At 28.5% G+C, this 63,158-nt stretch overlaps 4 protein-coding genes across 6 annotated transcripts; 2 read left to right on the forward strand and 2 right to left on the reverse strand.

The window, feature by feature from the left end:
• Positions 1–4,217: 4,217 nt before the first annotated feature.
• On the reverse strand, positions 4,218–25,236 carry LOC129989484 (tRNA-dihydrouridine(47) synthase [NAD(P)(+)]-like). Its single transcript, XM_056098054.1, has 12 exons — positions 25,079–25,236; positions 23,509–24,409; positions 21,279–21,320; positions 21,023–21,175; positions 18,379–18,495; positions 16,190–16,372; positions 15,946–16,042; positions 9,554–9,632; positions 9,257–9,392; positions 8,929–8,981; positions 5,221–5,349; positions 4,218–4,353 (listed from the first exon to the last, which is right to left on the reverse strand). Exons 1-12 carry the CDS (start codon positions 25,126–25,128, stop codon positions 4,281–4,283), a joined length of 2,013 nt encoding a protein of 670 aa, XP_055954029.1. The 5' UTR covers positions 25,129–25,236; the 3' UTR covers positions 4,218–4,280.
• Positions 25,237–25,302: 66 nt separating this feature from the next.
• On the forward strand, positions 25,303–37,778 carry LOC129989485 (uncharacterized). 3 transcript variants are annotated; one of them, XM_056098056.1, is made up of 9 exons: positions 25,303–25,437; positions 26,432–26,551; positions 26,795–26,912; positions 28,243–28,408; positions 32,333–32,550; positions 33,350–33,460; positions 35,262–35,388; positions 35,873–35,981; positions 37,575–37,778. In XM_056098056.1, the coding sequence occupies exons 3-9, from the start codon at positions 26,803–26,805 to the stop codon at positions 37,712–37,714; spliced, it is 981 nt and encodes a 326-aa protein (XP_055954031.1). In that variant the 5' UTR covers positions 25,303–25,437; positions 26,432–26,551; positions 26,795–26,802; the 3' UTR covers positions 37,715–37,778. The 3 variants fall into 3 exon arrangements, with proteins under 3 accessions (XP_055954031.1, XP_055954030.1, XP_055954032.1); XM_056098055.1 differs by lacking the exon at positions 25,303–25,437 and adding an exon at positions 25,446–25,597; XM_056098057.1 differs by lacking the exon at positions 25,303–25,437 and adding an exon at positions 25,446–25,597 and having other exon boundaries at positions 32,360–32,550.
• Positions 37,779–40,829: 3,051 nt separating this feature from the next.
• On the reverse strand, positions 40,830–43,831 carry LOC129987742 (GPI ethanolamine phosphate transferase 2-like). The gene has a single exon (XM_056095684.1). The coding sequence runs from the start codon at positions 43,620–43,622 to the stop codon at positions 40,830–40,832; it is 2,793 nt and encodes a 930-aa protein (XP_055951659.1). The 5' UTR covers positions 43,623–43,831.
• Positions 43,832–44,076: 245 nt separating this feature from the next.
• On the forward strand, positions 44,077–53,148 carry LOC129989400 (EKC/KEOPS complex subunit LAGE3-like). The gene is made up of 3 exons (XM_056097916.1): positions 44,077–44,302; positions 44,487–44,615; positions 52,959–53,148. Exons 1-3 carry the CDS (start codon positions 44,217–44,219, stop codon positions 53,092–53,094), a joined length of 351 nt encoding a protein of 116 aa, XP_055953891.1. The 5' UTR covers positions 44,077–44,216; the 3' UTR covers positions 53,095–53,148.
• Positions 53,149–63,158: the final 10,010 nt, after the last annotated feature.

A 63,158-nucleotide genomic window follows, 5' to 3' on the forward strand; every position in this document is an offset into this window, starting at 1 on the left:
TATTCTCAAGGCTATTGTTTGAACAGTATTACAGGATTTGAAGTGTGTTTCAGAGAACTTGCTAATGATGTAACAGCTGTAATAGAATAGACTGAGTATGTTGTTGTTATGATTGTGATTAAACATTTTGTTCTTGGACCATGTCTTTTGGAACCTAAAATTATGAAACCTTGAATTTTTTTAAATCTAACCTTTATTTGAAGGTTTTTTTTTTTTTTTTTTTTTTTAGAATTCTGCCATTTTGATTATTTTTAGCAAACGGAATTCCAATATATTTGATTGATTCACTCCATGCAAATGGAATTCTGGTATATCTTATAAATGAAAATAAGTTTGATTTTTTTTAGATCAATAATAACATTTTTTTCTGCACTAATAGAAATCTTCAAGGAAGAACACCATTTATAAATGTTATCTATTTTATTTTGTAACTTAGTTTCGATATAATTCTTTGAAGGATGAGATCGTCAGCAAAAACAGAACACTTAACATTTGTGTCTAAAGTCTCAAAAAAGTCATTCATGAAAATGATAAAAAGAACTGGGCCCTGAGAAAGGCCTTTATTAAGAAGACTTATGTCTGAATAGCATCTCGCCATCGAATCTGAAACATTCTTTCTTGGAGAAAGTTGTATATCCATTTAGTGATGGTGCCTATGATGCCAAGTTGGAGACATTTATAAATCAAATCATCAGTAGGAACTAAGTTGTAGGCACTTTTGAGAGAAAGGCTAATTCCAATAAAAAAATGTTTGCTTTTATGTGTTTCAGAAACTGCTGATTTTTATATGTTTTGTTTGGCTATCTCTGAATGAGATAAAAACATATTGTTTTGAATTGACCGTTTTTACTACAAGTTAGGTATTAAATAATTCATTGGGCTATGATCAATGTACATATACGCTGAATTAAGAGCGATTGGTCTATTAGAGATAACTTTTGTTTGGTTTAGGAATTGGAATGACAGTATGCTTTCAATACTTTGGTGGTAAAGAAAAATTTAATTTTTGTTGAAAGATATCAAGGATTTTGTAGACATCTGTTTTGTCAAAGTTTTTTTTAACCAAGTTGTGGGAATGTTATCTGCACCTGGTGTAGAATTTTTTGCTTTCTATATGGCTCTTTTGAGTTCCCAAATTTTTATACTATTGTTTAAAAATTCATTATCATTACAGTAGTCCATAAGAATTGGTTCAAGTTGACAATTGTGCATTGCAAAATGTTTTTTAAAAAGTTTTCTTTGAATTTTAGAGCTACTTACATATCTATTGTGACAAAAGAAGATTCTGTTGGTCTTAATATCGAGATTGGTAGGAGTGGATAGTTTATTTAGCATTATAAAAACATTCCAGGGTTGTAGATTGGTTATTTAATGGCATAAAGGATTTCATTTGTTTCTTTAATAATTGGATTCCAATGCACAGTTTTAAGAAATTTAGGTGCAGCATTGAGTTTTGACTTTGAAATGACTATAGATCTGCAATTACTCTCGAAGGAACAATAAAAAACATAGCAATCATTCCTTTCAAAAAGGTGAGCAGAGCATAAGGTGAGATCAAGAACTGAATATGTGCTAAAAATTTATGATTCGATTTTATGAGTGGGTATAATGTATTGATGAAATAAAATTTGAATATTGAGCCACTCAACAAAATCATCACCATGAGTCGAGTGATGGTTCACATCATAAAAGCTGATGGTGGTTGAAATCTCCAAAAATTGTGAATTTAATGCCGTTAGGAATGTTAAGTGAATGCAACATGAATGGAATGTTAAAATCAAGTTAATATTGCAAGAAGCGTAATTATTTATTATTATGAAAATTTGATTTCGGTTTCTACGCCGGGGATATCAAAGTCCGAGCCATTTCCTTTTCTGAAAGCAACTCTACCAGACCTAGTTGCCGGTATGCTAGTAAGAAAACCACCATCTGGCCTATTATATCGTGTAGGTTCGGGAAAAAAAAATTGTTTGGAATTGAGAAATGTTTGTTTTCTATCAAATATGCTTCTTAAGCCCAAAGAGGATGTGGAAAATGGAGTTTGGTTGAGCCAAATTTTATTTTTAATGCTACGGCAATTCCACTATAAAAAGGATATTTTCGATTTTTCCCTTTTAAAGAATATGAGGAAAATACTTGTGGAATACAGAAAAATTGTTCGGAAAAGAGCAATGGAAAACGAAAGAGTGATGATATAAATGGAAAATCAGGAGAAAAAACGGACAATGGAGTCTAAAATTTATGGACCAAAAAATGGGGGTGGTTGGAATTCAAGGAAAAACGCACTAGAAAAACCAAAGGAAAATAATGAAAAATTTTTTTAAAAAAAGTCTTAGTCTAATGGCATAGTTTTCCAATAAATATTACCATCTGCATCCCAATACATTTTAATGTTAGATATTCGATTCAAATTTTGGAGGATTTTTCTTTTTTATGTGCGGGTGAGGTGCTACAATCAAGTCTGTGTGTAATTACTTTGCATATATTCGGGAAAGGATATTCAATAAATTTTGTAGCATATCTGCGAAAAGGGAGTTTATTTTTCGAATCTTATTTTTTTGTTTCGAGAAATGAATCAAATTTCGAATTTGTAATGTCCTGCAAATCAGTAGTTACCGGCATGAACTTCGCCAGTTGCAATATGATTGTGGCACTAAAATTCTAGATTTTTTTTTTTTTAACGTGCGATAGACATGTTCTGTGTTTAACATTATGGAGACCATTATAATTGATGCATTTTTCTGACCTATGACAAGTCCCAAGCTGTGTCACGTCACGAAGGTAGCAGATATTGACTTTTCCACAAGGTAGGGGGGGGGGGATGAACACAAGAATATCATTTAATGTTAATGTTAGCAAAATGTTAATGGAATCGGGGAGAGTTGTTCCATAGACAGTGAATAGAACTCGTAAAATGTTTTTTTAACTAAGTTTGCTTTAAGAATCTCCACATTTCTATTATGATGAGGAGTTTTTTTTCTGCCTTTATTTCTGTGCAAGTTTCTCCATAGAGTATTATGTTGGTTTGTTTTGCTTTGCCGAGTATATTTCATATTGTCTATCAATGATATTTTTCATGCCTATTAATAATATTTTTGATGAAAGTTTGCATGAGATATGGATTTAACTGAGATAATTTCCGAGTTTTATCTGTATTTGAAAGGATGATATTTATCTCTTGATATTGATTTAGTTCCAGCCATTTAACATGTTCATTTGTGATCTAGATACTTCTGAAACAGTTGTTATTTTGGACAGTATCCATATTCACTTGAATATTTCTATTCATAGTTACAACATTGTCAAAAGGTGATAAAATAAATTCCGAATGCTTTTTGCCAAGTATGGAATCCTTTTTAAAAACTGCAAAAACGAAATGACAGATGAAGATGCCCAAGAATAAATGACCTTATCTGTCACCAGAAAAAATAAAAGGAGAAACTATCAATAATTGTGAAATACACATTCACGAAGACAACGGATTGAAGGTTTAGTGCACGGAGAGAAAGCAACAGTCACTTACTAATCCAGTCCATATCTTTTCCAATTTCAATTTTGCTTTCTCATATACGAAATATATAGAGAAAAAGCATTATAGTCGCTAAAAATTTTGAAATTTGTACGAATCTTTAAATTTCATGGACAAACATATTTTTGGAATTATTTCTTTCTCTTTGTGATCACGATAATTCAAAAACCCTTTGACTTGGATGAAATTTAGTATGTGGTCTTTAATCAAATTTGTAAATTCTAAAGGAAATCCATTCTAATATATATATAATTATTAATTAGTAAATACCAAAATGGCTGCATAGACCAGTGGGTATGCTTCTCCCTCTCTACGACAATGTAGCACTGTCTTTTCGGTTCTTCTTATAAAAATCTACATTCGGTTTTAGCTTTTAAAACTTCAATTTACATTGCAATCTTAGGTTGCTTTCTGTAATTTAACCTTTAGATTATGATAGCTCATCTCAATCACCATTTTAGATGGTACATCATTTTTAAGATTTCTTGATTCTGATAGTTAAAGCTATTTAATATACCTACTTAATTACGTATTTATATTAATTATATTTCACTTTAATTACAGAGAAATATCATGATTTTATAACTGAACTCTCATTTAAATATCACACACAAAAAAAATTATACAGCATTTTGCATAAGTAGAATTTTACACAATTGAAAATAGATAAGACAAGATTCCCAAACAATTTCTTTACAGGGTTGTTTTATTTTTTAAACAAATTTTCAGATTTTACATAATTTTTTTTTTGTTATTTATAAGCATTAGCTTTATGCTTTGGTAGAAAAATAAAACCATCTGGAACAGGTCCCAACAGCATTTCACTGCAAATAAAAGAAACAGAGATTAATTTAAATTAAAATAATAATATATATTTTATCGAACATGCAATTATTCATATCAAAATAGAAATTATTTTCATTTTATACAAGCGATTTATGAACTTTAAGTACTTCAATATAGGAGCATATGTTAATGAATATGAGAGTTTGTGATAAATATTCATTAAAACATATTCATTGCTCCTATATAAATTAAATTGTAAACAACAATATTGGTATTGCAACAATTATCAATCTTCTTTTAGAGACTTCAGTAATTTAACAGAAATAATGAAGAAAATCATTTTGATATAAAAGTTCTTTTAGAATTTGATGAATAACCATTTTATATTAAACTTCTTATTATTTTACATTAGTTCATTTTTCAATTTAAAATTTTTTCATTAATTAAAATTTTATTCATTCAAAAAGGAATTATTTACAATTGAAAATTAATGAAGCATTGGCTTAGACTGTTTATTTAATTAATGAAATAATAATTAAACAAAACTAAAGTTAATGTTAAGGGTTTTTCATTATTATTAAATAAAAACTGTGCATATTTAAATTTTTGAAAGATGGTATTTGCAGCATTTAAACAATTTATTACCAACAGAAAAATGGATTTTGTGCGATATTAAAGATTAATAAATGTCACACTTTTATAAAGGCTACAGATAATAAAAATTTGAACTCAGGGTAAGTTATAAACTAAATTATGCATTTCTCAGCTTCGTCCATTTAAATTAATAGTGAATTTTCGATTTTGTGTCTGTGATTTAACACATATTAGTTACATATTATTTAATATATATATTATTTAAAATATGTAATTTAATATTTTACATATTATGTAAAATATGTAAACACCTTATTTTGATCCAATCACTACAACTTGGACTAGCCATTAAAGTTTCCAAATCATTTCGTCCAAAATAAGGAGGTGGCCTTTCATTGATACGTTGTGGTGGGCGTTCTAATAAACCAACAGGAATATATCTGTGTAAAAAAAGAAATAAATCTGATAAAAGCAATTTTTAAAATACTTTGTATTAATGTATGAAGATAATTTTATGTTTATAATCTTTAATTTATAATTCATTAAAATAAATATAACACTTTCTTGAAATATTTTTTCCCAAAGTTCACTATCAAGTTACATTATTTAATAAAGTAAAACATAGAATTGAAATTTAATTTATAGATTGATTGATAAGTTCTGAAAATATTAAAATAAAATATTGAATCCAAAACGTTCTTTAAAAAATTAAAAACTTGAGAAGTGAGGAAAAATTGTTAAAAAAATTCCATTATCAAAAATCAATTACAAAATACCCTTTTTACAAATATGAAGCAAATTATATAAGAACATATAACTGTAAAGTTTTAATACAATATTCAATAGAAATTTTCATTTATTTTAATTTAATATTTCAACTATTGGTTGTAATTTAAAGCAATAATGGCTCGTCAGATCAGAAACAAGCAATGGCGAAGAAGGAAAAAATCTTAAGAATGAAATACAATTTTCCTTTTGAGTAGCTCAAAATTTGTAATTGTATTTAAAAAAATTACCTATACTTTTTTTATGAGTGACTTCTAAAGAAAAAAAAACCCCGACTATACATTAAAATAATGCAATTTTGTTGAAGAAATATACAAACAAATTAATATCATAAAATCGTAAATTGAGAGAAAGCAAAAGAGATAACGAGTTCAGCTCTGGATAGGAGAGATTTGTTGAAAGAGAGCCAAATTTGACCTGTATAGTTATTTCCCACACCACTCCTGAAATCAAGGGAATAAGTCGTCTTTTTGTTTCCCAATTTGTTATTTAGCGATGTGCAGTGAGTGAATTTTGATGCTTTTGAGGGCAAATTGTCCTTATATGTCGATTTCTTTCTTATTTTCGTTGTCCATTAACACTCGGAGATTAAGAGTTGTAGCCCCCTCCCCCTCAGCTACCAACGACTGAAAGATTATTTCATTTTCAAAAGCTATTAAAATCCAAACAGATAAAAATACATGAAAACATTTTTATTTCCGAAAAATATATAAAATCCCTTTGTGATACAAGATGCTTCGAAAATAATAACGCTTAAATGACTGCAAATAATTAAATTTAAAAAACCGGGATAGCCTAGTTGGTTGGGCTTTGGATACGCGTCCCTTGGAATGTGAGTTCGAAGACTCTCCTTGTATAAGGTGGGTGGTGCACATACAAATCTGTCATGGCCACAAAGTTCTCCAAGTTGAGACAATTACACTGGGGGGTACTGATTCAGAGGTGATCGTTCTCTGATTCAGATCTAAAGTACGATCTGTGGATGGATGAATGAAATATATGAATCAAGGTTGTAATAATGAATCAAGGTAACGCATGTAAAAAGGGTTGTGACACATGAGTAGCTAAGTCGTACTCTTCCCCCTAAATGGCGCCACTGAAACAAGATAAGCTAATCTAAACTTAAAATCGTTGACTTAGCTAGCGGGCTTGTCTATGACAAGGGCCATGAGAAACAACAACACAAATCCAAAAGTTCACCATAACTTTAGAATCATGTCTTATGGTATCCCATCGATATTCTGTGTTATTGCAAGTTTTATATCTTCTAAAGTTGTTGACAAATGTTGATGCACTCATAATTTGAGATAGCCCCATGAAAAAGAAATCATACAAGGTCAAATCTGGTGAATGTGGAGCCATCAATATTATTTCACACAGAAACAAGATAAATTGAAAACATTTCTTGGAAGATCCCAAGAAAAAGTCGTGAGGTTATACAATGTAGTATCATCATAACTCTTCCAAATAATAGTTATAGAATGGCTCAAGAATTTATGGCTGGAGAAAGTCTTCAACTAGTTCACAATACGATCTGATGAAACAACTAACCCTTTCAAAAATGGAAAAGCTATAAATGGAGCATTCATTTGATGTCCCTGGCTAAACAGCTTTATGAACTGCAAATATCCAAAATAGATGAAATAAGATAAGCTTAAGTGATGTTTGTAAATGGCATTATTGCATACATCAAAACTGATCATACTCACTGTCCAATTCCCACTACAGTGGCAATCTTTCTGCCATTTCCCGTGTAACAAAATTTCATGATTCCTCCATTTTTACATTCATACATTTATTAAAATTATTTGACAAATCAATTGAAGATAAGCAATTCATTACACAGAATTATCTAAGGCAAGATATATATTTATAAACTATATTATTTAAAAATAGATTACTCATAATATCAGTCACTGATCATAAACCATTAATTACTTATAAGATGACTAATAAATAGCATGAAAAATTAAGAATTAAACATTAATTCATCACGGCTATTAAAACGTTATTCTTCAACAAAAAAAAAAAAAAAAAAAATCTGGCATTGTGATTTAATATGACTTAAATAAAAAATTATAACAGAAGAAAATAAATATACATTATGCTTTCAAATATTCAATTTCATGGCATGGAAAAAAAAAACCAGGTAAAAAAAAAAAAAAAAAAAGGTAAATAATCATTTCCTAATCCATCTATACCTCTTATTCATAATTTCTGACTTCTCAATATAGGCTAGTACTTAATGCTTTTCATCTATGTAGTATATACTTTAAAAATTTAATGAAGAAAAAAGATGCCTAAGAATGAATTCTTGCAAATATTTTAAGATAAATCATTTGATATCTCACTAAATTCAGGAAACATAAAATTATCAGACACAATACATTTTCATGAAAACACAGATTTCAGTATTTTAAGAATCTAATTTTATCATTCTTCAGATCAATTAATTTTGTCTTTATGTAATAATTCAACAATATTTTTAATATTGCAAGTATGCTTTGTATATTGTATTCATTTTATTGTTCAATTAATGATATTTTGATTCTTGGTGTTTATATTTGGTACAACTCATTCTTTTATGTTCAAAGTTTTATTTCTTTATTTATTTTATTCCAAATCTGTATCATGTCTGAATCACATATGCTTTACAAAACCAATCTACGCTATTTTGAAATACACAAAGCAATATCGTAATAAATAAGTTTAATACTTACAAAATTATTCTTTATTTTGTCATAAAAAATAATTTTTTAAACTACATTAGATAGTTGAGTCTACACTGTATACTACATATGTAACAGAATGCAAATTTTAAAAACTAATTTTTCTTTTTTGCAAGATGCTGCAAAAAAGAAATTTTTTGCAGCAATTATTTTTAAAAATTAACATTAAAGATTTTTCTCAATAGGTTTAATAATAATATATAGTTGAATGATAGAACACTGTCAAGAGCCAAATAGACCAAAATAATAAAGTTCCTAAAAATCCAAAAATTAATTTACAAAAAAAAAAAAAAAAAAAAAATATTAGACCCAAAATACTGTTAGAATTTATATATCAATCTGAGAAAATATTCAGATAAAATAATGGGATCTACGCCTTTATCGAATATATTAATGATTAAGTTAGGAAATATTTGATAATGTATTTGTTTATTTGTTGTAAGATAATTTCAACAGAAAAATGTGAGTCCTTTTTATTCTATAAAAAGAAGCATAAAATCTTACCTGTATAAAAATGACAGCCATTCCAATAAAAAACGTCTAGTTTTCTCGATTCCCTGCAAAATAAAAATTCAGAATGCATGATATATATTTAAAAAAATTCATCAGATTAAATTAAAATAGAGTCATTATTTTTGTTTAGAATGTTAGGAACAAATTTTAATCTTTATATTTAAGATTATAGGGATATGATTTTTTCACTGATATTCAAACTGAATTCCTTAAATTTAAAATAAGCAGACATTCAGTTTTTAAACTACATAATTCAGAGGAAGAGGAGAAAGGAAGATTCTTAATAGCAACAAAAAAGAAGTATTGAACTTATATATACCTCTGTGTCAGATCCCCAATGCTCTAATCCATAATTTGTATACTTCTTTATTATGTCAAGTCTTTCACTAGATGAAATATCCCAGTGCACTTGATCCTTTATTTCTTTAAATATCCAAGGTTTAATTAATGCACCCCTAAAAAATATGAATAAAATTATAACATATTTCTTCAAATAATAATAAATTTTTCCAAAATAAATTTACCTTTAACATTTACCTATTAATTTCAACAAAACATAAAGCCCCCCCCCAAAAAAAAGCCAAATAATCACTGTATAAAAATTAAAATACACTACCTAGCAATCATTGCACCTGATACACCTGTTTCTGCTATATGCATGTTATAATCTTCATAGGATAAAATATCTCCATTGCCTAAAAAATAATAATTATAATATTTTTTTTAAAAATAAATCATAACACAATATTTTTAAGAAAGGATTTAAAACTTTGATTACATGAAAAAATATTCAAAATATTCTATTTACATTATATATTTTACACATTCAAAAATAGAGCAAATTTTCTGATTAAATTAGTCAAAAAATGTTAAATATTTATATTGGTTAATGAATACTTAAAATTTCATATAAAAATATTCTTTTACTATTTTATAATAGTATATCACATAAGAAATTGGGACTGCTTGTAGTTCAGTTTGTCTTAATTTTTACCCTTCCACACAACATATCCGTTTTAAAGGCTCTAATGTTGCTCTTCACATCAAAAATCTAATTTTATACACAGCTTGATAGATTTTACTTCAAAAACAAGCTTTATTTTAACAATAAAAAAGAATGCATTGATCCTCTATCATATAAACCATTTGACTCAAACCTACCAAATTTGGTACAAATATACTTTGGTGGGTGGAAGTATGCACCAAGAAGCAATTTTTAAAAAATTCAATATAATTTATAGAATTAAGTAATTATTTAGAATTAGCATAAAACTGATTTGTAATCATTTTGAAATAAACTTCTTTGCATAATTTTCAAAAATAGATTTCATTGCTGCCATGAAATTCAAATGACTTACATTGTTTCATAAATAGTTAACTACATGGTTTCTTATAATGTAATAAAATAAAAAAATAAATAAAATCAATGCAATTAAATTAAGTAAAAGAAATTAAATTAAAGAAAATCTGCCACTACAGTTTTAGCCTAGATCTGTAAGCTAAATAGAGGGTGGTGATTCGAAGTGAGCAGTGGACTGTACTTTTGCTTAAACTTCTTTATTTACACTATATACACTCCTTTTGCGGTGAGTAGATCATATAATACATGGCTGATTGCGGTATTGCATTGCGGTTGGCTTTGTTAAGCCTTACAAACTGAAGTTGTTTACAGCTTCTGCGGGGGCTGGGGAGCCGATGCGGGTCAACGTTCTAATGAACTCCTGAAAGACTCGACCGGAAGGGCGGGTAAAGGGGTTGCCGTAATTTTAACATTGCCAAGTTTGGCGTTAAGCAACATTCGCGTGAACATACCGCCCGACCGTGCAATGTCTCTCAAAAGTACAAAGACGTTGCACACAATACATATAGAAATACAATAAATCTTAAATTGAAAGTTAAATTAACAAATGCAAAATTCAGTATGAAAGAATATATACATAAAGTTCAAATACACATTAAAATACAATGAAGACACTAAATACTACAGAATAACTAAATTCAAACTACTAGATATATAAGTATGCAAAGACAATACAATAAACAAAAAATAAATGAACATTTAGGTTTCAATTGGCAATATTTAAGATGAATACTTTGCATAATTAATTTAGTAAGGATATGAGTTTTAGGTAAGATAATAGGAAATTTTACCTGAAATGGTATGTCGGCATTTCTAAGTCTGTCTCCTACTCTAATTACATTAGAACCTTTTTCTAAAAAAGGGGATAAACTTTTCAATTTGCTAGAAGGGTTTACCTGTGTACCACTTGCTAAGTTTTTGAAACATTTTGTTGTACAAGGGAAATTAATTTAAATTCTGCTTCCTCGATTTCCTTTGAGGAGAGTGAACCCTTCATCTTCTTGTTTCTGCAGTTTCCTAGAAATCTGAGGAGAAAACTGAAAACACGTATTAATTTGTTATACTTATTACTAATTTTGAAAAAGTTAGTAAGAAAATCTGAATTTAAAGTCACTAAGGAGTGAGTGGTATTGTCCTTGAGTTCCAATAAAAATTGAGAATCCTGAGATGCATCAATCATTTGTTGGTCAGCACAGTTCACAGAAACAGGTAGTTCTTGAAGGAAAGTTGGTCCATTCCACCATAAATAGTTGTCAATCAGTTGTTCTGGAACTAGTCCTCTTGATATCACATCTGCGGGGTTTAAAGTGGAGGAAACATGCTGCCATTTGTTGTTCTGCGTCAGTTGTTGTATTTTTCCCACTCTATTTGCAACAAATGTCTTGAGACGATGTGGTGGTGTTTGAATCCAGGCTAGGGAAATAGTAGAATCTGTGTACATCACTGCACTATCAATTTGTAGATGTAAAGCTTTTTCAACCTTGGCCTTTAGTTGAGAGGCGAGAAGACATCCACAAAGTTCCAATCTGGGAATGGAGACAGTCTTTAATGGGGAGACTCGAGATTTGCTGCATACAAGTCTAGATGTGACTATATCATTGGCACTGATGCACTGTAGATAAATAACTGCTCCATATGCGGCTTCACTGGCGTCTGAGAAACAACGAAGAATTAATTTTACAGGATTTTCATTTAAAATCCATCTTGGGGTTTTTACTAGCTCAAGAGCCCTAATCGATTGAACTAAATGACTCCACTCTTTACCAATGGCTGGAGGAAGGGGGTCGTCAAATGTAAGTTTTTGCAACCACAATTTTTGGAGAAAAATCTTCATTTTAGATATAACTGGTCCCAGCAGACCCAAGGGGTCGTAGAGTCTGGCAATGACTGAAAGAACTGTTCGTTTCGTGAGCATAGATTTATTCTCATACTTGACTGTGAATATGAATAAATCCTCGAAAGGCTTCCAATGCATGCCAAGAGCCTTTGAGACCTGCTCATCTATGGGAAAAGTGTTTTCAGGATTAGAAGTTGGAAAGCTATTTAAAAGTTCTTGTGAGGTTGAAGTCCACTTATGTAAGGACATTCCTGCTCTTGCGAACATTTTTATCAGCTGTTGTTGTAGAATTTGAGCAGTTTGGATATCTGGGGCGCCTGTAATCCCATCATCCATGTAAAGGTCGCGTAAAACCATTTCCGATGCTAACGGAAAGTCCGACGCTTCATCTAAAGCTAATTGTTTAATGGTGCGTATGGCAAGATGAGGTGCACATGAAGTGCCATATGTCACAGTTTTTAATCTAAATGTTACTTCTTGATGAGAGTTTTCATCAAACCATAAAATTCGTAAATAGTCTCTTTGATGTGGCACAACTAAAATCTGACGAAACATCTTTTGAATGTCAAATGTAAAGGCAAACTTGTGTGTCCTGAACCTTATTATTAATTCAAAAATGTCCTCAACAACATCACCTTTACACAATAAATCATTTAATGAAACTCCATTAGAGCTAGGGGAGCTAGCATTGAAGACTACTCTTAGAGGGGTGCTTGTAGATCCTTCCCGGTAGACTCCATGATGAGGTAAAAAATAATTAGTTTCTGGTAATTCATCTTCCATTACTCTTTCCATGTGACCAAGAGCTTCATATTCCTCAATGAATTCAGAATAGAGCTTTTTCATTTGCGGGTTTTTGTTTAGCCTTTTAATTAAACTGTCTAGACGATTTTGCGCTATTTGTTTTGATTCACCTAACACAGGGGGATTCTCCTTTATTGGCATTTCCACAATATATCTACCTTCCTCATTGCGTTTGTATGTTTGCTTGAAATGTTTCTCACAATAAATTGAATCTTCACTTAAAGAAAATTGATTTTCATGTAATATTTCGACTTGCCAAAATCGTTCCATTATTTTTTCTAAATTATCATTCTGTGTAACAAGACCACAGAATTTATGATTAAATTCTGATTCTCCTTCTTTTGCAGAGCTAGCAATAAATCCGAAACGCGAATTCAGTAAAATCAGATTATCTGAAATATATTTCCCTGGCATTAATATATCAAAAAAGAAAGAAGCTGAAAGTAATATATCAATTGCCCTTTGACCTTGCATAGGATCAGCCAAATTGAATCCATCCAGTAAACTTTGTTTTTCTAATTTTTTATTTATTGAAGGAATGCATTCAGTAATTTTTGGAATGACGAGCAACTGAGCTATTGTAACGTATGATTCATCGCTATTTGAAATCTCTGCTAACACTTTTGAATGTAACTGGCTTGTTTTTCCATTGATACCGGAAATCGTTATATTATTTTTATATTTTTTAAGTGCTAATTTATTCGCGACTTCTGTAGTGATAAAGGAATTCTGAGACCCAGTGTCACAAATGCCTCGCAAAGGTATTTTATGACCAGCAGCGTTTTTAATATAAACAATAATAGTTGGCAAAATAGATGAATTTGCATTTTTTGTTTTTCGTTGATCTTGCGAACAGAGAGAAGGAGATATTTCTGTTTGAACTAAAGCTTTTGAGTTAGAGTATGAAGTATTTTGATAATCACTAGATTTATTGGTTGAGGTTTGTTGCTGTTTTTTATTTCTTATAGAAGAATCAATGTGAAGAAGGCTATTATGAAAGCCAGAACAGATCTTACAACGATTATTGCTGCGGCAATGATTCGTTTTATGAGAATCCGATAAACAATTAGTACAATGCGTATTTTTGATCATATTCAATCTAGACACAGGATTTAATTTTAAAAATGCTTCACATTTAAATAAAGGGTGTAAAGGCTTATTACATGTGATACACGCTTTCTTTGAATCATTTCCTACAAAAAATGAATGTGATTTTTTATATGATTCTTGTTGCGGTTTTGATTTTGCAGTAATACTTCCTTGAATGTTTTCAAGGACAAGACACCTTTTCTCTAAAAATTCAATGAATTCGCACCATGTAGGTAAATTAGATGATACCAAAGAAAGTTCAAATTGTCTTCTTGATTCTCTATCTAGTTTTTTCATCAAAATATTGATCAATAATGATTCGGAAAAAGAGTTTAGTTCTAAACCCATAATTTTAAGAGCTCGAACATGTTTAATACAATTGTCTAAAAAAGCTCGTAAACCCTTTGCCGAATCGGATGCATGGATTTCTAAAGCTAAAATGTCATTGAAATGACTTTGAACGCATAAGCGTTTATTATCAAAACGTTCTTTCAGAGCATTTTTCAAACTGGCATAGGTCTCTTCTATTGTCACTATTTCTGCAGCTGCACTACTAAGAGTTGATTTTAAATAATATAATTTTTGATTTTCAGTTAATTTATCATTATTGTCAATCATATTTTCAAATTGAATTTTAAAATTCTGCCAGTCTTGGTAATGACCAGAAAACTTAGGCAGTGGAATTTCCGGCAGTCTGAAACTAATGCTTTCTGTTTTGCTTGATGCTTCATTAGAATGAGAATTACAGTTCGAAGCAGATAAAAGTTCATTATCAGAGGCTAATAATTTCTTAAGGCTTACCTCTAGTCTTTCGCACTCTTCTTCTAATTCTTCTACCGAATCTTCCAATTCTTGTAATTCGGAATCCTCGGCTGTGACGAAGTACTCTTCTTTAATCTGTTCTAGGTTTTGTTTAATCTTGAGAAGATTATCCAGTTTGGTTTGATACACTATTGAGTCCTTTGAATCATCCGTTTCGATAAAAGAGTTCAGCTTTGTTAAAGAGGATTTTATACTACCTCTCTTTCTATTAAGAGATGTGATTTTTGCTCTTTGATCATCAGCCATGATTATTTTTACTAGTAATTCCTCCGGTTGCACGGACCATAAATATGGTGATTCGAAGTGAGCAGTGGACTGTACTTTTGCTTAAACTTCTTTATTTACACTATATACACTCCTTTTGCGGTGAGTAGATCATATAATACATGGCTGATTGCGGTATTGCATTGCGGTTGGCTTTGTTAAGCCTTACAAACTGAAGTTGTTTACAGCTTCTGCGGGGGCTGGGGAGCCGATGCGGGTCAACGTTCTAATGAACTCCTGAAAGACTCGACCGGAAGGGCGGGTAAAGGGGTTGCCGTAATTTTAACATTGCCAAGTTTGGCGTTAAGCAACATTCGCGTGAACAGAGGGGGGGGGAACTATTTCAATAATTCATTATTTTTAATAAAAACACTTTACAAAAGATACTGCTGAAAATGTGGTCAACTTTCAGAACTATAATAAAAATATACTAGTCAAAATGTTCAAAAAAATTTTTTTAGCATGGGCTATCTAAAAAGAATGGACAATTATCAAGAATATATTTCAATACGTAGGATGATGTAGAATATTTTTTTTTCCAAACTATTAATAGGTTCTAGTTATCAGCCTGAAACCTTTGCTTTAAGGCAGGAGAAAAAATAAAATTTTACATTATTTACACTGACGAGAGAAAATTACAGATAAAGAAAGGAAAGAGAAATTTTTACTATTACCAAATTATTAGTCTTCCATATTTTCTAGTTATCCAGAGATTTTTCATCTATTATAAATTTTGTGAACATGGCATGGAAAATTGAAATATAAGGATGTAAATATTAGAAGTTTTCTACAGGAAATTTAACGAAAACAATGGAAATTAATCTGTAATTACCAAATAACGGAATGGGGTCTGCAAGTTTGCTGCACATTTTGATATAATCCCAATCAGCTGATTTGGTGTATCTTTGTTCTCTAGATCGGCCATGAAGCTGAGGGGGGGGGAAAACTTACTTTAGATATTCAATAACTAATACATTTTTTAGAGGATATACTTTATATATATATATATCAATCAGAAAATATTTAACATATTATAAGTCATCTTCCAATCTGAAAAAATAATGCTTGAAACTTACAGTAATAAGAGAAATAGGAGTTTTCCATAGCTTGACTTTTTCAATAACATTGTGAGCAATGTTTTCTTGTCCATATATTCCTGTACGCATCTTCAAGGTTAAAGGTTTATCAATAACTGAAGAAATACCATACACAATGCCTTCTAACTTCTTCATTCTGTTCATTAGGCCACATCCAGCACCCTAAAAAACAATAATTTAACTTTGTAAATTAATTTTAATTAACTATTAACAATTACTTTGAGACTGCAGATATACAAAACCTATATACATATATATTCACAAATAATTATAAAAAATTCAATATATTCAATTTTTTTCCCTTTAATTTAATATTTATTTTTAAAAAATTAAGTCTAAAATTTCAGATTTTAATACTTTTGCATTTTTATTTTTCTCAATTTATTATGCTAAAAAAATCCAGGATTTTTTTAAAAAAATATTTTTGAAATGTAAATGAATTTTGAGTAACATGTAGTTGACTAGTCAGAACAGATATCACTAAGTTCAAATGCATAGAGCTCATGCTTACATCAATTCAAAATCTACCACCACAAGGAAGGCTAAATTATGGATGCTTCATTGTAATATTCATATATCTCATATGGTGTCACATCACTTGACAAAAATCACATTTTCACCTTTAACAATGGTTTATTCTTCTGATTTCAACTCATGTGACTACTTTTTTCTTTCTGAATGTCAAATTTGATAACAGCGGAATTTACGTTAGATCAGTATTATAGTAACATCAAATATGGATAAAAATAGTAAAATACTGTCCTGAGGATGGTAAATATTAGCCTCAATAATTACAGGCCATCATCCCATTTTTTCTCTCTCTTTCTATACATACATGATTTTAATGAATTGATAACAATGACTTAATGTAAATGCACTTTAAAGAACAACAATGCTCAAACTCCAAAAGTAATGTAGCAGTGATGTCACAGGAGAACATAGTAAAGAAGACTTGCAAACAACATATACATCTTTGTATGAACAATGATAAACTCCAAAAGTAATGTAGCAGTGATGTCACAGGAGAACATAGTAAAGAAGACTTGCAAACTACATATACACCTTTGTATGAACAATGATAAAGGTGCTTAGCTGTATCAAGTAATTGCTTTAAGAAAATATCAGATAAACAAGATTTATCTTTATAATAAAATAAGTTCATATAAAAGGACATTTGATATTTTCCCTACAAATGACAAAAGATTTTCAAAAATGTTTCTTGCAATGTTAACTTAATCTATAAAAGAAGAATTGTGTTTTGATGTTAAATTATCATGAGAAACAAAATGCAGTTAGAAGGTGATGACACATTTAATATTTTTAATATTACCGTGACATCATTAAACATGACCTCATTAAGAAGATTCATGTTCATAATAAAAAGTACCGGTCTAAGGTTATTAAACTAACATGGCTTTCATTTCTATTACAATTTGATACTTAAAAATATTTTGTTGAAGAAAGATTTGTTAAATATCAAGTGATGAAACTGTAATTAAGAACAACCAATTTTCCAGGTGTAAGGTTCATATTTATGTTTAATGTTATTATTTCTGTATTCATAGATATTGTATGGCAACAACAGTTTGTTGTTATTAGTTTTGCTACTTGTATTTGATATTGCATAAGAGATGTTCTCGTCCTTTAATATCAATTCAATGTTTCTTCTGTCAACTGTGCCTTTCCATTCTTAAGATAATCCTCATACAATATTACCACCTCTTATACAGGTAAAGCAGTTGGTTACCAAAAGCTGCTAATATAATATATATATATATATATTGATTTATGCTATATATATAGCATAAATCAATGTTAAATGATGAGACAAAGTAGTAAAAAAAAAGTTTAAACTTCTGTAGGCAGTGATATTCACATTAAATCTGATAAACTTTAATTTATTATAGCTAAAACTTTCTTCAAAAATCTTCTGTTACAGTTAACATGAACTTCAGTCACCTAATAACACGTTTCCATCATTCCTCAGTGAACTGTACAATTCAAGCACTTCTGAACATCAAAGGTGGTCTTAGAGTAAAATATGAAAAGTTTCTAACTCTTTAATCATTTTTATATATAACAATAATAATAATAAATTTCATTTTTAAATGTATACATATAAAAAGAAAAGTGTAATATTTTAAAATATTTGCATCTTTTTCACTCACCTTTTTATAAATAGCATCCAGAGGGCATCCCATATTTATGTCTATAAAATCAAATGATGCATTTTCAGATAAAACTTGGCAACACCGAGTCATAACATCAGGATGAGATCCACATAGCTATTCAAAACACAAACATAAAATTTTATATGTATATTTACACTATCATTACTGTTTATTATAATTATAAAATTATATATTTAAAATAAAAATTTTAAATATTTAGAAATTAAATATTTTTTTGATAATTCCTCATTGAAAAAAATTTTAAAAGCTTTAAATTAGCATTAATGTTTTAAATGCATTATAATTCAAGCACAGTGGCTGGTCACGGGTTTCATAACCAGACAGTGAGTTATGTTGGAGTAAAAGCCTGAAAAAACTTTTTTTTCCTGAAAAAAGGAACTTTATTTCAAATAGTTATCAAGATAATCAATTTAAAAATTATAATGGAAATTTGTCTACATCATAGAATTTTCATATAAATAGCAAGTTTCAAATTTACAATCACAAGTGAATATATAACATTAATATACATAATAAAGAAGTATAATAACTTTTATGTATAATAAAGAAGATAAAGTAATCCAATAATCAAGAGTCAATATCTATGAAATTTAAAACCTTTCCCTCTTTCTAAATAAGATGGATATTTAATTTCAATTTTATTAAGTAAAAAATAAGAGCAAAATAATCAACGAGATATTGATTTGATCATTTTAGAAAAAATATAAACCAAGAAAACAAATTTATTTCATAATAATAATTTTTTTCTTCATAAAGTATTCATACACAGATCTAATAATGTTATTTAGCAATAAAACGAGACACAATAGGATTATCATCATTAGAATGTACCTACTTAATAGAATTTCCTATTTTATATTAGAATAATGGATATATAATAAGAAAAAAAATCATAAAAAAGAATTGCTTTTTATGTCAGTTATAGGCAAATTGAAATGTTGCTACTGGCGATAAGCGAGGATCGAACTCGCAACCTTTGGGTTCGTAGCCAAGTAACAAGACCACCAGACAAAAGAAATTTCTCATGTCTCGTAGCTGTTATCTGGCTTATAAAGCGTCACCACATTACTCCCCCTTCAGTGCGTCGGAGGTGAGATGAATGATTTTTTGTCCTGTTTTTGCTGTTATTAGTGGTGATATATTGGCTGTAGCGTCTTATCCATTTTTTTTTGGCTGATTATTTATCAGCTTTATTTATTTATTCGCTGATTATTTATCAGCTGCATTTTTTTTTCTCTCTTATTGGCCGATTATTTATCAGCTTCATTTTATTTATTGGCCGATTGTTTATCAGCTTCATTTTTTATTGGCTGATTATTTATCAGCTTTGATTTTATTTATTTCTGGTAGAGGGCGCTACAACAGTTGTATGAATGTTTTTTGCGTATCACGTCATCAATTGTTGCTACTGGCAATAGGCGAGGATCGAACTCGCAACCTTTGGGTTCGTAGCCAAGTAACAAGACCACTAGACAAAAGAAATTTCTCATGTCTCGTAGCTGTTATCTGGCTTATAAAGCGTCACCACATTACTCCCCCTTCAGTGCGTCGGAGGTGAGATGAACGATTTTTTGTCCTGTTTTTGCTGTTATTAGTGGTGATATATTGGCTGTAGCGTCTTATCCATTTTTTTTTTGGCTGATTATTTATCAGCTTTATTTATTTATTCGCTGATTATTTATCAGCTGCATTTTTTTTTCTCTCTTATTGGCCGATTATTTATCAGCTTCATTTTATTTATTGGCCGATTGTTTATCAGCTTCATTTTTTATTGGCTGATTATTTATCAGCTTTGATTTTATTTATTTCTGGTAGAGGGCGCTACAACAGTTGTATGAATGTTTTTTGCGTATCACGTCATCAATTGTTGCTATTGGCGATAGGCGAGGATCGAACTCGCAACCTTTGGGTTCGTAGCCGAGTAACAAGACCACTAGACAAAAGAAATTTCTCATGTCTCGTAGCTGTTATCTGGCTTATAAAGCGTCACCACATTACTCCCCCTTCAGTGCGTCGGAGGTGAGATGAACGATTTTTTGTCCTGTTTTTGCTGTTATTAGTGGTGATATATTGGCTGTAGCGTCTTATCCATTTTTTTTTTGGCTGATTATTTATCAGCTTTATTTATTTATTCGCTGATTATTTATCAGCTGCATTTTTTTTTCTCTCTTATTGGCCGATTATTTATCAGCTTCATTTTATTTATTGGCCGATTGTTTATCAGCTTCATTTTTTATTGGCTGATTATTTATCAGCTTTGATTTTATTTATTTCTGGTAGAGGGCGCTACAACAGTTGTATGAATGTTTTTTGCTTATCACGTCATCAATTGTTGCTATTGGCGATAGGCGAGGATCGAACTCGCAACCTTTGGGTTCGTAGCCGAGTAACAAGACCACTAGACAAAAGAAATTTCTCATGTCTCGTAGCTGTTATCTGGCTTATAAAGCGTCACCACAGAAATATATAATTTAAATAACAGATAATAATAGTGGAACAACACTATGAACTGATATAAGAAATTAAAATATATTATTAATGCATAAGGATATTTTTGAAACCTTATGTGAAACAAATTATGAATTTTAAATATAACAAATATAAATTAAGGCTATCTAACCTGTATACCAAATATATCTTCAGAATGATGTCTTTTCAAAAGAGCCCATTCTGATTGTTGACCTTGCAGCAAACTCAAGGCCACTGACATTTCAGAACAAGTGATATCAGCTCCAAACTCTTTACAAATTCTGCGGAATGGTAAATTGCCAACCTGGATCAGAAAAAAGCATTCACTAATTTTCTATTTCCTTGATTCTATCAAAATAATAATTTTTAAAAAAAAAATTGATTCAATATATTTAAAAATTACTTACAGTGGTAAGAGGAGCAAGGTACAACTTATTCTTGAAGTCAATCTGCATGTTCCAAGGATAATATTAGATATAATTAAATAAGAATAACATAACAGGAACAAAATTATGAGTTAGTACATTAAATAAAAAATATTCAGCAGAATTTTTAAAAAAATCAACTATTTAAATAAAAATGATTGTTTAAAATCTTTAATTGCATGAAGTTACTCTTTCAACATTTATAACTAATTATTATATTCTGAAGATTGTTATTTGCAATTTTTAATTGTATATTTGAACCTAAAATGTAAAAACAGGCATTAATTTTTTTTAACCTTTAAAATGTCAAATATTTAGTAAAAATTATTAGTTAAAAAGAAATCAATTTTAATTATAAAATATTTTTTTAACTTCCATACAATCTATAACAAATATACCTGCATTACTTACATACATTTGATTCTTTTTAATCCAATAAAAATTTTAATATAGGTTGGTTATAAAATAAGATCATACATTGTTACTGCATTCAAATGTAGCTGTAACTTTACTAAGAAAGAAATAGAAACATTTTAAACACATTATATTCAGCAGCATCATAGTTTAACTTTTAATATAAAAATTGTTTCTTTTATTTCTTAACATAAAATGTTTCTGAGTTTCAATAAGAAACCTTGAAGAAAAGATGCACTTTATATATAAAGGTAGCAATTCCCTTTAATAGTAAATAATGCTTAAAGGCATTGTCATGGATCACATACTATACCTATTAATCTTTTAGATACTACTCTGGAGAAAGAACTTAGAAGCTTCTGTTTGCTTGTAAAAGAGGTAAAAAATTAGGAGATAAGAATAATTTGTGCAGAAAACCCCAGAAGTGTTGAAAGCCTTTGGGCATAGAGACTTAGATAAACCAACAATATAATATCAAAATTTATTTTCATGCATGCAGTTAAGAAGTACAGTTCTTTAGAATATTTTAAACACTGCATTTCTTGCTGTCATTATATGAAAGAATTTGAAAGAAGAAAGAACTTATCACATTTCATATGATAACATATTATTACTTATTTGAAATTCTATGTATTTATATTCAAATAGATTTCATGTGCCTTTCTTAATAGGGAATAAATAATATTTCACAAACACACAGGATAATAACTTCGATATTTCTGGTATAAAGATTACATGCAGATGCGAGATAAATAATCAGCTGGAGAAACACAAAGCTGACACAGTGGTGTAATTAGATAATACAGGCTATTAGAAATTGCATATGATAAAACTTACGCTCACCATTAACCTTAATAACAAGTAATTCTTTAGGTTACTCGATCACTTTTTATAATATTGCCAATTTAATAGATTAGAAATAGTGTATAAAGAAATAATTTAATATATAGATGCAAAGCTATACAACACATTATTAAGCTATTTAGCATCACATTGTTTTAATTAATTTATTTATTTGGTCTTAGAGACAGGACAATAACAGTGCCATTTAGTCTATGTAATCATAACATCTCAGTCATAGCTCTTGAAAATCATAACACTTCTGGTATTTTATCAATTTTGCCATTTTATAGTTATGTCACAGCCTTAATATAAATTAGTTGTCAGAATTTAATAATAACTATTAAAAAATTGCCAATATTTTGAAAAATTGTATTTGAACTAAACAATAACTTGCTACATATATTTGGTATGATCTGTATCAACTTTTTTATTGACTGCAAATTACACTTGCATAATTCCAGAATAATATTTTATCCCATACCACTTACAGTTTATACTTAAGCACAGGTAAGCTTTAAAATAATAATTATTGGTCTAATATAAATAGTTATTTTAATACATATATCTATTATGTGGTTTGCTGTAAATTTAATCTTTTGATTCATAAAAATATATATATGCAATCTTTCTATACATTTAACTTTATTTGAATATCTGCTTTAGATTATAATTATTAATTAATATTACAAAGATAACATTTATAATACCACTTTTAGAATATTTCCCTAAAATCTTTATTGAATTTAAAATATTTTAAGAATAAACATTGATTTAATATCTATTTTCATAAAATTACATAATTATGAAGTAAAATACAACAAAGTAAAATAGTTAAAACTATAACACAGTTCTCAGTGCCTTTTGAAATCATGTCTTTTATATTAGTTTGTTTATTTGAAAAATAAAAGAAAAGAAATTCACAATAAATAAATTTAGAGAATATTAGAAATGTTACCTTTTTAAATTCAGGTTCCATCAAAGAACAATCTACATCTTTAACTTTGGGAGGAACAATAAGCTCTAATTTTGAACAAGGTTTGTCGATTAAAACATTTGACTCTTCAGATATGCTTGGAATATCTTTATTAGATTGAATACAAGCATTTTCTTCCACTGAATTTTCTAAAACGTTTTGATCACAGTTTAAAACTGAAGATAAGTCCTCTAATGGTTTGACATCAGTTCTGCTTGTTTCTTCAGTTTTTCCATTATTAAATGAAGGTACATTTTTCTCTTCCACTAAAATATCTTTCTTCTGATCCTTAAGAACGTCAGAACTTGTTGCATCTAAATACTCAGTATTGTTAATGACTGGATTTCTTTTAGCTTTGTTAGATTGAACTGTTGCATTAAAGTTTTTAAATGCTTCATCTGATTTTTTAAAGTCATAATTACGCTTTCTTAAAGAAATTTGCAAATTTTTTGTCAAAGTGTTAACAAATAAATCTCGATCTTTATAATTTGCTAAGATTTCCTCTAAAATCATATTTTTACCATCTTTAATATGATCTGAAGCAAATCGACAAGAAAAACTGTATGGACACTTTCCATAAGTTCTATATAAATAACAAGTAGAACCTATGTCTGGTGGCTTTTTTGCTAAGTAGGTCTCAACATCATGACTGTAACAACAACTGTCTCCGAATGGACAAGATCCTTCCAATCCTATTTTGAAACATAGTTTATCTGATCTTGGAGTCTTTTGGTTTCTTGGACGATGTTTATTCTGACCTTTGAGCTTTTTCTTTGGAGGGCCATTAGAATCATTCAAATTATCTTCACCAGCAACTCGTTTTTTATCTTTAGCTGCTACAAACTCTAGATTTATTTCTCGAACATGATCTTGCAGAAGAAATCTAGGAAGAAACTTCATATAAGATAGAGCATTTTAAATGCAGAAATCATCTCAAAGATTCTCATCATCAGAGAAAAAATCATTCAGTGTTAGTTTATCTAAAAAAATATTCTAATAAGGGTTTTTGGAGCAAACTGTTTAATATAAAATAAAATTGGAAAAGATTTTTAGAGATGCAAGATTACAACACAAAACATTATAGTTGACTAAATAACATAATAATAATAAATTAAAAAAATTCTTATTATTTCCCTCAGAATTTCGAGTTTAGGTATTCAAGAAGCGATTACATTAAAAAATTATTTATATTTTTTTTCTCCAAAATAGCTGCTTTAATGTGCACGGAAAATAAAATAAAATAAAATAAAATATACTTAAATCATTCCTTTTACATTTAATTAATCAAAAGCTTACAATATGCATTAACATCTGATAGATTTGATCTCTAAATTATAGAGCAGAACGCAATAAACGATGTTCATCTCGTTCGGATTATAAAAGATGTACGAAACAAAATATTGAATTTAAAAAGTGATGGATTAGATAAATAATTGAATTGAATACTGACATTATTAGAAAAACAGAATGGACAAAAAAAATCCTATTTAACCATCAGAGCAGAATAAAAATAATAAAAAATAACACTTAAGTATTTTTGAAACACATTTACTCTTTTTTAATTGATGCAACTCCAGCAGATTGTATAATTTCTACCTCCATGAGTAATTTTAGTAAACACCGTAAGATTGGAACACGTGCAATCCAAAACTTCTACAATAACAAAAACAGTTTTATCTCAGTTCAGTTCTCCCTGCAATAAAGGTTTATTTTCTTTGAATGGATGGTAGTTGGGTCTTTCTTCAAATGAAATCGTTTGTAAATTTTTTTTATTGAGATGAAATGAAAAAAGACCAAAAAATTATAAGTTATTAGTTTACTTGACACTTCCGAAGTTAAACAAATAGAGTGAAACTGATTCGAAGAAATAATTTTGTGCAATCGCAATCGTATTGCGGCGATTTTTTTTCGGTAATGAATGTGTTGTAGATAGAAAAGTGTGTTTACTTCTGTAGCGCGGAATGAATTATTTATTTATTTTATAATCAAAAATACAATTAAATTTTATAATAATATTGTGTATTAGAATTAATATTATCAAAAGATTCAACATTAAGCCTGTAATTCAATGGTATTTGAATTAATTATCAATATTGATGAAGATTATTCTGATATCAAAATTGCTTGGCTGTTTATTTTTTGTTTAATGTTTATTATCATCATGTTAAGCTGAACTTTGATTCTCTTTAATAGCCGATTATTCTGAGAATTATAATTAGTTTTATACTTTTTATTCTTTATGATTTCTAAAATTATAACTTCATTGTGGAGTTCAATAGCATGTACCTGTATTTGTTTAATAAAATGAAAGTATAATGAGTTTGTAAAATACTGGATTGTTTTACTCGAAGCATAATGTATTAGAAATTCTAAAAGTCATATTAGTATAATCTAATAATTTTAATTAGTTGATTATCAATGAGTTTTTTATTCATGATCAATTAAATGAAAATTAATAGTTTTCTTTTATAGATACCCATTTGAATGTATAAGCAATAATACTTTTGTCTTCATTCAGTAAATGTGTATATTTGTTGAATTTGGTTTTACTATTTACTTGAATATGGAAAGACAAGCATTATTTCACTTGTAATGTTTGTTTTTATTGTGTAAAATTTTAATGCATGTTGAAATTCAAATTCATTTATGTGTTATTCAAATATTTGCTTTTATTATATTGGTAGCAATTAGTTAGTTGATTTAGATCTTATTTACAGTTCATAATATGTTTTATTTACAAAGTTAATCAAATTCTATTAAAAATAATGTAGCATTTTGTTAGATTAGAATTTCTCTCTCTCTTTCTTACAATTTTTTTAAAAGTGCATTTTCTTATGTTATTAATAACAAGTTATAATGCTAATTCTTTGAAATTTTGATTAATTATTTTTTCTTTCTTTTTCAGGATGTTTGGAAAAGAAATAACTTCAAATTTGAATTTGATAAAGAAATTTGAACTTCAAATTTAAGTTGGTTTTTTATCTTTGAAAGTAGAATAATACTTCCTTTTTTGCAAGAATTATTGGTAAGATAAAATTTTAATACACAAGTAAATGATTTCACATTTTAAAGATTGTTTAACTAACCCGTTGTTTTCCTTATGTTGTAAAATCTAAGTCTTAATTATTATCATTTTGGATACTAAAAAATATTAAATTCCTACATTAATTTATTATATATTTTTGTATATATTTATATATATATTTTGTATATAAATATATATACTGTATATATTTTTGTCCTTTACTTACTAAATATTTTTTTATAGTTTTATCCATGAGCATAATCCATGACGAACTTCAAGATGTTAAGAATTATTGTGAGTCTCGGATACCTGGCAGCAAAATAATTGCTTGTGTTCCTTCTATGGTTAGAGTTGATTTGAGGTTTGTATTTTCACCATTTAAAATAAATTTAAGCCTAATTTTAGTTTATAAGTTTTTAAAAAAAATTAATATTTTGAAAATATTTGATTTTTTGTAAATAGTAAGTAGCGTAATGTAAAATTGTTAGTTAATATATAAGCACGAAGTTTTAGATTTTCATTCAGATTGCAAAAATTCCATGTCTCTGAATAGGATTTTTGTATTTATATCTCTTTTAATGTTGAAAATAAGATAATCCTCATTGCAGCACAGTAATGAAATGAACTACTATAATCTGTTAAATAACATTACTGCAAGACTGTTTAAACAGTATTCTCCAACATTTTTTTTTTCCCTTAATGTTAAGCATCTGTGAAAATAATACATCTTTGGGAAACATGAAAACATTCTAATTTAATATAGGTAATAATAAAACCAATTTATTTATATATTTCAAATTACAGTTATCACAAGTAAAAAACTGAAGTTTAAGAAAAGATTTTAATAAATTAGTGGTTTAAAGGCTTTTTGATGTACATGTGAACTGCATTGGTAGCTGAATCGTTGCCAGCTAGGGAATAGAAAATCCTCTTTGGATTATAAATAGGAAAAAATTAAAGTATAAGAATAAATACATAAAGTATTGTTTGAGATGTAGTTTATTTGGTGTCCATACATTAAGCTTTTGTTCTCAAACTTTTTTTAAAAATCATTTTGTGCAAAGGCAAACTTTATATTTATTTGTTAATCATACATTCAAACTTCTTCATTTTGCAGATTTTTAAATTTGAGAGAAATAATGGAAAGTCAAATTTAAATGTAATAGATGACAATTGAAAATTAATTAATAATTTACCATGGTTAGAATCTAAATGAACATATTTCTGTGTTTAGATTTTGATTAAACTTTTATAAAAAAAATCTTCATCTGAAAATGAAAGTGTTTGCCATATGTCAAGTCACTGAAAAGAATTTTTAAACATTAATTTAATAAGAATTTTAGATTAATATTCTGTTTTCATAACCCTTAAGATTCCAATCACCATGTTGCATATTTTCAGTGCAAATACTTGTTTATAATGCATACATTCCTCTATAATTTGAAAACTAATTTTTTACCTCTTTGATAATAAAATCAGTAAAATTCATTAAAATGGCATTTTTATTGTTAGGAAATAAGCACACTGGCAAAAATATACTGCTATCAGGAAGTTATATTTGATTATTTTTCTGACTGATGTAAAATAATAATAATTATAATAAATAAATTACATCCATGAAATTTTATGGAAACAGTAATGGATTTTAATTTTAATTTTTGAAAATAACTTTTTTTTCCTCCTATCTATAGAAGAACAAAGTATAAACAGTTAACAGTATGTCTCCAATTCCCTGAATTATATCCTCAGTATCCTTTACTTGTGGAATTGAAGAGCAAAACTTTATGCGAGAAGTTTTTAAATGGACTAACTAAAGTGTGTGAAGAAGAGTGTAAAAAAGTATTGGGGAAGCCCCAGGTATGTAAAGAGTTTTTCATATATATTTTTTTTTATCTGATACATTAAAGCTAATTTTAAAAAGCATTTTTAATAATTTTTAACAATTATAAATCAAAAATTTTAAAGCGCTGTTTAAAATTGTTACATATGGTGAATGAATTTCAAATTTTGTTAGGAATAAAAAAAATTGTAAATTGTAGTAAATAAGAATTTTGAGGTAGGGGAGATCGGGGCTAGTTGGCACTTGGCTAATAGCGCTGTTAAAAAAACACTAAATGGCAGTAGAAGTGGGAACAGAGTGAACAGGAAGTATAACTTCATACCTCGGAAGTTTTTATCTGTTTCATTTGAATCTGCAGGTGCTAGAGGTCAAATTATTATTTTTTGCTTGAAAAGTAATGTGTATCATAGTCAGTGATTTACCACTCACTTGATTTTCTTCTAGAGTATACAATATTAGCAATGAAGTTTACTGCATGATACATTTAGTATTTTGGCATTCATGAGTGTATGCCTCTTAACTGATTTAATATTTCGAAGAAAAAATGGCATGATGGGGCATATTGGCATGTCTATGACTCTCTTTTTCAGAAGCATGGTTAGAAACAGAAAGAGTACGACAAATCGAATTTCGACTCTTGGGAGACCATTTTTTGAAGCAGTAAAAGAGCTATTTCATAAAATGCTATTGCCAAAGAGCTTCAAAAGCCAGGAGTGTCTATCAGCTACCTGACAACACGAAATCTTTTCAGCTGTCAGGAGGAAGCATATCTCGCGAAATATGTAAATCGAGCCTCAGATGTTTATTTTGATCTCAGTCCAAAAGAAGTATGCAAATTTATTTACCAGTTTCATTAAAACAGAAAGGGCCCAATTTATGGAAATTTAGTTATATTATTTAGTTAATTGCATTTGATCTAATCTGATGCCTACTGACCTTGACAAAACATTCGCAGCAGAGTATTAAAGAAATGACATTGAACTGCTGCAGGTGTTATCATCCCGCGATTCTGAAGTTTTGATCCAACACGTTGTTTCACCTTTAGAAGAACTATGGCCATTATCAAAGGTTGGCAAAAAAATGAGAAATAAGAAGAAGAAGAAGAAAAAAAAAAAATTCTTTGAAAACCAAGACAAAAGTCATACATAGTAAAAAAAAATTGAAGAAGGCAGGTAAAAAAAATGGGAAAATGGCAAAAGATGAAATGCAGAGAAGGAAAATGAAATTCAAGAGACAAATTGTTCATTCTGAATGGTGAAGAAGAATGAGTGTCTCTCGATGAAGATGATTTTGATATCAACTGTGATTTGATTGAATACTCGGATTATTTGAATTTAGAAAAGATCCAGAGGTTAATGATTTTGTATTAGTAAAACTGTTAATCAAAGATAAAAAAAATTTAAAAATTTTGTGGCCAAAATTTTGAATCAAAGGAGGCCCCAAGAATGGGAGGTAAGTTTCCTCAAGAAAAGTTCTAAAATGACAAATGTATATATTTTTTACAATAATACTGAAATAGCAAGGATTGATTTAAAAATGTTTCTGCCACTGCGTTTGAACATTGGGGAAAACATCTTTGCAATTTGAAGTCTACGTCAGTTTGTTGTATCTTGATTAAATGTTCTTAAATTCGAAAAAGAAAGTATAATTTTTAGTTAAATTCTATTATTTAAATTTTACTTCAATAAAAGTTGCTAGTTAAAACATTTTTAAAAATTTTCTTTTTAGATAAATACCTACAGTATAATTAAGAAAAATGCACATTGACACAGATGGAGTTAGCTCATTCATCTTGACATTGCTCGCTTTTTTTAACCAAATTGTTATTAATTCCATTTTATAACCTTAAGGATTTAAGAATGTGTTGGAATACAAATCAGCTATTTAATCCTTACCAAAAAGATATTAAAAAAAATCGCAATCAAAATTGGTTTCAACCAGCTCCAGTCTCCCCTATAACATAAAATGTTAACGAAGTATGTATGTAAAACAATTATGAAGTTTCATATGGAAAAGAGTGTTTGTCTTTATCTAATCCATATAGTTATCTGACTAATCAAAAAAATACTAATCCAATTATTGAATGAATGATTGTATAATTAATCTGCTTAATAGATACAGGAAAAGCTAGTGTTAAAGGCATATCAAATTTGATATGCCTTTCTAAGCAATTTGATAGTTGGGTTTCTTAAATTTGCTACTCTCTGTTGATCTTCACCCAGCCAGTAATAAATTTTTGGAGTTTCAAGTTCGGCAAATTTTTAAAAAAAATTTGTGTGATGACTTAATCTTGATTTAGCAATGTTGCCATATGTATCAATATTTATATATCATTGTAGTTAAGCTTAATTTATATATTTTTACTATTTATTCAGAAAATTCTGATTTAATTAAAATTACTATTCAACTTTCAATATATACTAATGAGCAATGGTATAAACTAAAAGCTAACTATAGAATACATTCACATTTTTTTTTTATCATTAAGCTTATTGTGATATGCAGAATTAATTTTCAGTGAGAAAGGTGACTTTTAATAAGAATAGCTCCATTTAATTGCTATATGGCTAAAATGTTTGTAAAAAAAGTTGATTTTAATTGATTAAAACAGTGCCAAGTCTTTGTTATTTAGACATGTTTAAACAATAAAATTGAAATTAGAAGTTAACTAATACATATTAATAAATAATGAAGAATTAAAGGGTAAATGCTTAGTTATCAATTTTCTGTGGTGTGGGCATATATATTAAATTTTCTAGTACTATTTACTTTTAAGTATAAAAATTCTGCTTTATTCAAATATAAGAATTCCTCTTTTTTATGATATCAAATTCATTAGGTAACATTACATGCTGGCAAGTCATGCTTGCTCCATTTTCTTAATATTGATCATTGATTAAATTAAATAATATATTATCTCAGATCTTAAAGTAATATGTTAAGATTTATATGAAATTGTTTTAGATTATATCATTGCGAGATGACTTGCCATTATATTATATTTGAAGATATAGTAATAAACTTATTTTATATTTGAGGATATAGATAACAAGGATTAACTATAAGAAAAATGAAATTTCCTTAATATTATCAAATCCAGAGCCTGAAAATTTAATTGATTTTATACTAAACTATCTCCTACTGATTTTTCTTGCATTGTACTCATTTTAATTCTCATAGTATACTTTTATGTTTATATTGTTATGGGAAATTCCTTGTAAAACTCCAAAAGTTCATAAACTCAACTCATTTGGGGTAGTGGCTGTACTGTAAAATAATCAAACAGGCCCAATCACAAATTTTTTCCCCCAATATGAAGTTATGATCATACAGAAATAATCCAAAAACAATCCGAGTGTACTCGAGAATTGCATTGATACTAAACAGCAGCTCCCAAATAGCAAATTGGTAGTGAACAACAGTAACATAACAACGCACTCATAAAGAACTCTTATCCTTCATGTGATTATTCATGTCCCTTATGTCTGCTATTCTCTACTATCTATTTCCTTTAGCTAAACTTGACTGTTGATTCACTGCTATCTTGACTATATGAATGGCTGCTCTGCACTTTACTCATTACTGCCTCAATATTTGATTCTAAAACTGGACTCGCAACTGACTGACTGCTTAAGTTCAACTCAACTGTCCAGCTACAGTTCTTTAAAAAGGGAAATACAAAAATATTATTACTTTCCTAATTGTTCTAAGGAATTCCTCTCCTTATATTTTTAAGAACAGAAAGTAGATGCCCTTAAAGAAAATTATTTTTATTGATTTAAAAGTATCTCATAATTTCAGCATTGATGTTTGAAATTTAAACAAGAGATTTTGATATTTTAATTGTATTATCAGAATGACAATTTAAATTGTAAAGGACTAAAAATAAAATGTATTATATTTATTTACTTTATATTTCTAAGATTATTTTTGATTTGCAGATTTTTAAAGTGCTTAAATTTTTGAAGCTGTTCATAGATGAAAATCCACTCTCAGTCTGCAGTGAGGAAGTATCCTTAATTAAGCGTCGACTTGAGGATTCTGATCAAATAAAATTGAAACAGAAGACATCATCCCTTTCTTTGCATCTAACGGAAGGTTTATATTTTGCAAAAGTGAAAATTACTGTTCCTGATTTATATCCTGAGGAGCAAGTTCAGTTAGTATTTTGTCTCACTTTTAGCATTAGATGATTTAAAAATCAATAAACACTCTTTCCACATTGATTACCTAACTTTTATTCTTGTTGAAATCATCACTTTATTATTAGGAGTTTTGTTGCTTTGGTTTTCTGAATTCTTTGATAGAGAATAAATATTTTATAAATATCAGAAACTTTTAATCTGATAGTAACATTCTATAGTAAAATCTGAAAATATTGATTGTATCATTTTTTAACTTATTGTTCTATTTTTGCTAAAAGCAAAAATTAACTGTTTATTATTATTTTTTGTTTTAATAATATTTTAAAAGGTATTCATCTATGAAATAAGTAATTTTTTTTTTTTTTTTTTTTTTTTTTTTTACAAAATATGCAATTTAAAAATTTATAAGTTATTTCTTTATTATTCTAAGCAAATTTTATTTCATAACATGAAGTTACCAATTTTGCCACATGGCTTCATGCTAAAGTATGAAATATTTTTGCTTATAGAATGAAGAAAATTGAAGAGAAAAGTATTGTTTTCTCAAATTAGGGAGAGGGATTACATAATGTAGAAAGAAGTGAAGTTCAGCTTTAGTTAATTTTTCCATGCACTTTTGTATGTGTGTGGAGCTAGTAATATTTTTTTCTCTTCTCTCATTTTTTGTTAATTGGGCCTTTAAATCATTTTCTATATATCAGGAAACAAAACAGCAACACACACACACACACACACACACACAAAGGATATTCCTAGTCATTTGATAACTTCTTTTCTTACTGTTTCTTATATTTTATTTAATTATTTTGACAGGATTGATCTGATTGATTGCAATTTCCCTAAGAACTTTCAAAGATGGTTTTCTGGGCAGTCTGCAGAATTAGCTCGGCAATGTGTGGAAAAACCTTTAAAGCCTAAGCCAAAGTATGTACACTTGATATGATTACAGCTTATTTATCATTATTATTTTCCTCTTATGTTTCTAATTGCCTTCAATGACCAACTGGTTTGTCCAGAATATTCGTTAAATTTAATTTCAGCTAAATTATTCAAATATAACTTAATATCCATGATTCTGTTTTATTGTCAGGCAATAAAGCTATATTATTTTAATTATTTTGCATATGTTCCGTTTATTGTGTGCATGATCCTGTCTAATAGAGACAGGTCTTATGGTATCATGACACTGTTAAAATTTTAAGTGTATGATTCATTCATTGTTTAAATTTCACAGTTTAACAACTTCTGGTTCCCCTACCCCAATTTTAAAAAAAATGCACAACTATTAATTTGGTATCCTTGAAAAGACAAATTTTGAAACATCGTGAAATTGATTTTTGTGCAATAAAATTTTTTAAAAGTTATATCTGGGAAATGCCAAAATTCAGCCTACCTTTTAAGTAATTAATTTTTTTTTTTTTTTTAAATTCCATTCTGAGGTGCATATTTTTATGCTGTAAGGTATATACTTGCTGCATTTATTAACTATGTGTTATGGTCTGGTCTGTTGAGCTCAATACATATTCACATTAATTATTATTATTAATAAACATATTATTGATTTCAGTAGCAGCTTGGCATATTATAGAAATGTATCTAAAATTTCTTATATTCCAGAAAAATTATTTGCATTTCAAAGCAGTTCATTAATAAAATCAATTAATTAAGGGAATAAATATGTATTTTCAAGAACAAAATTTGCACAGAGAAGCAACTGTCGTCCACTTGATGCCGAATAAATTTTTTTTTAGTAGCATTATCTTGTTTTTCAAAAAAAAATTTTGTATTTCTTCCCTCCCCCCCCCCCCTCTAATTTTACTTTGTGAAGAATTACAGGTACAAACTCATTTGCTTGATTTAATTCATTAAAATTTTTATCAGCAAATATTAGATTTGCATAACTAAAAAAAGATTCATTAATATCCTAATGTTTTTGGAAATGTATGCAAACATAAGAAATTATTTCGAAGATGGTTGTTGCTCAGTCAGTCACTAGACAAATAAATTAAACAAATATTAATGCTGCTCATCTAATTCAGAAATTTTTAACATACAATACCTGGTTTCATGATACTAAATATCAGTCACTAGACAAATAAATTAAACAAATATTAATGCTGCTCATCTAATTCAGAAATTTTTAACATACAATACCTGGTTTCATGGTACTAAATATCAGTCACTAGACAAATAAATTAAACAAATATTAATGCTGCTCATCTAATTCAGAAATTTTTAACATACAATACCTGGTTTCATGATACTAAATATCAGTCACTAGACAAATAAATTAAACAAATATTAATGCTGCTCATCTAATTCAGAAATTTTTAACATACAATACCTGGTTTCATGATACTAAATATCAGTCACTAGACAAATAAATTAAACAAATATTAATGCTGCTCATCTAATTCAGAAATTTTTAACATCCAATAATAAATATTAAAATGCCTACCTTGCGAGCTGTGATTGACTAGCATTGTGAATGTTGTGAAGCTAAATTATACAGCTAGGTAGAATTTATTGTTTCTTGCTAGCATTAATTTTATCTTTTTGATCATATTTTAATTATGAGTGTTGCATTCGTATGATTTTTTGTATGTTCACCATAAATTGCATGATTTCTGTTACATATCAGTAGAGCTCGCAATTGTTATTATTAATTTTAAGAAACATTAAAATAAATTTATATATATTTTTAAGTTTTTTTTTTTTTTTTTAGAGATCCAGTTTTTGAACCCAAACCTTCCCTTTGGCCAGCAGTTCAATTTATTATTGACGAAGTAAAAAGATACCCAAAGGAAATCTGCCAGTTATGCAAAGAAAAATGTTTTCCATTGGATCCAGCAGTAAGTTTTCATGTCTATTAGAAGAAATATAGATTTACATTTTTGGTTTTGTAGTAATATTCTCTTTACATGTTTTATACTGAAATGAAAGCTTTTGCATATTGTAACAGTCCAAGAATTTTGAAAGTACTTTTAATAACTTTTTTTCATAATGAAATTAATATTTCTGGTGATAAAAATCCAGATTAATTTTAATATTTTTTAATTGTCTTTATAAAGTTGAAAAAAATAGCAGCTTTAATGTGTATGCATGTGTGCACATACTACAAATAAGCATTATATAGCAAGCGGCCTTCTGTTCTAAGATTGATAATAATTGGCATTCATACATGTTTTGAAAATTGAATCATTAACAGAAAATAACTTTCATTAGACTAAAAGTAAATACAGTGAAGAATTAAAAAAGTTTGTAAAAAATTATTAATAACAAAAAAAATTGGTTTTATTTTTCTCTCTCTAATAATGTCAACACGTTTGTTTTTAGCAAAACATCACAGAAGAAGGTGATGAAAAACACATAGAAAAAGTTTACTGTGGGCATATTTTTCACAATGCATGTTTGGATATATACATGAAAACACCACCATTTCATGGTAAATTTACTTTATTACTTTTGGATAGTATATGAAAAAGTTTTTCATCATACAAATTTCTTATGTTTATAATTTTTAACACTAATTATAAAAAAATAACCATGTTTAATATTTTTTTCTTTTTGTAAAAAATTTTTTTTAAGGATGCACATTTCTTACTTTGTTTTTATTTTGTTTTCTGATTTATCTCATTAATATAAATTTTATGAAAAATTCTTTATTTGTTCAAATCATTAAGTACATTAAATTTTTTTACTAAAACTTTTATTATAAAAACTTGCTAATGATATTATGCCTGGTTTCATGATACTAAATATTATTAAAGTATTAAAAATGATACTTAATACATTTGGCCTTAAAATAATACTATAATAATGCTTTTCACAAAATTGTAATTAATTTATCTTTTTGCATATTAGCTGCTTTTCTTTATTTTCACTTTTATTTTTTTCTCATCAATATAAATAGTTCAAAAAAGCTTTTTTCCCCTCTAATCAACTCAATCAAGATAGCTGTGCGTACTGATAGTTCAAAATGGGTGGGGGGGGGGACTAAATAAACATATAATATTGAAATAGTTCTTGAATTATAGTTTTTTAGAAGGTAAAAATATTTCTACATCACTAACTAATATTTTTTTATTATAGTTCCAAATTTTCATTGTACTTTTATAGTGTGTTCTTTAAAATATTTTTTATTTAGAATGATGAGCCAATTAGAATAGAAAGTTTTTTTCTTTCTCTTTAGTATACAGATAACTATTATTGGTAAATTTGTAAATGGCAAAGTTTCCTCAATTTTATTATATAATAAATTCCTTTTGCTATCAGTTGATTTACAGTAAATATTGGTTGTATTTTATTTCATTTAAAAATCTTATGCTAAAGTTAATGATTATGATTCCTTTAACAAAATATTATTAAACATCAAATTGTGAACAAAAATTAAAGCCTTGTTGTTTTAATAGCCTGGCAGCTATTTTCTCCATTGCATAAATGAACCATCCCGATGTTATAGTGTTAATTAAAACATAATTGTCCTAATCATCTTCTAACTTTTGCAGATCTGTACCCACTTTTTTTATTCCTAATGTAAAGTACATAGGCTACAAAACAGAATTTTACTTCCCTAGCTTTCAACAAAGAAAAAAAAAAAAAACTCATATGGTCAAATATACAAATATCTGCATGAAAAATATTATTTTTCTCTTATTAAAATAACATTTTTTTATTAGTGTAAAAATTAGTTTTGTGAAATAACATTTTCTGTAAGTTGCTGCAGTAAAATGCTGAAATCATACTTAGCTTTTAATTAATCAAAAATGTTTACAAATTATCCTGAGACTCACATTTCCACTCTCCACAATATCTGTGCCAAATTTGATAGCTGTATGTCAAATTATCTGATCTGTAGAGAACCAATTCACATAGTGCTCCTTTTTCATTAATTATAGAGACGAAGTAGTTTGAAAGTAGGATTAAAGGTGAGGGAAGAATAGATTTTTTTTTTTTTTTTTTAAATCCTTATGTAATAATTTAAGAATTGATTTCAAATTTATATGATTAATTAAAACTTTATCCTGTGTATCTTTAGGAGGAAAAAAATGTCCCAGCTGTGGTAAAAGAATTTACCATGAAAAGTGGAAAATAACACCAAAATTGGCAGAAGATAGATGGGCTCATCAAGAGGCTAAAAAGCGTGAACTTGGCGAAGTGGTCGAGTTTTTTGAGTGAATTTCAGCCTGTCTTATCTGACATTTAATGCTCTCTAAAATAAAAAATTTTTTCTGTTGTTTAACATGACATTTAATGCTCTCTGTGATAGCATATTTTGATGTTTTCACATTTAAATGTTGTATAAATACTGTAATAAAGAGCTCTACAGTTCTAAAAAAAATTTTATTGTATGATTTTAAAAGAATACTATTGATCTCTTTTAATTTTAAGAGTTACATAATCACCAGAGTAGTTGCTGCATGCATAATGTTGTGATCAATATTTTACATTAAAAAAAATCATTACAGCTAAATATTTGATGTTGGTGATTGGGGTTTAATCTTGTGATATATAGAGGTAAGAGCTGTTGTGTGAACTTGAAGATAGTGCTAAAAAAAGGAAATCAAATGGGGGGGGAGTCTTCATAGAAGGGGAGGGGAAAAAATGAACATTCAAATTGTGTTTCAAGCATAAATAAATGCTTTTTACAGAAAGAAGAATTTGCTCAATTATATTTTCTTGATTTCAAATGGGGCATAAAGGATTTTTGTGTAATTCAAATCTTTGCTAGGCGGTTGGAGTGATTATTATTCCTGTTAAAATGCAAGTAATTGTGATATCATCACTTCTGTTTTCTCCCCATGGCACAAAATTTAAGATGGAAGGAAGATCTTTCCAGATTTCTTGATATTTGTTTTCAAAGTTTTCAGTTGGTCTTTGGATAGAAATATTATTTAATATGAAAAAATATCCTTTGTCATGACACACTCAAAGTATAGATTCAATTCCATGACAAATTTACTGAGAGAATCTGCCTTTTCGTTCCAAGTTATGTTTGAGCATTCTAGAGTCGAAATCAGAGCAATTTTTTTTTTTTTTGACGAAATTTCGCTCTTAAAATTTTATGGGTTTTACAATGAATGATTGTATAAGATTATGATTGATAAATCCTTAAGGGTTTTCTAAAATTGAAAAATTCTCTCTCAGGATCAGAAAATTGCTATCAGTCATATGACAAATGTGTCTGCTCTGAAAATTAGATTGATTAGGTGTATCCAAAAAAGGGTAATGATTGTAGATTTGATGTACCAAGTTAAGAAGGTAAAGACTAGAGATTTTGATGCATCCTTTCAAATGGACAAAATTGTAATGATGATAAAACAAATAAAATTCTTTGCTAATGGTTTCTTTGAAAAGAATTTTAATCATAAATTTTAGTTGAACTTTATTTTAAAGAAGGTACCAAGGTGCATCCCCCATAATGAACATTTTGCATATTTCATTATGGGGGATGTATTCAGAAAGTGATGTTCAAATCGGCAAAAGTTTCTTAATTAGTCGGATGTAGAGATTGCCAAAATAAAAATGAATGAACACCATTTGGCACTTGTTTGGTAAAAAATTGATTGGCTAATCTCTTTATTTTTCCAGAAAGGATTTTAATTTAAACAATGTTTGATAGTTGGGATGGTATTGCAAATTTTGAAATGCATGTGGGAGAATTTGTTAGTGATTGAGTAGCAATAGATGAAAAGATTGTAGATTCTATTATTAATGGGGCTTATCAGGTTATTTTCTCTAGGACTATATGATTTATAGGATATTGTTTTCAAGGCTTTGATTTTCTGAAGTGCTTTTGCTCAAAAATTTCTGATAATGTCACAATTCTGCTTTGTTCTAGAAAATAATATTTTCAAGAATATTATTGAATCCTTCCAAAGAAGGTGCAAATTTGTGTACGAGATATAGAAGAAATTTTCTTTTTTTTCAAATTAGCTATAGCACAGTTCTCAGGAGAGATAGCCAGTTTCCAATTTGTGTACTGTTTGTAAACATTCTCTGTTGTATTCTGTAATTTTTTCAATGATATTGTTTGTGAAAATGGTGGATCTATATGAATTAATCTTTCATAAAGTCTCACAGAAATCAACTTTAAAAAGGCTATAGAACATTTTTTGGGATGGTCCTTTCTGAATGATTTCTTTGTTGAAAAGATTGCTTCGCCAACAATCTTTTAAGTTTTTTCTTGTAAAAACCATTGTATTAATTTGGAAAGATACTCCATGATGCTCAATTGAAAAAATTTCGAGACTGGGCCAATAATGTACACTGAATCATATGCACGTTTGTTATCTAAATTGTTTCCAATAAAAAGAGTTTTTTATTGTTGACAATGATGAGCTTTTATTATAGTGATGTGTATTTTATAAATTACTAGCTAGTCATTTTGGATGTGTAAAAGAACTATATATGTGAGAGCTGATTTTTTTGTTGATAATTAGATGCTGTATTATGTTATTTACCAAAAGCCTTTCAAAACTTTCTGACCAGACAGAAATGAGGACGATAGAATCTATATGAATTATTCTTGGACAAATCTTTGTTTATTTTGAGATCAGAATTATGACAGAATGTTTCCATTGTTCAAAGATATTGATTGTTGAAAAAATTTCATGAAAAACAATCAGTTATCTTCAAAAGATAACGGGTGCATAATTTTTTTAAACCGGTTCACAAGGATACAATTCACACCTGGGGAAGTATTTCTAATTCACTGTATTGCCTTATGTACTTCATGGAGATAGATCGCAGTAGCCAGATGAAGGTTTTTTTTGTTTTTAAAATCCAAAGAAAAATATTAAGGAAAGTAAATCCATGAAAAGATAACTCTGTTGTAGAGAATTCAGAAAGTACAAATTAATATATATGATGAGATTTGAAACATTTATTTCTTGGTTTAAATGTTTGTAGATTATCATTGAATGAAACACGTGAAGGTTCGAATAAGATTACACATTTTGTTCCAATAATACCCCATCAATATAAATTATATATTTATTTCATTTAAAAATTTTCAATTGAAGAACGAAAGAAATTTTAAAAATATTTCTCTTCATACAAAATATTTATGAAAGAGTTACATAAAAATAAATATAATTCATAATCGGTGAAAAAAAATTATAAATAATTAGAAGGATGATAAAATATGAACAATATTTTTCTTTATACAATGAATTTAAAAAGAAAAACATAGAAATAAACAAATCATTGTGAATTGATATTGAAGAAAGATTTCAGGATCCTTTATTGCATAGTTATATATATAATTCTTATTAAAAATACTAAGTTATTTTCATCTGAAGAATTTATTATTCCACATTACTAAAAGTAAAAAAACAAGCATGAAAATAATAAATAGAATTGTATGGCAGACTTCATAAAATAATTTAGGTGCAAACACTGACAAAATAAATAGATGATGTTTCATTAAGTACATAACAATACAATATACAGCTAACACAAAAAGTTTATAAAGGACAAAAACTAAAAAGCTGAAAAATATCTTTGGAAGAGCAGATGATCCAAGCATACTTAACATTCTGTGAACCATTAATACTAGCCATAAAACCACATTGCTGTATGTATTACAAGCTATTAAGAAACCTACAATAACTGGCTTATAGGACACAAGTCCTACATACCCACTGAAAACATCTATTGTTGAAAGACTGTTCGAATTACCTTGGTAAAAAAATGAGCACATAGCCAGTTGCAGATACCATGATGTATTTAATAGAATATTACTATTATTCGATATTACTCTATGCAAACAATATTCTTGTAAAAGGATTGCTGCAGTTAAAGGAATGTTGTTAGCTCTTCCTATGAGGTTTATGAGTAATGTCCAAGCTATGATGAAATTTGTTGTCAACATTTTATCACTTTTCACTAGTAATGTAGAGAGAATTATCATTGCTGCAAGTGTGTATATAAACCATGGAATAATTATCACATTTAGATTAATTTTTTCAAAAATTTGTGATATATATTCTTTATGTAATTTATATAAATAGATAAAAAATACTCCTGAGCAATGAGCATAATAAGTGAAAGAAGAGTGTTTTGCATTTAGATAAAAAACTATTAACAATAGAGACGAAGCCACTGTTGTATAAAAATACATAGCATTCTCTTCTTTATTGAGCCAGTCAGAAATATCTGGCAAATGCTGCCATTTATCACCAGTTTGGTTCCAGATTCTTAAAATGCGATGACATATTAGAAGGATGAAAAGTAGAATGACATTTTCAAAATTTATAAAATTCCATAATTGCAATCGACTTAATGTCTTTTTATTGTTTGCTTTCAAATAAAAATTTAAGAGTGGTGTAAGACATTTACCTAAATACAGAATCAACATGGTAGACACAGAAAAATACCATGTTTGATGCTCTTCTTCAATGTAACTAGATGAAAATAAACTTATAATATGAATTATGAATAAGAAAAGGCAACATTTTTCCATGAAAGTTAGATGTAAGTTTTTAACTAGGAACTTGAAAGTCCAAAACCCTAAGTAAAGTACTAAAATAATAAATTGAGTAATAGATAACAAACCTAACATTAATAAACTTTTTTTAAAAACTACGAGAGCTAACAACATTACTGCAAATACAATTGTATTGAATTTATTAAAAATGATTCGTTTAATAGAATCCTGTAAAATTTTGTACAATTGATAATCCTGTTCTGTTATTAAAAAGCTAATCACAGCACAAAAGAATGATAACCATACTACAATTAGACCTATTATTATGTAAATTATTTTATATCCAGATACACTTGCCAGTAAATCATGCTTCATTTCTGATAATAAATTCATGTAAAAATTTAACAGAATTTTATAATCATTATTTGAAAAGCCATTCTTTTTTCTAATAGAATTAAATATCTCTGAATGATTGAGTGTAACTTTTCTTATAGAATCAGTGTAGTTTCGAGATTTTGTAAGGAAAACAGATTTATAAACTTGCAACAATTGCACAAGATTTTGAAAAGCTGCATTTAAGATACATTCAGAAGAGAAACCGCTGAACAGAAGGACATCTGGTATAATGTTTCCAAAGCTATTAATTGGTATTTTAATGCCAAGTAACATGCTTAAGGTTGTAGCAAAATCAACTTGATCTACCATCTTAATATTTTTTGAGTGAAATTTATGAGGATTAGTGTTTATAAATACAAGTGGAGTTAGGAGTTCACTTTTTGTGATTCCACCGTGACTTCCAGCAGCAGTCATCCCATGATCACCACAAATAACAATCAATGATTGCATTTCTGATTCATGCTTTAATTTGTTATATATATACTTTATTACTTCATCCATTTCTCTAAGTTTAATAGGCATAAGATCTGAATAGGGTCCATATGCATGGCCAATATGATCAACTCCTAAATAATGCAATATCATAATATCCCAATCTTTTTTCGACAGCTCCGATTCTAAATGCCTGGTTACATTAATATCTACTTCCTGATAGTCAGTAACAAAAAATGAATGAGTCCCTTCACTTCTAATAAAAATATTTGGAAATAGTTTCAGCCATGTTTCATCACCGTAAAAAATGGATTTCAAATTATTTAATTGTGCTTGATGTAAAATGCTATCCTCAAACAATTCTGATGCATCTAAATTAGTAAGTGCATCCATAAAATTAGAAATGTCACCGGTAACTAATGTTTTAATTCTTGGCATAGTCACAGTTGGAGAATGAACTTTATTGATAAACGATATTGCGGTTTTATTTTTCATCAGTGCTTCAATGAATGGCATAGTAGTTTTGAATTCGGAGTTTGAAGATATAAATGGTATGAAATCTGCTCTCAAAGCATCGATTACTATTAAAACTATTCGCTCGTATTGTTTAGAATTAGAGATGTTATTTTTCATTTTGTCGCAAAAACGGGAATTCTCAGTTACAGACAAACAGTTTTCAAGAAAACTATTAGTTGACGGTGAATGCATCTTATTTTTATTTCCTGGTACAAAACCGAATACAAATGTTAGCAAACCAACAGCGTAGCACGTTATACATAAAAAGAATGTTATCTTTTTAAATTTCTTAACAAAATTATCTACTGTCATTGCGTCTAAATAAATAAGTGACAAGATAGTCGATGAAAATGATTTTTTTATGATGAGCGAATTTTACTTAAATCATGAAATGAAAGAGCTTTTCCTTGAAATGTAAGATAGGATCCTTATATATCATAATTATGCAATAGTTTTGAGCAGTGCAGCTTGTTTTACTTTACAAAATCTTTCCCGGTCCTTAACATGAATTGTTAGTAAACAGTAGTTTTACGGCAAAGTTTAAGTGTATTTCCTCGGAGTGAATGGAATAAAAAATGGTTGCAAATGTAAAATAATGACCGAGTTACTATTTTTAAGTGCAGAAAAATTTTATTTCTCTGTATAATATGTGCAAAAAAATATATGATTGAATATCATATATAAAATAATTAGATTTTTTTAAAAATAGAAATATTTTTATTTTCTGTCATTTCTAAACAACTGGACTGATGTGAAGTTGCCGCATTTGTTTATTTGGTTGGTGGTTTCGAATCGTGCATTTGAGATTTCTGCAAGATTTAATAGTTACAAAAATTAATAATTTTCTTCCTGTCTGCCAGAAATTCGGAAGTTTAACATAAAATTTCCTCAATACTTGGCTAAAGAATGATATCAATGTCAGAAGAAGAGAAACATGAACTAGCTTTAGGATTAGTTAAAATTTCAATACTGAGAGAAGAAATCACGACTGTGTATCCTTTTATAAATTCCTCTAATGCATGAAAATTATATATATTACCAGTTTATATGAATTATCAATCTTGATTTGTTTTCGCATATGTATGAATAATACAATAATATTTCTTTTCACAATTATAAACTCATTTTCTGTTTTAAAAATATTCATAATATTAGACTTTACCCAGTTTTCATTAGCCAGTTGGCGATACCATTTTACTCAGAAAGCGATGCTAAAATAGCGTATAATAGTTTACGTATAGATAAAGAACCGCCGCGAGGCAATGTGGTGAAGGAATTGTCAGTGAAGAGTGAGACTCTGCTTGTGTAAGTATTTTACTTATCAGTCCAAATTCATTAAATTCATTCTTTTTAAATTTAATGTTATTAGTAGTTTCAAATATTCAAAGCACCGTTAGATACTGTATTGTTTCTAAATTTGGGTTCTTTCAACAAGAGTTTTCTCCATTCAAATTTTTGTTATTTCTGAACAGTATACCATTGTCTATTTAGTTCTTCTTGTAGGGTCTCTAAAACTAAATAACATGGTATAGATTTATTCAAACCACTGCCAAATCATGTCAAATTATAACAAAGCTCACACAATATTAATAAAAATATACACTTAGAATACCATATTTATCTATTTCTCACCTTTAACATTACACTTTGGAATTATACAATTTTCTATAACAATAAGATTCTGCATATCTTGAACATATGAAGACCCAAACTTGAAATACAGCAAAGCTTTGAAGTAATGGAAAAGTCTGTAAATGAAAGTATTCATCCTACTTTGACTGTAGTCCATATCAATGCGAAGCAAACTTTATGTTTTGTATTGTAATGCAGAGACCTCAGTATGCATTTTGAACCCTTAATTTTTGATCATTTGAAACTAAAATTCAATTTTATATAATAAATCATGCAACAAATTTCATCTATCAAAGCCATAGTGTTTTTGAATTATTTTGCACACATACATCTATGATCAAATCATTGAGTTCAAAATTTTATGCAGATTTGCAATTCTGATAGTAAAATTGTGTACCACATTCTATCTATTTAGCTTTTTATGCTTTTTAGTTAAAATATTCATATGTTCTCAAACAGACTTCCTATTGATGGATTTTATCCATAATTGGATTGCAACATACAAATTTTGTATGAAGATAACGGTGCTTTTCCATTAGCTAGGTGCAAAAGTCACCGATTGTGAACCAAACGTGAATTTGGCATAAGAAATTTGGCAGATTTCTGCATTATTTGGCAATTTTTTGCTTGCATCCAGCTAACAGAAAAGTACCAAGATAACTTACCAAATTTCATCTTTGTAATTGAAAGTATTTCTACAGTCATATTCACAGACAGGTATAATTTACAAATGTGTTTTTCAGACTTGGGAATATTTGAGATTTATAGATTCATCAAATTCCTTCACTTCTACAATTGCAATCCTTTTTCTCTGTATTTTGCATATGACAAATTAGAAAGCAAATTCTACAGAATTTTATATAATTAGAAAAAGAAAATGTAATACTGGATTCTCATAAAAATATTAAAAATCATATAAAATTCCATATCATTATGAAAAATTATTCTAGTTAATTCAGATTTTGTTATTGAAAAGGAGAAGATCCTGATTTTGTTGGTAAAACCAGAAATATGCTACAGCCAAATTAAAGATTCTTTTATTTATTCATGCTGAAGATAGATTAACAGAACATGTAGAAAATGAAAGGAGCAAATGTAAAATACAATGCTTGTGAAATGTTTTTATTTTTATAAATTATTTCATAAATGTGTTCATTTATTTCTAATGAGTGTTATTGGCTTTATTTACTAAATCATATTCTTTTCAAAATAATAATAAAACTATTAATGCATAGACATTTAACTTTTGACATATGAATTTACTTGACAAATTCTATTTCATATAAGGGCATTTCAGATAATGATGCATTTTTAAATTATTTAATACTTTCACTTAATTGTAGATTTAAAATTAAAAATTTATTAATTTGATGTGTTAGTCAGAATGGTCATTATATGCTATGTAGTTGGAAAAAAAATAATTCAAGGATGTTTCGGGAAAATTCACTGATTATGAAATAACTTACTTTAGACATAAAAATGCAAAGAATAATTTTAAATAAAGTTTAGTACCAAGCTTATCTCAGTATTTTTTCTTTCTTTTTTTGTAAAAATCATGGGGGTTTGAGGGGGGGCAGGGGGAATCTTTTTAGATATGAATCACTTATTGATTACAATGAATATTTTTCAATCTTATCTATATATGAACTGATCATTTAAATAAAAAAAATCATGAATGCACTTAGTTTGACATATTGTTCAAAACAATATGTTATATTCATTTTACAGTTTATTTATCATTACTTATATTTTTGAACTCACTCAGTTTTACCGTGATAAAATGGGGTCCTAGATGTCGCTATATGACATTGTCAACATGAGAGCAGATAGAAAAAGGCTCCTATAGTTAGTAATATTTTTTTTTTTTTTTTTTTGTGTGTGTGTGTGTGTGTAAAATGTTTTTTTTTTTTTTCCCCAGAAAAGACATCTATATTCATAAACTTAAAAAGCAAAACCTTATATCAATATAAGATTTGACCCAAATCGTTAGAGCCATTATGTATATACAGGGTGTTGCCGAATTCGACCGACAAATTCAGAGGGGTGATAGTAGACATCAGTAGGATAAAGAATCAATATACAACATGGGGTCCCTAACGACGTTTAGTAAGTGAAAATCGCAAAAATGTAGAGAGTCGGAGAACTTTTTAAAAAAAATTAATTAAAAAATAAATGGTGTTTCAACTATGATTTTTTAAAAATGAAAACACATTCTTAAAAGTTTTTTTCATGCTAGTAACATGCGGATTTCATGATCTAGGGAGTCGTAAATTACTGAAAAGAAAAAAGTATTTTAGAACCCATATTTGCAAAAATATTAAAAGTTGAAGAAAATAAAAGTTTGAAAATGTAAGGAATTTTATATTCTATAATTCGATATAAACGTGTAGTGTGAGAACTGGGGAGTTTTAAAGATATTCAAGAAAAAACTAAAATGGGAACCAGAAAATATCGCAGCAACATGAATACTGATGTTCGCAGAGAGCGTTTCGAATCCGAAAGATAAATTCTGAGCAAGAATAAAAGGTATTAAGTTGATGAAAAATTACCAGTAAACATAGGGTCGCATGTATTGTTCAATGAAAATCGCAAATCGGTTGGAGTTCGTACGCTGGATGCTTGATATCACACAGGAAGATGCACACTTTTCTGCTACAGTTTTATTCTCAGATGAAGTCTGCTTTACGAGAGAAGGTTTCTTTAACACGCATAATGCGAATATTTGGTTATTCGGAAATACCCACATCACTATTTCGTCGAACTTACAACACTTTTGATATTAATATCTGGGCATAGTCCTCTATTTGGACTGTGTCTTCTTCGGTACAAAGTACCTTGTTTTCTTGCAGCACGTCCTACGGATTTACTGCAGGGGGCACCGACAATTGTACGCCAGAACATTTGGTTAATGCGTAATGGAGACCAACACGTTACAGTTACATTCGTGAAATCTAACGATGTTTGCGAATGTAGTTTAACGATCATCAATTCTTCAATGCTCATTAATGAATACTTGCTTGCTACTTTTATTTTTTTCGAATGCATGAAAAATTTACATACGAGAAGGCTTCTCGATTAACTTGTTCTTAATCCGTGCATTCATAGGGCGATTCTCTTCGTCAGGCTCATTGTCTTTTCGGCGTCTGTTTTTGCTATTTTCTTTGAATAAACAGTACCTACGACCCTATGTTTTCTAGTAATTTTTCATCTACTTAATGCCTATTATTCTTGCTCAGAATTTGCCTTTCGAATTTGAAAACGTCCTCTGCGAACATCGGTACTGATGTTGCAGCGATTTTTTCTCGTTCCAATTTTAATTTTTCTTGAATAACTTTAAAATTCCTCAGTTCTCACACTACACGCTTATGTCAAATTATAGAATATAAAATTCCTTACATTTCATTTTCTTCACATTTTCTCCTTTCGTTTTCATTAATTTACGACCCCCTAGATCATCAAATCCGCATGTTACCAGCATGAAAAAGAATCTTTTAAGAATGTGCTTTCATTTTTTTAAAAATTCATAGTTGAAACACTGTTTGTTATTTTTTTATTAATTTTTACAGTTTCCAGCAGTTCTCCGACTATATTTTTGCGATTTGCACGTACTAAACATCGTCTGGAACCCCATGTTGTATGGTGATTCTTTATGCTCCTGATATATACAATCAATATATATATATACGTACAAGAATTGCTCGATTAAAATTATATCCGCCCCTACAGCTCCTCAATACTACTAAAGCCGATCAAGCCTTCCTTCCAAGACCTGCCTCACTTCTTTCCTAAACCATGTCGATCTGAACCCAAAGTTTTAGTCGATCGGGGACGGCGACCCAAAATTTTTTTCTTGTGATTAAAGTTATAAGATTTTTTGCAGAAGCTTGGTTGTTTACCTCTGTTGGTTTATGTTCTGCTGGGACTGGTGATACCATTTCTTGGACTCTAATAGTTTGTTATAAAAAAAAATGTTTTTTTGTTTGTTTGTTTGTGTGTGTGTAAAATCGCGTTTTTTTAGGAAAGACACCTCTATAGATAAACTTAAAAAGCAAAATCTTATCTAAATATAAAATTTCATTCAAATCGTTAAAGCCGTTTCCAAAATACAGCAAATAAATATATATACAAGAATTGCTCTTTTAAAGATATAAGATTTTCTCTATCTGCTTCCAAATGTGCCATTTCTTTCATGTGTATTTCTTCTAGATGCTTAAATGAAGAGCACTATGATGCTAGTTATGCTTTCTTACAGTTAATTAGCCAAAAATCTTCCATTTCTATAAGAGTTTCAAGATCACAGTGCAAGTGCTTCTGCTTTCAGTGACCTCATGGCTACTACTAGATAGTAATTCCACACAGTGCATTTTAAGACATTCACACTTTATGTAAAACAAAATTCATTTAAAATATGTTAACCCCACAAAAATTTCTACATTACCCTTGACTGGTATATGGCAGAATGAAGAGGGAAATACAAGAGACAGATATTAATCAACAAATTTTTATTTCCATTTGTATAATGAACTATAATCAATGGATCATTAAAATATTTCAAATTTACATTTTATGTTGCGTTGCGAAAGCCTCAATTCCTAAATCTGTTTGAATTTCTATGTATTGAAAATCTCTATTTTTTTGTGCCTTTGTAATATTTGTTTGTTTGCATACTTCTAAGCTTAGTAATCATTTCTTCATTTTTTTGCCCTTTTTAATTTTAAATGATTTAATTTATCAGCATTGTATTATATTTTCTCTTCTTATTCTTTTCATCATTTTAAATGTAATCTTTAATTATCCATGTTTTTAAAAATATTTAGATTAAACATTTTTTATTTGCATATAATTTAATTTCTTTTTTGATTTGAAAATTCTGTATTCCCACAGTTTTTTTTTCACTTTATCTAAAAATGAACCTTCAAGATTTGCCACTTGAATATTTTTATTTCTTGAAAACTCCCTTTCATTTAGTTGGATATGGAATATTATTATCATAGTTTTAATTACCTCTTCCAATTTCTGATAAAACTTTTGTCCTAAATTTTTGATAAAAACTTATTAATTCGATTCTTGGATACTTTCTTGGATACATATTTTTCAAACTCTATTAAATTACAAGCACCATTCAAAATATTATTGAAGTCTATTAAAATAGAATTACAATATATTTTTATATTCACTTGCAATTGACTAGAACAGCAAGAATATCTTTCATCTTGTTATAACAGGTATTGGCTTGTTTGGCTGTTTTTCTTGAATCTTAACAATTTGTGCTCATAGTAGTTGCATAGCTGAGAAGAGATTCTTTCAAAACCCTACAAAGGTGTTCCCAACAACTTAGGAATTTCCCTGATTTTTTTTTCTTTTTCCTGAATAATAAGCCTTTTCCTATTCTGTCCCCAATGATTTGATTGATTTTACTAATATTGATGTATGTTAAATTAAACTTGGAATTGTTATTACAGTTTTTAGGCCTTCAGGAACATCTTTTTCCATGACGCGGAAAGTTTTTAAATTACCAATGAATATTTTTGCCATATCGTGCATTAAAAATGTTTTAAATGGATAGTTTCTGTAATAAAATATTAAAAATATTTATATAATTTTGTTCAATTACAAGAAAAATTTTAGTTTGACTCGTTAGGTAAGATCTTAACAATATATTTATATGATTTAGAGACTGATATCAGGAACTTGCTTTTTTCTACATTCTCAACATAACCAAATCATTACATGTTTCATTTCTTCACTCATCAACAACTGTATTTTGTAAAAATCTTGAGTAATTTCTCACTCTATGAAAATTTTAGATAATTCGTCCTTTTTGCTGGCAAGTATTTGAATAAATAATTCACATTAAGTTTTTATGTCTAAATGAATTGTTATAAATGTATGGTACAATATCAAATGAAATTAAGTAAAAGTATTTTGTTGACCCCCTGGAGAAATTTCTGGCAATCTGCTGAAGAATTTATTTATGTCTGGTAACCTTTTTTGGAACAAGTTTGAAATCTTGTTACAAGGACAATTTTATTTCCACATCTAAGTATTGTGGAAACACAATGAATGGTATAATATTATTATCTTGAGCAGTTGGCCCTGTTGACCATTTCATGGCAGTGATAGTAATAATCCTATTCCTCTTTCCTTTTCTCTTCTAAACTATACAGATAAAAAAAAGATTGGCGAGTTACATATATCATATCCACTTTCTTTTTCTGTTGATGAAAAAATCAAATCAAAAAAATTTCACTTCTCTTTTATAAAGGACAATCATTTCACCTAATTTTCAAGGATTCAATGAACAAATCAACTATTTTTCTAGTATTCCTAATAAGCAAAATAAAATTCAAGGTGTTTCCTAGGATTATTAGAATCCTGAATATAATATGTATGTAAAAATTATAATTTATTTAATTTTAAGTAATTAATATAATTGCAAAAATATATCTGAATTTATCATGTCTACCCTGTGTAAACTTTTAATCATTATTGTTCTTTCTATATTGTATATTTCTACCTTTTACTTTTTTACCTACTTTCAAAGTAACAAGATAAAAATATTCAAAACATTATCACCATTTTGGTAAATAATATTTTTTTCAAATCTATTTTAATGACAATGGCATGTTTAAAATATTAATTCCTTTGATGGATTGTACATTCAACATGCTATTTCTTAATTTATATTTAATTTGTACATTATTATCATTTTGCTACTAGTATATACTCAGTGATTATTGTCATTTTTTTTTTCGTTCTTTTTCAAAAATCTAAAGCAATATTAAGCAAATTAAAGATTATTTTCCCCTATCTTTAACTTAATTTTTCCTCCTTATTAATAGTAATTGAAATTACAATTAACGATAAAATATTACTATGAAGTTTAATCTGATTCTTTTGGCTGTGTTAAGTAATTATGTTTGCATCGTTCACTTTATTGCTGAGATTAGGAATGTCCAAAGGTTAAAAACTGTTGAGTTCAAAAATTCTTGACACCCACTGTACAAAAATTTCCATGAATAAAAGTGATATATTTTCAAATAATTCTGGTTATATGTTTGATAATTGTTGAAAGTTCAGTGTGATCAACAAGGTATTTTGATATAGGCAACAGTCTTTCCTTTCAAGTATGGTGTGAAATAGAAAGTAAATATTATAAATAATTTTGCTATTAGAAAAATCATGTCTCAAGGTATGTAAAGAATATGTCTCAGTTCAGCTATTCTTTAAACTATTTATCATAGCTAAAAATTTCTTTGTAGGATTTTAAGAAAAAATTGAAGTCATAAAAACTTTTTTCATTTGTTTTTTGAGAATCAGTATCTCATAATCTGTAGAGCATTTATCAACACTCGAAGATATTTAACATTCTCTCTGTCATACATCATCCATAAATAATGTATGGATTATGTGTTTACTTTTAAACTAAATTGAAGAAAATAATGTTCACTTGACATATCCAAAAATTCCAGATTAGAAAAGTAAAAGAAAAAAAAAAAGTAATAATCCAGAATTATGAATCACAATTACCTCTGATGCCTAGTCACCAACATGAAAAATTAACTTTATATTGCTTTAAATCTTGAATTTTGATCTTTGTGCGAAATTTAAATTATGTTCTCAGATTCATGAAATAACAGAAGCAGAATGTGTATAAATTTAAGAATAATAAGCAGAAGTATTTTGCTAAAATCCTAATATTTCCATTGCAAATGCTACAAATGTATTAGAATTATTGAAGCACATGAAAAATTTGTTCATTGCAGATATTAACGTAATAATTTTTACTTTTATTTTATTTAATGATCAAATCTGTATATCTTTATGATTTAATGAAATTTTTTTTGAAAATTAAAATTTTTCTTACACTTGAATCAGTATTTAAATGAAATAATTTCTTTTCTTGAAAAGGAATTTGTGATAAATTAAAATTACTAACTAACTTATCTTTATTTATTTTTAATCTTAATAAGGACTTAATAATTAATTTTTCTCTCAAAACTTTTTATTTTTCAGCAAATTCTCTTCTAAGGACTTAAAAAGACTAAAGTCTTCTATTACATCCTTTCTGGATTATACCATTTTAGTAGTTAAAACTCTGCAAAAATTTGGACCATCTTCCAAGAAAGAAACCGAGAAGCAGACAGAATGAAATGCCTTACCTTGAATTGTATATACGTTAAATTATTAAACGAAAATTTTTAAATTAAGTTTTTATTTCTTGTTTTCTGTTGTTGATATTCATTCGTATTGTGAAAGGCTGAAACATCTTTATCTAGGAATTCTGGTGTAAAAAGATTTATCTGATATTAGTATGAAGAACTTGCTCGATTAACTAATGTCTGTTTGTGATTTATTAGTCAATAAATGACTGTATTAACTCGGCCTTAGGACAGGGTGACCAGCAGCCGACCGAGAATCGCCAGGGAATTCCGCGAGATCGGGAAAAGCCAGGGATATTTATTCTAAAACTAGCCATTTTTTTATAAATCGTTAATTCTTTTCGAAAATGACAATTTGTTGGTATTTTTTATAAGTAGAATCAAACATCGTTATCAACTAATGAAAATCGATAATTTACATCCACGTTCCTGTGCACGCAGTTGGGGAAGGTTTTATATTTTTGTCTATTAACCGGCTTATTAATTGTCTTATTCTTATATTCTGTACACTTATCTAAAAAAAAAAAATATCTTTTACCCCGTTTTCTTACTTTATTTATGGTATTGCAATGATAATTTGGTAGCATTAAAATTCAGTAATTCGTCGTTTTTAGATCGAGTCGGGATTGGATTGGTTTGGCATAAGCCAGAGCAATTTAGGTTCTGTAAAATTAGTTAAATTAACATTTGAAGCTGCACTTAAAAAGAAAGATTAACCACTATATCCAATTTATTGCGTTTATATAGAAATATATAATATTGTTACGGATCTGTAATGTTGCTTCCCAGCACGGTTAGTTCCATCTTAGGAAAGACAATCAGCTCTATCGGATGGTGATTGGATGCTGGATCAGCGATTCCCCGGGCTTGGTGACCATTTGGCGATTTGGTGCTAAGTTTGGTGGCAATATGGATGATACTAGAATCTTCAAGAATTTTGGCGAGAGAAACAATAGGAGCTGATATATGCTTGATTGTTTGAGAACTTTCTCTGCCATGCATCGGAAACTATAAAAGTCGGCAGTCTGAGCCGAAGACAGTCGTCGAGAGGTTTAGAATCGCATAGCGGATCAATCCAGCGAAGGCAAGCATTGAGTGGCGCTCAAGTAATTGGTGAATTGAGCTGGGTGTCGAATGCTGGTGTTTATTACAGAAGCAGTATCAAGTAGTGTGAGGAAGCTAGTCGTGTAGTAATGAGTTGGCAGTTGGATACAACTAAAGCAAGGAGAATTGCGGACATTTAGAAAGACCGTAGAGAGTAGCTACGCATATTCCCTCCTCATGCTGAGTTCTGTCTGGCTATTTTGTGTGCTGTGGTTTTTGTTAGCTACTGATTACTACTTGTGGGCTGCTGTTTGTTCTAAGTATGCTGCTGTGTATTGCTTGTGTGCATCTTGGTTGTGCATTTGATGTCTTTGTATTCGTATCTTCTTGTTAATAAACGTCATTGTTTGCTATTGTGGCCATTGCCGGCCTTCTCTATGAAGGGGCCTGGGTGAAAAAAGCCAATTGGGGCCCTAATTTTTTGTGAAGTAAAAAAAAAAAAAAAAAAAATCAAACATGAACACATATTATTAATGCATGTTTATTTAACGCGTGATTTTGGTTTTGCTAATACATCAATTACTTTAGAAAAATTACAATTTTTTGCAACTTTTTTTTCGATGCTTAAAATAGCAGGTGCATTTAAGCGTTCTGAACACATGCTTGACCGAAGATAATTCTTTATTAATTTTAATTTACTGAAAGAGCGCTCAGTACTTGCTATAGTAACTGGCAACGTAAAGAACAGATTTAACACAGTTAATACATTTAGAAATAACTCATTATAATTGTTATTTAGTATGCATTGCAATATATCTCGTGCGTCATTTTACATCTCTTTCATTCAAAATCAAATCCCGTTGCAAACAAATTTCCTGGATTAGGTTTTCAGCTGCATCTTTGTTATAAAACTTGAGAAAGTTTTGGGGACATTTCTCTAATTCATGTTTTTCTAAAATTTTTATATCAGTGACTAATTTGAAATCAATAATATTTGATATACTTTTAAATCTATCTTCTATTTGTACAATAACTGTATCAATTACAGTTAAAAAAAATAACACCTAAATTCCTCTACCGGGTTTTTTATAACTTCGTGTTTTCCTAATTCGGAATATAATCTTTTCCCTTTTCGAATTTGTTTTAGAGGAAAATATTCTGAAATGCTCAAATTATGTGGTAGCACTTTGCTTCGTCTAAAAATGTGTTAAATTTTGGATTTCAGTTTTAATTTTTTGACTAAATTGAAAGCCGAGTCAAGAACAATTTTTTTTGTTTGAAATAGTTTATTGGAAGTGTTAATTTTGGACAATATTGCAAATAGGGATTGCAGTATCAGACCAAAATTTCAATACCGGTATTTTTTATTCTTAATACCGGGTACCGGTATTAAGAATTCGGTATTTTTTAGATCTTAATACCGGGATACTGGTTTTAATACCGGTATTAGAAATTTTAGAAAAAAAAAAAAAAAAAAAAAAGAAAACACAGGTGTTTCTTTGTTTTATTTGCCAGTTTTATTAGTGTAAATATCATAAAAAATAATTTGTAACCCATAAATTATAACAGTACATAAAAAATCACAAAAAAGTAAAGAAACATCTTATTTATTCAATTCACTAAAAAGTGTAGATATCACTATTCAGTTTGTGGTACTATTACAAATTTTTGAAAAGTGATGCTAAAAAACATAATGCATCAATTGTACTGTCATTAAACCTGAAAAGTAATTTTGTCAAAAATTACCAGCTGTCGAAAACGCTCTTTCGGCATCTACGCTAGTTGGTGGTACTGTTAGTAATGCGCGATATATTTTTTCCAAGTATTTACCTATAAATCTCTCATCTTCAAATAAATCGATTTCTCGTCGAATGGTTTTGGATATAGCTGATTTCTGTATGCATTTTGGTTCGTTGAATTTTTTTTTATTTATCGCTAATTCTAATTTTTGTTCGAGAGACAATTCCTTTTCACTATCGACATTATTATCATCATAATCTTTGATAACTGAACCAAATTCTTCTAAATGTGGATAGGTTTGGGGGTAAAAAATTTTGAGAAAATTTACTATAAACTTAATAAGATTTGAATTGGTTATTTTATTTTCTTCTTTTTCATTTTCATTTTTAAAATCATTATAATTATGTAAATATCATAAGACATTTTCTCTTTCGGTAAGTCTTTCTTCTGTGCGATTTTTCAATGTAATATATAATTCTTCAGATAGTCATGTGTGCTGTTCTTTCAGTGACTGCAACATGAAATTTATTGTTGCATTGGCTGTTAATAAATTAGAATCTCTCCGACATAATTCCTCAATAGACAGTTTTATTGGAAGTAGGGATGATACTTCCAATAAAATCGAATTAATCCAATGAAGTCAAATTCACTATCTAAAAAATTAATTTACAGCTTTAAGTCGATTATTGCTTTTTGGATTGGATTTTTCAGTTTATAAAATCGTTCCATCATTAGGAGTAAACTGTTCCAACGTGTTTTAGAATCTAATATTAACATATTTTCTTTTTTATTTTCAGTTAATATATATTTTAGTAATATGTCATTTTTTATAAGGGAATAGGATATTAACAATATTTCGAACTTTATAAATTACAGGAAGCAATTCCTGATGGGTTAATATTTCATCCTCATTAGCAATATCTTCTTCAACAATTACATTCTCATTATCTTTATAGTCAATATCACTCTCACTCTCTTCAAAATCGGATTCCGAAGTTTCTATACCCGTAGTATTTAGATTCTTCTGTGCTTCATTTTTTTGGCATAATACATCTATTACTCCTAATTGAATTCAATGAGCATAGCACAATTGCTGATTTCAACTTTCCAACTTTCTTCATAACTGTTGCTTCATCAGTCGTTATGGATACAATATCTTCTTTCAGGGATAATCCATGTTTCGCTAATTTATATTTAAGCAATTTATTAAACCATTAATTGGTTAATTAATTTCGCCTGTTAGGGAGACATAAAAACAAAAACGTTTGCTATGTTAGCGATCCCTGAACATATAGTGGAGACAATTTAAAAAATTTCTAGTAAATACCGAAAAACCGGTATTTGAACTTGTGAATACCGGTATTACAAAATCGTACAAATGGCTCAAAATACCGGTATTCGGTATCCCGGTATTGCAATCCCTAATTGCAAACCATACTATTAAACATAAAATAAATTGCATTTTCTGTAAACTTTTAGCTTCGGATACTGCTGTATTATCATTACTTATATCAATAAATTCTTCTAGGACATTACAAGTTTGTTCAAATTGTGTAGATTTGAACAAACCTAGATACCAAAATAGATTCGGTAAATCTTTTACCGAATCTATTTTGGCTTCCCAACGAGTGTCACATAATGGTTTAAGAATAATGTTTAAATGCTTTTGTAGAATTTCCCATCTTTTTGTAGATGCAGAAAATAATCAATATAAGCGTTGCAATATCCCCAAATTTTTTTTACAATATATACTGCTGGAAGCGGCATCATAAATTAATAAATTAAAGAGGTGTGATAGGCAAGGCACATAAATTGCATGCGGGTTTAGAGAGAGTATCCTAGACTGTACAACTGTATATTTCCCTGTCATGTTGCTACCGTTGTCGTATGCTTGCCCTCTACAATTCATAATATCTAAATCAAGCTCGCTTAATCTTTCCAATAGAGTTTTTGCTAGTCTTTCACCAGTCAGATCAGTTACTTCAATAAACCCTATAAACGACTCATTTATAGTTAACCTTTTCACTTTAAAATTTGCATATCTAATAATTATTAAAGTTTGTTCCTTATAGGAAATATCAGATGTACAATCTTTTTGGATACTATAGTACATGGCTGCTTTTATATCGTGTTCAATTTTATTAAGGACTTCCTAACGCAGGAATAATTTGTTTTTGTGACCTATGTACTAAATGATGCACAATTCTATTTTTTAGAATTTATTATTTTGCTTATAGGATCCATTAGCACAGGATCGTATTTACTTAATAATTCGATTAAATAAATAAAAAAAATCCATTATTAGGCTTACCTATTATTTCGTGGTAAGCCTAATAATGGAGTTCTCGAAGTGGAAGATTATTATACGCTAAAAATAGAATCACATCTACTATTCTTTGAAATAGTAATTTGAGTCGTGTCATTTCCTTACTTATATTAATTATGATTTGTTTTATCAATAGTCGAACATAAATTTAGTCGTTTTGATAATTCTTTCCAATCAATAAACGAATTAATATGACAACTAGAGCTTTCATGATCTTGGATTACATTTGACAGATTTCTCCAGTTATTATAGCCATTTATAAATCGTGTAGTTTGATCATTTCCTCTTCTTTTGGAAAACAGTATACAACAAAAATAAAATATGGCGTCTTGCGTTTTTGAATAAATTAACGAGCTGTGAAGTTGAGTTTCATAATTTGGAATTTTTTTAAAAGTAGTATGCAGTGGAAAATGATCTACCTTCAGCATTTTTAGCAAAAACTTCTTTGTGTTGCACAGGTCCGATTTTAACAAAAAAAACATCCTAAATTTATCAGTTATTACTTGGCCATAAACCAGGATCATTTACCCTCTCCTGATCATATTTTTTATTGTCATTATTTTCAGATTCGGTTACATTTGTATGAATACACGATTCTTCAACAAATTTCACTGTTTCAACATTTTCATTGCTAAACTGTGTAGTTTGCGTGGAGATTTCTTCCCCAGTTGAAGTTTGAATTGTAATTTCTGAAGCTGAAGCAATTTCTTTGCCAGAATTACTTCGTAGTCAAGAAAACAGATTTACTTGCGACTTCTTGAAGTTTAGCTTTTCTTCTTTTTTCTTTTCTGATAATTTTCTTTTTTGACATCCAGAGGGATATTTCCTTGGCGTGGGCTCTAACAGTATTATGCAATTTATGGAATCGAATTATCAAATTATTATATGCTATACTATGAGCTATTACTTAGTAGGTGAGGTAAGTGATTGTAAATCTACTTACCTTGTAAGTAAGTAGACACTTGCACACGACTATAATATATTCTATGAACTTTGTGTATATCCATATCCGCTGACTGCTACATTTAAACTTCTTCCTTAATTCTTTTCATTCCGGTCATGGCCGGTGAAGCATTAATGCAATATGCATTGCTAGGAGTTGATCGTTTAATTTATCTTTTACTTTTTGTTTAAGCAACTTAATATAAACAAACATACGTAGATGCACGCATAAAAAATATTACATTAGATGCAGGAAAAAGTATATAGCTAATGATTTACAAGTCCATTTGAACCCAGCTTCAGCCTCAACTTCTGGCCTCCGCTAGCGCCCAGAAGTCGCGCCGCTCTGACTTACCATGTCTGAAGGGTATTTATTTATTCATAGATAAACCCCCCTCCCCTTTTATAGGTATCACTGCGATCATTGCCTAATTACGGCTTCAGTCGACGCTCAGCCAGCTACGTGAGAACAAACTTGCATATTTTCAGTACGTGTAAACGCTATTATTGTTCAGAACACTATTTTAATTCTTAATCACGGTGGGGTCTCCTTCTGTCGCTGGAGGCCGCACCCTCCAGATGGCCGGCACTGATTGCGGCCTGCTGGTTGTTTTACACTATACAACTACTACAGGTGAACCGTCAACTTTCCGGATTTAGTGAGAAAGTTCCATAACAATATATTTCCCAAAAGTTTTTGTTTACGTTTTTTTTTCTTTCAAGACATCAAGTTAACGATATAATTAGCGAAAATATTACTTCCTATGGGAAAAAGCAACTTAACTAAGCTCAACTCCTATTATTGTTATGATTTTAAACTTTTATGGGCTTCATTTATTTAAAAAAAATATATATATAAACTTTTTTTCTTTTTTTTTTTTCCTTTCCTTCCTTCGAGCGTTTAGTCTGTCTTACTACATGTTACAAAAGCATAAATTTTGGATATTAACATCAAAACTATTTTAAACTGGACGTACAATTTCACCATTATTATAATTCTGAAAAAAATTTATTGTAATTAAATAAATTCTTTATAATAATTATTTTTTGCACTCCACGCAAATCTTTTTGTTGAATTATTAAGTACTGGACGTTGTTGCTAATATTTTCTTAAATATTCTCAATACGGATCTTTTACTATTCTTCTTATGGATGACATGGAATGGCCGTTACTGCTAATATTTTGTTTCAATGTTTTTTTTTATGTAAAAATCCCTTACATTCAACAAAATGCCGTATAACTTTAAAATAATCTTAATTACAAGAAATTAATTTTTTTTTTTTTTTTTTTTTTTTTTTTGTACGTTAGAGGTACACATTTCTCTTGTATTTTTCCCTTTTTAGAATTTTTCTCGAAAATGTTTCAAACAGGGAATGGCAGCATTTTTCGTATATGAAACCGATTGCCACAAATATTTACAAAATTCATTCATGCTATTTTTTAAAAAAATTATACCTCTAAAACATTTTTATATAGTAAAGAAAAAATAATAAGGAGCAATTTTCCATTTTATTCTGCATGTTACGGGTTGAGCATTTGGCTAGTAGGCTGGTAATTTTTTACTATAGTTGGTAGGCTAAAAGTTAATACAATATTAATAACATTGCATACTTTTTCTTATTTTGATGCAATGATTTAATTTTGTATTTATAAAAGCTTTTTTTCTGTTAGTAGAATTATTATTTGGATCTGATTTGTGTGTTGGTTAATAATATGAATTGGGGTGAACCCTCTAGAAAGAAGCAAACAATTTCATTCTTTAGAACTCAGCTAATATGCATGTGTTTTTGCACAGCATCTTATTTGAATGAATCTGATAAACTGTTCTGAGATATGACAAGTTTGTCTAGATGAGCATGCATCTTCTAGTGTTGGTTAATGTATTTGCAGAAAAGGGAAGTATTTTGCATAATTGAAGCTTATCTAAAATCCAATAAATGCAAATGATGATTTTTTCTGTTTTGTTTTTTGAGTATTAAATTGTATTTTACATTGATTTCAGTTAAAAAACGAATAGAAATTTTTTATATGCAATTAAGAACATATTGCAGAATAAATAAAGGACAGAAAATAATACAGCATAATTTTAAGAATGCACTGAAAAAGGCAGGGAAATTTCTCAAAAGCTTGGAAATCAGTGAAATTCAAACTGCAGAAATGATGGCCATCCTGAAGGAGATGCATGGTTCAATTGGAAAGAATTTTCAGTAGTACATGGCTCACTCAGATACACATTAAATATGTTTATATAGAATTGTCAGTTCTTGCAAGAGGTAACTAAACGATGTGCTTTTCTCTCTTTCTTTTACAGTTGCACATCGCTATTGTAAAATTGCTGAAAAAATTAAAGAAAAAAGAGTCGCTTAGTTCAGCAAGAGAATTTAAAAATATGGAAAAAATCCTAAAATTAATGATAAAAAAATAAATCAATACTTGATCTTATTGTGAAAAAAATCGAGTATATTTTTGTATTATTCTGGCGGAAGTAATCATCTGAAGGCCGGTCTCGATGACTGCAATCTATCATTAAATTTCTTCCATCAAATTTTTAAATTGTGTGGCTAAGAAATTTAATATATTGAACTAAATTTTCTTCCAACTTAATTTAAGATTTTTTATTATATTCGTCTTAAAAATGCAATTATTGCTTTTGACAATAATAAAAATTTATGTGTTGTCAAAACTCACATTGCATGATTTTTGATTTACATTGGAATAATTTCTTTTGCTTATCTTTAAAAATTGATAGGCCTTCAATAGTAACTATATTTCTGTCTTTTCTTATTGTTTTCTCTATTACACTTGATTTAGACACATAAAAGGAAATGATAATAGTATACTTGAGCACTTTTTTTGTGTACATTTTTGAATATTGGGATTTTGCAGTGAATTATCAATTCTGCTTCTTACATGGATTGGTTTGAATTTCGTCACTTGCTGACTGAAACATAATTTTGATTGCAAGGCGCTCCCTCACTCCCCTTTTCCACTTGCTTATAGGAATTTCTCTTTGTGAAAAGATATATTATTTGTTTTATTATTATAATTCAAGTGGGTCTCCATTTCACTAACATTTATATTTAAAAGTATATATATTTTTTAAGCGCTCTGGGATTTAAAAAAAATTATATTTATCTAAAGGGATGTGCACACATTGGTTTTTATTTTTAATATGCAGTAATTTAGTAATCAAATTAAAATAACATATCAATTGGTAAACAGTATTTCTTTCTAATTTCGAGATAAATAATTAAATAATATTTGACATATAACATTTTGAATGGGTGGTAGTTGAATTATAATTTTGTTCTTTCAAAGTAGTGGCGCTTCATATTTGGGGGGAAAAAAAATGAAGGGCTTTTTAAAGCCTTTTATTTTCTAATACATTTTTAAGCCTTTTTAACCTTTCTATTAAATTAATATATCTGTAATTTGCCCTTCAACTTGGAGCTTCCTGTCCATGATTCCACCAAATTTTCTTATATTTTATTTATTGTATACAAGAGTCTTTCTAATGGAAACAACCCATAACATCGTAGCGTTACTATAAGCGTACATATCAAATTCATCTATCTTCTAAATTTTATGATATTGTAGCTTCACTTTTTTATTTGTCTTGCAAGCTACACAATCTTTCTTCTTTAGCTTCAATAATGGAAGAAAATCACTTGACGGAACAATGAAAATGATTTGAATTTCAGGATAACAATGAAATCTAATATTGAAAACTAGATTAAAAAGAAATGTTTAACCAAATTGCCAACTTCAAAAAAAAAAAAAAAAAATGTGCACCATTATAAAATTGATATTTATTAAAAAAAAATTTGCAATAATATTTTCGGAAAATTATTATGGAAAAAAAGCTAAAAATTCAAATTACTTTTTAATTAAAATTTCAAAAAAATTGCTCTGAAGTGCACCTTTCAAAGTGCCAAATTTGGTAGCTGTAAGTCAAATGCTCTGACCTGTAAAGCACCAACACACTTCAGATTTATACATTC

The sequence above is a fragment of the Argiope bruennichi genome, chromosome 10 (genome assembly GCF_947563725.1).
Source record: "Argiope bruennichi chromosome 10, qqArgBrue1.1, whole genome shotgun sequence".
Classification (NCBI taxonomy): domain Eukaryota; kingdom Metazoa; phylum Arthropoda; class Arachnida; order Araneae; family Araneidae; genus Argiope; species Argiope bruennichi.

Excerpts from the sequence above, each read along its gene's own strand:
- LOC129989485 (XM_056098056.1), top strand. The coding sequence starts at position 26,803 with ATGAGCATAATCCATGACGAACTTCAAGATGTTAAGAATTATTGTGAG. Across the intron at positions 26,913-28,242 it reads ATGGTTAGAGTTGATTTGAG|AAGAACAAAGTATAAACAGT; the intron begins GTTTGTATTTTC and ends TCCTATCTATAG. Across the intron at positions 28,409-32,332 it reads AAGTATTGGGGAAGCCCCAG|ATTTTTAAAGTGCTTAAATT; the intron begins GTATGTAAAGAG and ends TTTGATTTGCAG.
- LOC129987742 (XM_056095684.1), bottom strand. The coding sequence starts at position 43,622 with ATGACAGTAGATAATTTTGTTAAGAAATTTAAAAAGATAACATTCTTT.
- LOC129989484 (XM_056098054.1), bottom strand. The coding sequence starts at position 25,128 with ATGGAGGTAGAAATTATACAATCTGCTGGAGTTGCATCAATTAAAAAA. Across the intron at positions 24,410-25,078 it reads GTTGCATCAATTAAAAAAGA|ATTTCTTCTGCAAGATCATG; the intron begins GTAAATGTGTTT and ends GTTTCTTCCTAG. Across the intron at positions 5,350-8,928 it reads TGGCTGTCATTTTTATACAG|ATATATTCCTGTTGGTTTAT; the intron begins GTAAGATTTTAT and ends TTTTTTACACAG.
- LOC129989400 (XM_056097916.1), top strand. The coding sequence starts at position 44,217 with ATGATATCAATGTCAGAAGAAGAGAAACATGAACTAGCTTTAGGATTA. Across the intron at positions 44,303-44,486 it reads AGAGAAGAAATCACGACTGT|CCAGTTGGCGATACCATTTT; the intron begins GTATCCTTTTAT and ends AGTTTTCATTAG. Across the intron at positions 44,616-52,958 it reads AAGAGTGAGACTCTGCTTGT|CAAATTCTCTTCTAAGGACT; the intron begins GTAAGTATTTTA and ends TTTATTTTTCAG.